Here is a 72,089-nt window from a genome sequence, read left to right as displayed (position 1 = left end):
CTTACATGCATGCTACCGGTGCATGCTTGCATGCAGACATGTTGATGTGATTTAAAACCCACTCACATGCATGTGCCACGGTATTTCTGCATGCTTGCGTGTGGCTTAGTGCGGAGCCTCTCAACGTCTAGATCAGACGGCTATTATGGACTGATTTACTTCATCTAACGGCTACATCAATTTTGATGATGTGGCTCAAGGAGAGGATAGAGAATTCCTAGTAGTGGGGGCTAGCTATTACTTGTAGATAAGTCTTTGTAGAGATTCCACTACATACGGAACAAAATGAATGAATCTACACTTAAAATGCATCTATATACATCCGCATGTGGTTCATGGTGAAATCTCTACAAATACTTATATTTAGGAACGGAGGAAGTACTAGTATAGTACGTACTGTAATTTATCAGCGAGATAAATTTGTACAATGCTATGAAGCTTCCAGCTTCTGTTACATGTATCTTGCGTCCAAGGTTGCCCGTTGCAACATTTTCATCAAATACAAAGGAGACTAACATGCATGCTATTGCATCTCAATGATTGACAGATCATAGCAAATATGTACTCCCTCCGTTCCAAAATAAGTGTCTCAACTTTGTGCAAACTTTAGTACAAAGTTGTACTACTACTAAAGTTGACACTTATTTTGGAACAGAGGCAGCTAAAGAAAAAAATGATCCATGCAGTCCCTAGCCCTTGAACCGTGAACCCTGACCAGGCTTCAATTTGCTGGCAACGTTCGAGCTTCCTAATAAATGAAGTTTGCAACCTTTTGACCATCGGATCATTTTGTGCAGTTTCACCAAAATCGAGATGAGCATCCCTGTGGCAAAGAAATTGAAGAAGCGTGATTAGAATAAGATTACTGGAACTAGTTGATGAGACATAAACTCATCACAAATACAGTACGTAGAAGCCAGTAGAGGTATGTGCGGGGCAAAGAAGTAGAGAAATATCCACAGGGAGTGATGTGGGCAGCTGGAGCAGTGGTGCAAGCCGGCTGTAAAGGGAGTTGTACCTGAGGGACGTAGCTCAAACTTGAGGAGGGCGGCGGGAGGCGGCAACTTCCCATGTCGCGGCAATGAGCAAGGGACGAAGGCAACTTCACCGGCTTTGTGAGAGAGAACGGCGGGGACCCCTGATCGGGACGTGCCGACAGTGGGTTTTCGCCGTCGGCGACGGCCACCGCATCTACACTAAGCATCCACCCCTTCCCCAAGCGGACGTGATCCGCCGGGATGTTAGAGATGTGGCCACAGTCGTTTTGTGCGAGAGAGTGTGAAGAGAGCAACCCCAGCAAGCAACCGTGTAGGCTGGCCCGTCCTGACTATGTATATAGTGGAGCGGTTTCCTTTTCTCTCCATATGAACCTATCATATTGCGTATGTGCCACTGAAGAAAAAAAAATTTATTTATAAATGACGCGGCACCTACTACTCGTTCTCCTATAACCTGTGCTTGGCATCTCCAAAATATTAACCTTGCGATTGGCTCTTCGCCTCTTCGGGAAGTCGAGCAATAATGGTAGTGCAGTATATATCGTTCTGGCTATATGAGACCGAATGAATTGCTGCACGTCCACCACGTGGGCGAGGGTCGAGGGGCGAGGGAGAGTGCTACATACGGAGCAAAATGAGTGAATCTACACTCTAAAATACGTCTATATACATCAGTGTTTGGAGTATGTACTAGTAGTTCATATTCAAATCTACTAAAGGACATATATATTCCAAACAATATGATATAATCTCTATAACAAAGGTAGTAGGGACTAGGAGTAAACGGAGGGAGTAGTAAATTTTTCTCCTCGTCCTGTGAGCCACCGCGCGCATGGGCGAGGGAGCGGGCGTAAGGCGGAGCAAGCTTCACCTCATCCTGCGAGCCACCGCGCCCGTGGGCGGGGGAGACGGCGTACTAAGCAAGCTTCTCCTCGTTCTACGAGTTGATGGGACACATCAAAAGTACTCCAGTGTATAGAGCCTTGCCTCTAAGGTAGGCCCCACATGGTTTGCCTCTTTTTTTAACATAACACGTCAAGTCGCAATTTGTTTGTTCACCCGTGGTAGACGATCCTCCCTCCACCAAGTGGACAACCAGTACACGTGCCAAATTACCACGTGGGCTGCCTTTTTCGTACAAAAATGAGCTCCACCGTGTACCCGCGCGGGTGTGGTTGGGAAAGAGACGGGAGTACGTGCGCCGTGCATGCACCTCTTCTCTTCGTGCGCGTCCCCCACCTACGTGGGTGTGTGTGAGAGATACAAACCGCGTTCGTGAGTGTTTTTTGTTTTGGGGTGGGGGTGGGGTGGGGTTGATTTCGTGAATTATTTGTGGGAATATGTGTCGATGACATCTCAAACAAAATTTTGCATGCAATGTGTGTGAAATGGAGGCCTATCCATATCAACATAGAGGGTCGGGCAATCCACGAGAAGAGAGGGAGGGGTCATAGATATCGATAGAGTCAAAGAGAGGATCAAGTGGGTGGGTGCGAGATCGATGAAGAGAGCCATCGAAATTGTGTGTGTGTGTGCAAGTCAAAGATATAGGGCGACTGGCCTACCGGAACGTTAGAGGGCACATGTCAAGTTTGTGTGTGGCAGGGAGACATGACTAGAGCGCTCGATGTATCGGTTTGTGTGGGGGGGAGGGGGTGGGGGGAGGGGTAGGCAGAGGGCTAACTATAGAGGTAGAACGACTCGTATATGTGTTGAGAAGGAGAGACCCAGCTATGTCTTGAGGGAGATCGGTCGACATCCATACATAACTGAAGGACGGGAAATATGATGGGATAGAGAGAGAGGAGAGAGAGAGGGAGGGAGAGGGAGGGAGAGGGGTAGAGTGCTGGATGGGTGATGGAGTTGCTTCTCGAAGATGGTGGGAGAGGTCTACTAGACAAACTGAGGGTGGAACTGCAATGTTATCAATAAGAGTGGGGATGTGTTTCTGTGTGTGCCTGTGCGTGATAGATTTGTCGGGACGCATCCATGGATGATGAAGGGGAACCATGTGTTTGGTAAGCAAACCTAACTAGATCGGTAGATCAATTGTTGTTTGTCGGAGGAAGGGAGAGACACAACTAATGAGGTAGATCGATTGACTTGTGGGTAAAAACGAGTTATAAGGACCTAGCTAGCTATATGTATAGCGAGAGATCGGTCGGTGTACGTCCATTTGTTAGAGGGAAATAAGGCCCAGCGAGACGGATAGACTGAGAGAATGGAGCTAGGAGGTGGTGCGAGAGGCCCAACTACTAGCTAGATAGGGGGAGGAGTGTGCGGTTGTGAGATCGATGAAAATAGGGGCGAGAGTTTACACGTGTGTCTGACCGTATGAGAGACACGAGGAAAGGACACATAAAGGAGGAGATTGAAGGTGTGTGTGTATGTTGTAGGCAGGCATCGCTGGAGAGGTTTATCGATCGGTGTGTGTCGGAAAGGAGTTGTGGAGACTCTGGGAGAACGACCTAAAGAAAAAAATGAATGTGCCTGGTGGATAGAATGCCGAGGGAGGGGGAGGGCGAGGAGGGCGTGTGCATGCACGAGAGAAAGTTAGTGGTAGCTACAAAGGTTAGAGGATTGTGTGGGTGTAAGAGACTAACAAAGATCATAATTTGATATGAAAGCGGATTCATATATTTGAATAGGAGATCATAGTGTTTTAAACATTGCATGCATGAATATAGCGGTGATACACGTGTTGTGCACATGTTATACCATAATGTGATAATGCATGGCGTTTGCAACTCACAGCTAAATGCCGAACAATCTAAACCATACTATACATCAAACAATCTCACATTTTATTTGAATTTGTGATAATGTGTGGCGTTTGCAGCTTACAACTAAATATCGAACAATCTAAACAATACTATATATCAAACATTCTCACATTTTATTTGAATTTGTGGTAATGTGTGGTGTTTGCAACTCACATCTAAATACTTGTAGGCGTAGGGGACGGGGCACCATACATAATGTGATAAACACATTATACATATGAGACATGGTTTAGATTATGAAGATCTAGCTAGAGCTACAAATGTAATGTGATTTGAAATCAAAATGAAGTGGATTCAAAAAATCTAGTTCGAGTTCATATAGTACACATAGTTCATATGTAACTCGAGACTAATCATGTTGTGTGCTGTGAAGATAATACACAAACGATGGTTTAACTTGACAATAATGATGATTGTAGATCTTATTAAAACAGAGAAACGAATTCAAATGCTTTGACTTCACAACAATCATTACTGTAGATCTTATTCAAATAGAGAAACGAATTCAAATTTAGTTCATATTGAAGCGGTAGTATATACGTTTGGAATGCACTAAAACGTTCATTTGAGTAGTAGGTTGCATGCATTATACACGTAGCGAAATATTTTAATTGAACATAACATGAATTCAAAGTTTTGAATGACATTTGTAGTGCGCATTGATTTGGTACAGTACACGTTATGCTTGTCCGGAAATTTCAACCTGCGCCTTGTTAGCCCGAAATATTTAAGATATATCTTTGTCTCGTTGTGCTCTGACAACTCCCTCCATCTCAACCCGAGCCTTGCTATTCCGGAATTACAATGCGCGCGAAAACTCCCACCTCCTGTGAAATCCCGACACGCGAAATGCCCGTGGTACCCCTGAACCGAAAGAACCGCCTCAAATCGGTGGGGGTACTTTCGTAACTTACCCCACATTTCGGACAAGCGCGTCTCTAAGCCATGGTTCCCCACTGCCATCCCATCCGCCCGCCCATTGTTACACCGAGGCCACGAAAACCCGCGACGAAACCCCACACCCTGCTCCGTCCGCCACCCAGCCGGAGCCTCTTCCCCGACGACGTCGTCCACAGCAACACCTCGACGTCCCTCATCCACCGTACCGGATGAGGATCCGTCGTCGATCTCATCGTCCCGCCGGTTCAACCACCCCGTCCTCCACCTCCAAGGAGCTGCCCCGATGTTCCCCTCGTCTTTCGCGCCACCTCCATTCCCACACCGCCGTCTTCACCTGCACCACCGGAAGAGCATCATCATCACCGTTTCCTCGGATGAAGTTGCGGCCTAATCGGCGCCACCAAAGAGGTTGTACACTAATCGCCGCATTTTCTTCTTGATTCGATCTCACGGTGCTGCCGGTGCTCGGTCCCGAGCCGACACGGCGTGGCTCCATCCACGGCGGCGTCGCCGGCCACTTCCTCTACGGCGTCGCTCCCTCGGCGGCGACGTCCACATCAGTAGGAGCTGCTGCTGCTTTAGCTCTCGCTCGCGCTGCTGCTCTGCTCTTGCTCTTGGTCCCCTGCCTGGTCTGCTCTTGCTATTGCTCTTGCTCGCGCTACTGCTCTCGCTCTTGCTCTTGCTTGCGATGCTGCTCCGATTTAGCTACACTTCAGTCGACTGAATCGACTTTTGGGTCAGTCGATTTTCAAGGGGTGGGGGGCTCGCCGGGGTGAAGGAAGAACCAGCCGCAGCGGGGAGGGGGGCTCGCCGGAGAGGTACCCCACTATCTATCTTAGGGTTCAGGATGGGGCGGTGGTCGCCGGTGGTGGCGGGGCGGTGTCGTGGGGATCGCCGGAGAAAAAGCTCGGCACGGGGGGGAGGGGGCTAGAGGGATGGCCGGGGCGGCGGCAGACCGGCGATGGGGAGTGTTTTTGGGGCGGGCGGGGCGGCGCACCGCCGGCCGCGGGCGGCGGGGGGCTGCTGTTTGGCCGGTGGTGGCTGGCGGCTTAGGGGGGTGGAGGTTGAAGATGAACCACAGGCCCTTGATTTCGTATCCAACGGCTGCAAAATCGACTGACCAGAGATGAAAAAGTCAGTCGACCGACGTGTAGCCTCACCTTGCTAGTGCGTTCAGTTTCGACAGCAAAATTCTGTTTCGACAGCAAAATTCAGTTTCGACACTTAAGTTCAGTTTCGACAGTTAAGTTCAGTTTCGACAGTTAAGTTCAGAGATGAGCGGCTGATGTATTTTACATCTAGCACTTTGTGGTTATGTATTTTACGTCATGTATTGGAGATGCTATTAGAATTCCACTCAGGTTAACGTTGTTCGTTGTCTCTCTTGTCCTGCTTCAGCCTCGGCGTCGTACAACTCACCGGAGCTGCTCCAACGACGAAACCCTCCATCACAGCGGAGCAGTACCTCGGGCTCCATCTCCAGACGCCTAAGATCTTCTTCCCCTCCTCCGACAGCAAAGTCAGCCGGAGCATCCTCACCGGCCAACCCAATCACGCTGAGATTGACATGGCTTCGCCAAAGAGGTTGTACACTTGTTGCATCTCTTTTTTACTCTACATGTTATATATATTGTCCACTGAGCACACGGATTTGTTCCTTTAGTGTCTCCTTGAAAGAAAAAACGTAGGAATTTTAATTTTCACTTGTCCTCCTTTTCAAATTCCTATTCATGAAGCACAAGACTAAGAGATAGTAGCATAATAGCATTATAACCGTACATTTTCTTGTGGTTTGACTTAATCTCACCATGCTTCTTTGCATCCTGTGATCTTCCAATTGTTGTGAATCAAACACCCAGATTGGCAGAAATCCTGTGTTTTTAAATTCTCTGTTTTGCACGTGCATTCCTATCCTATTCCTGTCTATTTCCTATCCCTGCATTGTTGGAATCCTCCAATTCAAACGAGCCCTTACAGAATTACTTCTCTTACAGATAGTTGTCAAACAAAACCTTGCGTGGTTTGTCCCGCTCCTGCTGCGCCGTCGTCCACCCCAGCTCAGCTGCTCCAACGACAGAAGGGTCCAGCACAGCAGGGATCCGGCCTCCAGACTGTCTTTCGCCGCCTCAGATCTTCTTCCCTGCCGCTGGCAGCCATGAAAACTGCATTACCATCATCAACCGAGCAGATGACCTCGAGGACTACACGGGTCCGCAAGAGAGGTCGCACTCTTTCGTGTCTGCTTACGTTATGCATTGCTTAATATTACATGCTACTTTATCGTCCTGTTCACCGATTAGACTCTGAGTCAGCTCCAAACTAATGGTCAAACTTGAGTTTTTAAATGGTTGTGGGGTACATATCGGGGCCGCTATCAATAGTATCTATCTACTATCTGGTTAATCTCCGGTGTCTACTATGAGTTTCATGTTGGGTGGGAAACAAACAGTAAAGAAGCCATTATCTGTATTTTTTAACTGAAGCCATTATCTGCCTGCTATTATTGGTTTTGGGTCTATCCACAGGTTGCTGCCATCACTCTGGATTTCTGCATGCACTCCTTACATAATCTCACTATGTTTTATTCCTATGCATGACAGTTATTGTAAACAATGGAACTGAACATGTAGAGCAAAAGAGACGAGCCTTGCGTGGCAATAAAATTTCATGCAGATGTCGCTCCATGGTAGGCGCAAAGGCAGCCCCCCTCCACGCATTTCAGATTGTAATCGAGAGGAAGATATCTGTTCTGATGGGGATTCAGAAGGAGAAGACAACTCCTATTTACCCCCTGAGGTCTTCGCTCTAACTTGGCATGCTGATGTTGGTTATATCATGCATATGGTGTCTTGCATTGCTTACTTTATACATCAAATATGTCATCTGCTTAGTTTAGACATCCTTTGTGCGAATGCCATCTGTTTAGTTTATTCATCGTTTATGTGAATTATGCAATGACATCTTGTTTAGCCAGGCATCATATATGTGAATTTTGCAATGCCATCCTGCTTAGCCAGTCATCTTATATGTAAATTATATCAGGCCATCCTTTTTTTTGTTACATATTACATTTGTCAACAATGTTAGTACATTCAACTGCTCTTCGTGTGCATCAGCCATTTGACACGGTGATGGCAAATTCTGGAGTGAAAACAAGGTCTTCAGAGCAGACTATGCTATCTGACTAAGCGCATATCTCGCTGGTTACGGATAGCTCCTTAGAGGAGGATTCAGAGACAGATGACCAGTCCTATTCCCCCCCCCCCGAGGTGTATGCTCTAACTTGGCAGGGTTATGTTGCTCATATCGTGCGTATGGTGTCTCGCATTGTTATGTCATTTGATTAGTTTAGACATGCTTTGTGTGAATGCCACCTGTTCAGTGTCTAATTACCATATATGTGAATTATGCATTGCCATCTTGTTGCAAGACATTATATATGTGAATTATACAATGCTATCTTGTTGCAAAGGCATTATATATGTGAATTATGCAATGCCATGCTGTTTAGCCAATCATCATGTATGTGAATTATATCATGCTATCATTTTTTTGTATTACGTGTTCCATTTGTCGACAACGTTTGTATATTCAACTACTCTTCCTGTGCATCAGCCATATGAAGCGGTGATGGAAGTATCTGGAGTGAAAACAAGGTATTCAGAGCAGACAATGCTACCTGCTGAAGCAGACATCTTGCTGGTTACAGAGAGCTCCTCAGAGGAGGATTCAGAGACTGATGACCAGTCCTATTTCCCCCCTGAGGTCTATCCTCAAACTTGGTTGGGTTATATTACCCATGTCATGCATGTTGTCTTGGATTGCTTAGTTTTTACATCATATATGGATTGCCATCTGCTTACTTGATTACTATATAAATCATATATTTGAATTATATCATGCCATCATGTTTACATAGTACATACACATCATCTATCTGAATTATGGCATGGCAACCCATTTAATAAAGACATCATATAGTTATATCATCTCATCCTGTTTAGTGTTTACAGTCATCATATTTTGAATTATGGCATTCTATCCGTGAATGCATGTGAATTATGGCATGCCAACCTATTTAATAAACACATTATATAGTTATGTCATGTCATCCTGTTTACATAGTCTCATATTTTGAACTATGTCTTTCCATCTTTTTTAGTTAGCCATCATAATGTGAAATTGTGTCATGCTATCCTGTTTAGTTAGCCATCATATATGTGAAATTGTGTCATGCTATCCTCTTTGGTTAGACAACATAAATATGAATTATTTCATGCCCTCTTTTATTCCCCACTATCCATTGCACCTGTCTATCTACAATGTCTATACTTTCAATTACTTTTCTTGTTTATCAGCCATTTGAATTGGAGAGCGTGATGGCAGTATCTAAGGGAGTAACAACACGGTCTTCAGAAAAGATAGTGCTACCAGTTGATGCAGATAGAACCACGGTTGTACTTGCCCAAGGACCAGATCCACCACACATAACGCAGACTCTCGCAGATTGTACCCCTACCCAGTTGGACAGAGAACCAGTTACACCCCTTCTAACCCCAACCCCGGCAGATAGTAACCCAGTTCCAGTTGACACAGCACCGTCTCCACCACAGAGCACCCAAACACGAGCAGTTAGTAAGGGAACTGCAGTGCCCAAAGCACGAGGACCACCACTCCGAATCCCAACTCAACGCTTAAAGGAGAAGAAGATTTGTTCTCAGGTCAGGTTCTGTAGCTATGGTTCATACTCCTTTGCTCTTGCATTACTGTATTTACTCATACCAACTATTTTCAAATTTGAAGGATGGAATTGAAACTCCAATGGCGCAACAGGTATGTTTTAAACCTGTTTCTTTAACTGGTTTGCTGTTGTAACCTGCTCTATGTTGATTTCAGTTTCAATTGAATAAACAGTTATGTTCTCATGTCATGCACATTACAAGTGTTGTTATTGCTCTATAGTTACCCACACTTATATTCTATCTATTCTGCTTTGTCTTGAACAAATATTATTTGAACTGTGTCTCTATCTTGATTTGGCAACAAAAACTAGAATGATATAGACCATAAAGTGACCATGGTACATAGATATATGTTTGTTTCATGCTGTTATCTTGTCCACTTTACTACTGAACTCATTTACCAAAATGAGTTTCATATACAACATGGTAAACATGTGATGTGTCTGCTTGTTTCTCTTTTAGAATGCGGACAAAATATTGGAGAACAGTACCGCGTTATCCAATGGTAAAGGACGTAATGCAGATAAGGTTCAAGATAGTGAGACATCCCTGTTGGTCTCCAAGAAAGCTGATAAAAACTATCTTGACGACAGTGAGGGAACCCAAAAGTCCTGTCTTGATGTAGTGTTCGAGTTACTGGCCACTACTGCTGGCACAAGCTCTTCGAACTCGCTGCCTGAATCAGTTCGTCTTCTTGAGTCTCAACTTCAAGTTGAAAGACATCGATCAGATGTGCTGCGACAGGAAGCTGAAGGACTGAGGAAGTCCCTGCAGAATTTAGATACATATTTTGTGGTGCAACAGCAACCGCTGGAAGATTTAAGCGCCAAACAAGAGAAAGTTAATAAGCTTGCTAAGCATCTTGCCAGCATTATGGGTACCCAGGATATTGTTTCTTGAGATCTTCTGAAGTGGTTTCAGTTCTGATTTGTTTTGCTGCGGTGTTTATTTGTGCTAGTCGCCAACTTTGACAACCAGTGTATATGATATGCTGCTTTGTTCCCTATATTTGCACTGGTGGCGAACTTTGATGCCCAGTGGATGTAATATGTGTAATAGCCGTGATAGCCTAGCATTAGTTGCTTGCTTATTTATTTCCTTGTTGTCTTGTTTATTTGTTTGCTTGTAGTCATTGCAGTTCTTTTTCCGCGGTTAGCTAGTGGCTGCAATAACCTATTTTTTAAAACTAGGCCACAATAACCATGGGCTAATATTTACTGTAGTGACACTGGGCCTCCTACTGGTCGTAGAAACAGTGGGCCTTCTACAGGCCGTAGAAACAATGGGCCTTCTACGGGCTGTAGAAACAATGGGCCTTCTACGGGCCGTATCATCAATGGGCCTTATACGGGCCATATGATCGATTGGCCAAACATGGGCCAAACATACCGCATTATGGCCGTAAACGGGCTAGAGTTGGAATCGTCCGTTCATGGGCCGACCATAACAGGCCATCGTTAATAGGCCGTATTTGATGATGCTATGAAAACGGCCCAACATATTAACGGACCACAAATGGGCCGACTGTAACCACGGGCTGAATTTGGCCCACAAGCAGAAAATGACAGTAACGGGCCGTAAGTAAACGAATGCTGGAAATGAGCCCAAGAATAAATGGGCTCTGAGAAGGCCAAAATATAACATGGGCTGGAAACGGCCCAACGGAATAACGGGCCGTTAATGGGTATAAAGTGATACACTGTTCATTACGGGCCAGTTTCACCACGGGCCGTTAATGGGTGTAAAGTGATACACTATTCATTACGGGCCAGTTTCACCATGGGCCGTTAATAGGCCAAGAGTTACATAGGGCCTCATATGGGCCGAAAGACGTCATGGGCCATACATGCGCCAGAAGTGAAAACGGGCTGGAATCATATTGGATGGCCCAGATGACGCTACTGGGCCTAATTCGGATAGGGCGTAACGGGCCTTGGGTTAGCGGGCTGTAAATGGGCTATATGCGAACAGGCCGTTAACAGGCTTTCCATGGGCCGGCCCGCCACCTTTTGACCAAGTCAAACGGGCCGACATTTTCACAGGAATGGGCCTCTGTTGGGCCGTGCCACGTGTCGACGTATCATAGGCGCCTTCCGTCCAATGAGTGGATGACATCTGTCCCAACGATGAGCTGACACGTGTTTCCTCCAGCCAATGATGATTTTACACGTGGAAAATCCCCATTGGTCGGGGCTGTTAACGGGTTATCGGATCCAAAACCCGACCCGATAGCTTAACGGCGTTCCGTTACGGTGGATGCCACGTGTCGGTCACCCTTGACGAAAGCACTTCTGTGACGCACGATTTATCATCATGGAAGTGGACACTTCCGTGATGATAATTTTGGTAATGTCATGGAACACTTCTACGACAGCACAGGTATGACTATCTTGATTCTGTCATAAAATCGTCATGGATGTACATGCATGACAAAAAACGCGACCTACTGTGACAAACACGTATCATCACGGAAGTGTATTTTTTTTGTAGTGGAGGTTCTTATTTGTTCGTGTAGGTGCGGGGGACTCGAGCATGGCCTCCTACTGGATTGATACCTTGGTTCTCAAAAACTGAGGGAAATACTTACGCTACTTTACTGCATCACCCTTTCCTCTTCAAGGGAAAACCAACGCAGTGCTCAAGAGGTAGCAAGAAGGATTTCTGGCGCCGTTGCCGGGGAGGCTTACGCAAAGTCAAGTCAAGATTTGATCTCCCGACAACGAGCCATTTCTATCGCCGTTGCCGGGGAGTCTACGCACATGTCAAGACATACCAAGTACCCATCACAAACTCTTATCCCTCGCATTACATTATTTGCCATTTGCCTCTCGTTTTCCTCTCCCCCACTTCACCCTTTCCGTTTTATTCGCCCTCTCCTTTCCGTTTCGCCTCTTTATCGCTCGCCTTGTCATTATGACTAGTTGAAAGGATCGATATAGTTGACTAGAGGGGGGGTGAATAGGCAACTAACAATTTTTAGCTTTTCTTTACCAATTTAAACTTTGCATCAAAGTAGGTTGTCTAGATATGCAACTAAGTGAGCAACCTATATGATGCAATGACAACAAGCACACAAGCAAGCAAGGGATTTAACACAAGTAAGCTTGCGAAAGTAAAGGGACGAGATAACCAAGAGTGGAGCCGGTGAAGACGAGGATGTGTTATCGAAGTTTATTCCTTTTGAGGGGGAGTACGTCTCAGTTGGAGCGGTGTGGAGGCACAATGCTCCCCAAGAAGCCACTAGGGCCACCATATTCTCCTCACGCCCTCACACAATGCGAGATGCCGTGATTCCACTATTGGTGCCCTTGAAGGCGGCGACCGGACCTTTACAAACAAGGTTGGGGCAATCTCCACAACTTAATTGGAGGCTCCCAACAACACCACAAAGCTTCACCACAATGGACTATGGCTCCTCGGTGACCTCAACCGTCTAGGGTGCTCAAACACCCAAGAGTAACAAGATCCGCTAGGGATTAGTGGGGGAATCAAATTTCTCTTGGTAGAAGTGTAGATCGGGGCCTTCTCAACCAATCCCGAGCAAATCAACAAGTTTGATTGGCTAGGGAGAGAGATCGGGCGAAAATGGAGCTTGGAGCAACAATGGAGCTTTTGGGGGAAGAGGTAGGTCAACTTTGGGGAAGAAGACCTCCTTATATAGTGGGGGGAACAATCCAACCGTTACCCCCCAAAACAGCCCTGCAGAGGGCGGTACTACCGCAGGAGGCAACGGCACTACCGTTGTGCACAGCGGTACTACCGCTCCCCCAGGCGGTACTGCCGTGCAGTTTGGAGGGCAGGAGAGAGAGGGACCCGAGCGGTACTGCCGCGGTGGTAGGGCGGTACTACCGCTCATGAGCGGCACTGCCGCTCTACTGCCGCTGCATAGTACCGCACAATCCGACACGAGAATCGACCCCCTCGAATCGACGCGGTAGGGGCCTAGTACCGCAGCGGTACTACGGCTGAGGACCCACTGGCGGTACTACCGCTGCGGAGCGGTACTGCCGCCTGTGACCCCTAAGCGGTACTACCGCTGGGACCAGACAGAGCCCAAAGAAAGGGAAACGAGCTATCCATTGAAGCAGAAAGGCTCAGAGGGTGTGAAAAGGATGCGTACGTGTTGATTCCACCCTAGCCTTACCAAAGCGGACCCCCTCTTGATAGTACGGTGACTCCTACGGAACTAGTCCACCAAAATAGAAGCGAAAGAGCTATACCGTCTTGAATGACACTCCGAGGGGAAAGAAATCGTCTCGTTCCAAAGGATGAATCTCTGAAATGCTCAAAGCACACGATTAGTCCGCAAACATGTTGTCATCAATCACCAAAACTACATCTAGAGAGATACACCTTAACAATCTCCCCCTTTTTGGTGGATTGATGAAGACCAGGGATTTGCACAAGGATATATCATGAAAGTAAAGATACTTAGAACTACAAAATATAGACAGGCTCCCCCTGAATGTGTGCACCTAGTTAGTAGTGCCTTTGGAATATAAGACACACACATTAGGATCAACACTCCCCCTATATTTTATAGTCCAACAACCTAAGCATAGGAAACATGAGAGCAGGTAATATAACAGGATAGACAAGCAACTCATAAGATACCAAAGTACTAGAAAGACATAGATAAAGATAAGGTAGCATATGTCTTACACCATATGTCTGGAACTTAGGTCTCGGCACAAAACCAAACAAAGCAAATGGTGAGAAAACACAACGACACTACAAAGAAACGACGAGAAACGACGACACCGCAAAGCACAAATCCCTAAGCTCTCTCCCCCTTTGGCATCGAGACACCAAAAGGGCAAAGAGTGACGCTACAGCTCCAGGTGAAAGCAAACTGAGGAGCTCTCTCATCACATCCTGGCAGGGTCATCTGCACTGCCATCCTCAGTCGGAAACTGCTCGGTGTCGGAATCGGTCCACGGACAGTGCTGCTGAATCCACTCCTCTTCCTCAGTGATCTGGCCCTCAGACCCACTGACAACGGTCGCACCCAGCTGACGCATGAGCTCCTTGTGATGCCCCCTGGCCTTCTTCTCAGCCACATGAGTCATGAACTGACCATGAGACTCCATGTAGAAGAGCTTCTTCATCTTGCGCTTGAGCTTCTTTGCCCAAGAGGGCTCTGACCCAGAAGGCTCATAGTCCTCATCGTCATCATCGGCCTCAGCCCCGTCCTCGGTCTCCATGTCAGCAGCAGTAGATGGACCCCCGTATTTAGGGGCTGGGGTGCCCAATTGTCCTTCTTCCTCAGACGCTTGATCTCATGAGAAACCAATTCTCCAGTTTCCAGCATAACCTTGGGATAGACATGTGCCCAGGCCTTCTCAATGAGCAGCATGATGAACGGACCATAGATCGGGCACTTGCACTCAGAAACGACAGTAAGAAGTTCAGACCACATAACATGAGAAATGTCCATGGACTCGCCAGTGTTTGCTTCCTTCTCATGCTGGCAGAAGAGAAGCATATCCACGAGATAGGAGTGGACCATATCCAGATTCCCGATGCGAGGGAAGAGGGTCTCTCGAAAGACACGATGAAGGATGTCCAGAAAGGTAGACAGCTCATATGTTTCCTTCTTAGTCACAGGGTTAACCTTCACAGTGCAGTAGGGCCAGAGGGCTTGCTTGTGAGTGGAGTTGGCATTGCGGCGAGGGCGAAAGCCGACAGGAGTCTCAAGCCCGTGATCTTCCACCTCAAGTAACTCCATGAAGGCCTTCCACTTGACAAAAAGCAACTTGCCATTTGTCATCCAGGTCAGAGTCCTTTCTTCATCAGTTCCAAGATGGACAGTAGCATAGAATTGAGCCACCAAATCTGCATCAAAGTCCTTGTTGAACTGCATGATTCTGAGAATGTTTAGCTGAGAACACATCTGAAGAGCTCCACCAAAGTACTCAGGATCCTTTTCCATGGCATCCGTGTCGATGGAGCGAACATCAACATAGAGATTTTTCTTGGCCTTGATCACATCAAAGTAGATGGCAAACTGAAAGCGGTTCCAGCACGGGCGGTTGACCAAATTGGGTTCTTGGGCTTCCGCATAGGGGTTGCGGCGACGCCTTTCCCAGAACTCCTTGGCAGTCAACTCAGTCACAGTCTTGCCCCATGGCTTCGGCCTGTTGGCAGGTTTCTTCTGGAGTTGAGGCGGAGGTGGCGCACTTGAGGAAGCACCTGCTCACTCAGAGGTGCGGTAGCGCTTTGATGTTGCACGTCCGGGGTTGACACGGCGGACTTGCTGCTCAGGATGTTCATCACCTGGAACCAAACACACGAACAGAAGAACCAACACGGAAGAAAGAGCATAAGCCTCCAAACAAAACAACATGGATCAAACAGTGGTAGGAAAATGATGGAATCGGGCAAGCAGCGGTAGTACCGCTGGCCATAGGCGGCAGTACCGCACAAGCGGTAGTTTCACTCCAGTGGGAGCGGTAGTACCGCTCAAGACTGGGAAACAGCGGTTCCTACTGCCGTGGTCAGATCCGGCACTACCGGACTGCCAAATTCAAAAATACTCCTACCAAAACTTAATCCACACAGTCTAGACGCCTTCTCCAAACTACTCAAGCCGAGATTTAGCCAAAAATCGAGAGATGCAACCACTATTGCCCCAAAGACGCTAGATCTGAGAACTAGACAAAAAGAGAGGAGGAACGGGGGCAATACCGGCATCCATGGCAAGAGGACGGGGTGGGGATCGACTCCACCAAAGGGAATGGAGAGGGATGGCCCGGAGACGACGGCCCGCCGGAGCCCGCCCGCGGCGAGGCGACGCTGGAGAGAAGAAGAGGAACGAGGGGGCGGTGCGAATGGGTATGGAAGAGACGAAACCTCCCCCTGCCCCAACATAACCCCCTGGTCCCACCCCCCAACGGTAGGACCGCTCGGGTGGGCGGTAGTACTGCTTGTCAACATAAGCGGTAGTACCGCCCAACGAGACGCAACTACTAGACAAGAAGGCTTGGCTCAAAAGGAACGGAAAAACAAATGGCAAGAGGAGGAAACTAAGTCAAGGCAGAGAGAAAGAAAGGCAAGAGACAACAAGGACCAACCACAAGACACAACCTCTCCAAGGAGAGGGTGGTGGCCGGAGCCACCTATGTTTGAGTCAATTGGTATGGCACCGCGAAGAATTATCCTTGGGCCCATGACCAAAACTCGTCTTTGAAGCACAAGTACCATAAAAAATGGCTAATGTGAAAGAGTTGATCAATTTATGCATAATGGGGGGAGGGAGAGTTCATTGAGAGAACAACACTCCCCCTATGTTCATGCCTACACCTAAACAAGATAACAAGTTGAGTATGGTGGGGAGTGCAAGTGTTCAAGCAACATTGCTCGAATCAATGATATTTAGCTCATGCCTTAACTCGCAAAATCTTGCTTCATCCAAAGGCTTCATGAAAATATCTGCAAGGTTATCATGAGTGTTGACATAGTTGAGCTCGATCTCCCCTCGCCTAATATGATCCCGGATGAAGTGATACCGAATCTCAATATGCTTCATCTTGAAGTGTTGCACCGGGTTGAGAGAAATCTTGATGGCACTTTCATTGTCACACCAAAGAGGCACTTTGTCACAAATGACACCGTAATCCTTTAAAGTTTGCCTCATCCATAAGAGTTGTGCACAACAACTACCGGCCATCACATACTCCGCTTCAGTGGACGAGAGAGACACACAACTTTGCTTCTTGGAAGACCAACTCACCAAAGAGCAACCAAGGAATTGGCACCCTCCGGAAGTGGACTTCCTATCCACTTTGTCTCCCGCCCAATCGGAGTCCGAATATCCTACAAGCTTGAAGTTTGCTCCTCTGGGGTACCATAAGCCAAAGTTTGGGGTATGAGCCAAATATCGAAAGATTCGCTTGACCGCCACAAAGTGGCTTTCCTTATGTGCGGCTTGAAACCGTGCACAAATTCCCACACTCAACATGATATCCGGTCTAGATGCACAAAGGTAAAGCAAGGAGTCAACCATGGAGCGATATACCTTTTGATCCACCGCTTTACCATTGGGATCAATGTCAAGTTGGCACTTGGTGGGCATTGGAGTGGAAGCCGGCTTGACATCATTTAGCTTGAATCTCTTAAGCATGTCTTGAGTGTATTTAGCTTGGTTGATGAAGGTTCCTTCTCTTCTTTGCTTCACTTCGAACCCGAGGAAGAACTTCAACTCTCCCATGGAAGACATCTTGAACTTTGAGGTCATGAGAGTGGCAAATTCCTCATTGAAAGCTTTGTTAGGGGAACCAAAGATAATATCATCTATAGTTGGCACACAAACAACTCCCCTTTGACCTTCTTAGTAAAAAGAGTGGGGTCGATTAGCCCAACTTCAAATCCACGATCTTGTAAGAACTCGGTAAGGTGGTCATACCACGCACGTGGGGATTGTTTAAGGCCATAGAGTGCCTTATCGAGTTGATACACATGATCCGGGAAGTAGGGATCCTCGAACCCGGGGGGTTGTTTGACATAGACCAACTCATTAATGGGACCATTAAGAAAAGCACTCTTCACATCCATTTGTTGCAACTTAAAGTTATGATGAGAAGCATAGGCAATTAGCATGCGAATGGACTCAAGGCGAGCAACGGGAGCAAAGGTTTCACCGTAGTCGATACCCTCGACTTGGGAGTAGCCTTGTGCCACCAAATGAGCCTTGTTGCGAATGATAGTTCCATGAGCATCTTGCTTGTTTTTGAATATCCACTTGGTCCCAATGACATTATGGTTCCCCATTGGCCTTGGCACCAATCTCCACACCTTGTTGTGCTCGAAGTTGTTAAGTTCTTCATGCATTGCATTAAGCCAATCCGGATCCTCGAGCGCTTCATAAACCTTTTGGGGTTCCACACAAGAGACAAACGCATGATGTTCAAAATAGTTTGCTAATTGTCTACGAGTGCTTACCCCCTTAGTTAAGCTTCCAAGCACATTCTCCATGATGTGCCCTTTGGTGGTGAGCTTGGAAGCAATCTTGGCGGCACGACGCTCCAATTCCTCCTCGGAAGTGAGATGAGGAGAGGAAATTTGATCATCTTGAGCGCCGTCTTGAGCTTGTTCTTGATCTTGAGCTTGCTCTTGATCTTGGACTTGCTCGGTGGTGAGAACTTGACCTTGGGCATCATGTGGTGGTTCACCACCATCTTGAGGGTGATCTTGCCCTTGATCTTGTTCATTTGGTTGAGGGCCTTCACTATGTTCTTCGGAAGCGTGTGGGTCTTGGGTTGGTGATGGTTCCATTCGAGTGGAACATTGTCCTTCTCCTTCAGCCACAAGGGTTTCCTCAATGGGTAGGATATGACCAACACCCATTCTTCTTATGGCTTGGGGAGGAATTTCATCACCTACATCACAAGTACCACTTTGCTCCACTTGGGAGCCGTTATTCTCATCAAACTCCACGTTACACATTTCCTCAATAAGTCATGTGTACTTATTGAGAACACGGTAAGCATGAGAGTTTGTAGCATAACCAACAAATATGCCCTCATAAGCTCTAGCCTCAAATTTAGACAAACGGACACCTTTCTTGAGAATGAAACACTTACACCCGAACACCCGGAAGTACTTGAGGTTGGGCTTGTTGCCGGTGAGTATCTCATATGGAGTCTTGTTCAAGCCTTTGCGAAGGTAGAGATGGTTAGATGCATGACACGCGGTGTTGATGGCTTCGGCCCAAAAGTTGTAGGGAGCTCATGGTCCTTGCCGCATCCATCAACATCCGGTTCTTCCTCTCCGCTACACCATTTTGTTGAGGGGTGTATGGTGCGGAATATTGATGCTTGATCCCCTCATCACTAAGAAACTCATCCAATGTGTAGTTCTTGAACTCGGTGCCGTTGTCACTTCTTATAGTCAAGATCTTTGCATTGTGTTGACGTTGGGCTTCATTTGCAAAGTCAATGACGGTTTGTTGGGTCTCGCTCTTCCTCTTGAAGAAGTACACCCAAGTGTATCTTGAATAGTCATCCACAATCACCAAGCAATACTTCCTACCCCCAAGACTATCAAAGGATGGAGGCCCAAAGAGATCCAAATGAAGGAGCTCCAAAGGCCTCTTCGAGTAAATGATAGTCGTGGGAGGGTGAGCCTTCTCATGTAGCTTTCCTTCGATACAAGCACTGCAAGCACGATCTTTAGCAAAACTAACATTCTTAGTCCACAGACATGGCCCCCCTTAGAAGACTTTCCAAAGATCTCATATTGACATGGGCTAAACGGCGATGCCAAAGCCATCCCATGTCAACTTTAGCCATTAGGCATGTCGCGGTCTTAGTGGGTCGCTCCGAAAAGTTAATCACATATAGACCGTTCTCGACATGCCCAACAAAGGCTACTTTAAGAGTCTTGCTCCACAAGAGGGCCACGATATCGATATCAAAGAAAGTGGCAAAGGCCATGATTGCAAGTTGACGAACGGAAAGTAAATTGTATGCAAGGGACTCAACAAGCATGACTTTCTTGATCGTGAGATCATGAGAAATGACAACCTTGCCAAGTCCCAATACCTTAGAAGACGAGGCATCACCCCACTCGACATTGGTGGGCATAGATGAAATCTTGTGCACGTCCACCACCAAGTCCTTGCTTCCGGTCATATGATTTGTAGCTCCACTATCGAGCAACCATGATCCCCCACCGGAAGCAAACACCTACAAGAGATCAATGCTTGGTTTTAGATACCCATTTTGTAATGGGTCCTTTGATGTTAGTAACAAGGGTCTTAGGAACCCAAATAGACCATTCAATATACTCATGAGGAGAACCAACAAATTTGGCATAAACATGCCCATCACTAGCACGGCATAACACATAGGAAGGGTTAAAGTCGCCGGCTTTGTTGGGAGGGGTGGCATTGCCCTTCTTGACACCGCCACCCTTCGCATTGTTCTTCTTCTCCTTGTAAGCACCCTCTCCCTCCTTCACAAAAGTTTGCTTGAGAGGAGGAGGTCGTTTGGTCTTGTCATTCTTCTTCTTGTTCTTGGGTTTGGGTGCGAACCCAATCCCCTCCTTGCCTACAACTTCCTTTTGATTGCTCAAAAGGTCGTTGAGGTTCTTCTCACCTTGTATGCATGACACAAGGCCTTTCTCAAGTTGCTTCTTCAACTTAGCATTCTCCTTAACAAGATGCACATGCTCACAACAAGGGTTAGTAGTATTTGCATTATCAATAAACACCATATGAGGAAAGGTGGCTTTCTCCTTGGTTAGCTTCACTTGGAGTTGATCATGAGACTCCTTGAGGCTAGCATGAACACCCTTCAAGACTTTGTGAGCCTTGTCGAGAATGTCAAACTCCTCTTTGAGTCTAGGTAGATCAAGCCCAAGCTTTGCCTTCTTAGAGTTTAGCACACGAGAAACAACAAGGGCATGATCAAGATCTTTCTTTAACTTAGCATGATCATCATTGTGTGACTCCTCAAGAGCCAAACGAAGACCACGCTCTTCCTCAAGAGCATTGGAAAGATCCGAGATCTCATCGGCATAGTCACGACTATGCCCCTCCATCCTAGAGATGGTATCTTCGTGAGCCTCGATCATGTCATTGGCTTCACCAAGTTGTTCCAAGAGAGCAACGAAGTGCTTCTTGGATTTACCCTTGAGTTTACTCATAAAGGTCTCAAACTCATTCTCCTCCACATTTGTTCCCTCATGTTCATCAATGCTATCCGTCAAACAAGGATGATTAATGATGGTAGTTTTGATGTTGGGGGTTACCTTGTTGGTGGCTTTAGCCATGAGGCACTTGGCGGTGATGCTCTCATTGGGTGAGTCGAAGAGAGACACCCGTGGAGTCGTCGCAATGGCAGCGGAGGCCATGGCAATTGACTCACCATCTTCATCATCATCATCCTCATTGTACTCTTCTTGTACCACCAACGCCTTGGGAGGAGTCTTCTTGGTGAAGTTGCTTTTGTTGGGGAAAGACTTGGCCTTGTCCTTTCGGATGAGCTTGCCACCATTGTCTTCCCTCTTCTCATAAGGGCACTCCGCAACAAAGTGGCTCACATTGCCACAATTGAAGCAAGTCCTCACTCGTTGCTTGCCCTTTGCGCCACTTGAATTGTTCTTGTTGAAGTTGGGCCTTGAGTTCTTCTTGATCCAAAATTGCCTTGAAGCAAGGGCCATGTGTTCATGATAGGCATACTTCGTATCTTCGAGATTGCTCTCCTCTTCTTCCTCTTCATCCTCTTCCTCCATACTAACCTTGGCCCTTAGAGCAAGGTTAGGCTTCTTTACTCTTTGAGAGCGAAGTATCGCATTGTCGGCGGTCTTGTCCAAGATGCTCATAGCAACGAACTCATCCAACACATCACTTGAGGACAAGGTGTGGAAGTCCGGCCTTTGACGAATGACGGAGGACATGGCTTTGTGGTAGGGCATCATTGCCTTGAGGAATTTGCGCTTGATCCAATTGTCATCCGTGTCCTTCCATGATCTCGGAGAGACACCGCGAGTTTGGTTACCCTCCGATAAAGCTCACGAGGTTCTTCATCTTCTTTCATTGCAAACTCATCGGCTTCATCTTGCACCACTTCATAGTTGGAGCGTTGAATGCTTGCGCTTCCCCGATAGAGGGAAACCACTTGGTGCCAAGCATCTTTGGCCAAGGAGTAGGGCCGGAGATGAGGAAGATCTTCAGGTGGGATTGCTTCTTGGATAATGAAGAGAGCATTCTCATTGAATTGATTGTCCACGGCTTCTCTAGGAGTGAAGTTGCTTCGGTCATGCGGATAGAAACCTTCTTCAATGATTCTCCAAAGGTTAGTGTTCACATGATTTAAATGACGCTTAAAACGATAGACCCAAGAATCAAATTCCACATTCTTCTCAATCTTAGGGGCCGGGCCAGCATGATTCAAATGAGTGGAAGGAAGCGGTCCACCATAGACAAGTGGAGGTTCCACATGGGCAAAGATGTCGGTGCCATTTTTACCACTAGAAGAAGGAGCTTTCTCGCTAGTAGCTTCCCCCTTGTCGGAGGTAGCATCCGTCACCTTGTTAGCGGGATCACCCACTTTCAATGGTGCGATGGAAAGTTTAAGCCCTTCGAGAAATTTATTAAACATGCTTTCGACCTCGGTCGTCATGGAGGTTTTCAATGTGTCCAACGCCATATTGAATTCCTCACGAGACCGCGGTACCCCCATCTCCCGTAGACGATACCGGATTCGCACCAGAGTGCTCCTCCACACCGTCTACGACGTCAACCATACTCTTCGGACGGTAAAGTCCTTAATAAAGAGACGAGGCTCTGATACCAATTGAAAGGATCGATATAGTTGACTAGAGGGGGGTGAATAGGCAACTAACAATTTTTAGCTTTTCTTTACCAATTTAAACTTTGCATCAAAGTAGGTTGTCTAGATATGCAACTAAGTGAGCAACCTATATGATGCAATGACAACAAGCACACAAGCAAGCAAGGGATTTAACACAAGTAAGCTTGCGAAAGTAAAGGGACGAGATAACCAAGAGTGGAGCCGGTGAAGACGAGGATGTGTTACCGAAGTTCCTTCCTTTTGAGGGGAAGTACGTCTCCGTTGGAGCGGTGTGGAGGCACAGTGCTCCCCAAGAAGCCACTAGGGCCACCGTATTCTCCTCACGCTCTCACACAATGCAAGATGCCGTGATTCCACTATTGGTGCCCTTGAAGGCGGCGACCGGACCTTTACAAACAAGGTTGGGGCAATCTCCACAACTTAATTGGAGGCTCCCAATGACACCACAAAGCTTCACCACAATGGACTATGGCTCCGCGGTGACCTCAACCGTCTAGGGTGCTCAAACACCCAAGAGTAACAAGATCCGCTAGGGATTAGTGGGGGTAATCAAATTTCTCTTGGTAGAAGTGTAGATCGGGGCCTTCTCAACCAATCCCGAGCAAATCAACAAGTTTGATTGGCTAGGGAGAGAGATCGGGCGAAAATGGAGCTTGGAGCAACAATGGAGCTTTTGGGGGAAGAGGTAGGTCAACTTTGGGGAAGAAGACCTTCTTATATAGTGGGGGGAACAATCCTACCGTTACCCCCCAAAACAGCCCTGCAAAGGGCGGTACTACTGCAGGAGGCAACGGCACTACCGCTGTGCACAGCGGTACTACCGCTCCCCCAGGCGGTACTACCGTGCAGTTTGGAGGGCAGGAGAGAGAGAGACCCGAGCGGTACTGCCGCGGTGGTAGGGCGGTACTACCGCTCATGAGCGGCACTACCGCTCTACTGCCGCTGCATAGTATCGCACAATCCGACACGAGAATCGACCCCCTCAAATCGACGCGGTAGGGGCCTGGTACCGCAGAGGTACTATGGCTGAGGACCCACCGGCGGTACTACCGCTGCGGAGCGGTACTGCCGCCTGTGACCCCTAAGCGGTACTACCGCTGGGTACCGCGGTACTACCGCTGGGACCAGACAGAGCCCAAAGAAAGGGAAACGAGCTCTCCATTGAAGCGGAAAGGCTCAGAGGGTGTGAAAAGGATGTGTACGTGTTGATTCCACCCTAGCCTTACCAAAGCGGACCCCCTCTTGATAGTACGGTGACTCCTACGGAACTAGTCCACCAAAATAGAAGCAAAAGAGCTACACCATCTTGAATGACACTCCGAGGGGAAGGAAATCGTCTCGTGCCAAAGGATGAATCTCTGAAATGCTCAAAGCACACGATTAGTCCGCAAACATGTTGTCATCAATCACCAAAACTACATCTAGAGAGATATGCCTTAACACTAGTCCCTTATCTTCTCCGTTGTCTCCCGAGAATGAAGTTCTTAATTTTAAGCAAAGGGGGGAGAAAATCTAAAAGACGCTTGGTATAGAATTTGCAATGCTCAAAATAGATCTACGAGGAAGCAATCTACTTCCGTTCTTCTCCGCAATTTTTATGTAGGCGTTACTCCTTGGTACAGATATATTCTTGATACCATTATCGGAGGGAATTTCTTGGGTAGCCATACTTTTGATTCTTATAATGCTATGATAGATTTGTTTGGCTCACCACCTCTTTTGGTTAATGGAACTATGTTAACTTTGGAACATGTGATGCAAAGGCTTGAAATTATTGAAAATAAAGTTGCTACTGTAGAGTTGATTGAGAGTTTGGATAAAAAGATCCACAACCGAATTACCCAATATGGATCTAAGGTGGGAGTTACTCTGAAAAGTTTTAAGGAAAAAGAACCCATAGTTAATGAAAGAATAGATCAAGATTCTACTAGAATCGATAAACTTGAGGGAATTATCACCAACTTGGGGTCCGCTTTTTCTTCCGTTAAAAATACTCCAAATCCCCCTACCAAAATTTCCAAGCTTGTTTATGTTCCTAAAAATAAGGGTGAATCCTCTAGTAAGGAAACTGCGGATTTAATATCAATAAGTGTTCATCCCAATCTTTTTGGTATCATTAAGGAACCGTTTGCTACGAACGATTTTCTTGATCTTGTGCCTAGGAGTTTGATAATTAATAAAAATAAATAAATCCCTAGGGGTTATAGGTGCCTTATTGAAGAATTGCCTACCAAAGATGGCAACACCTAATCTATCCTTGTTTTTATGCCTAGCTAGGGGCGTTAAACGATAGCGCTTGTTGGGAGGCAACCCAATTTTATTTTTAGTTTTTGCTTTTTGCTTCTGTTTAGGAATAAATCTTTGATCTAGCCTCTGGTTAGATTTGTTTTTATGTTTTAGTTAGTGTATGTGCCAAGTTAAACCTATAGGATCTTCTTGGATGATAGTTATTTGATCTTGCTGAAAATTCCAGAAACTTTCTGTTCACGAAAACAATTGTTAAAAATAACCAGAACGCGATAAAATACTGATTCCAATTGCAGAAGATCAATAAACAAATTATTTAGGTCGTCCTATTTTGGCAGAATTTTTAGCTTCCAGAAGTTTGCGTTAGTTACAGATTACTACAGACTGTTCTGTTTTTTGACTGATTCTGTTTTACGTGTGTTGTTTGCTTAGTTTGATGAATCTATGACTAGTAAAAGAGCTTATAAACCATAGAAAAGTTGGAATACAATAAGTTTAACACCAATAAAAATAAAGAATGAGTTCAATACAGTACCTTGAAGTGGTGTTTTGTTTTCTTTCGCTAACGGAGCTCACGAGATTTTCTGTTGAGTTTTGTGTTGTGAAGTTTTTAAGTTTTGGGTAAAGATTTGATGGATTATGGAACAAGTAGTGGCAAGAGCCTAAGCTTGGGGATGCCCATGTCACCTCAAGATAATCTAAGGACACCAAAAAGCCAAAGCTTGGGGATGCCCCGGAAGGCATCCCCTCTTTCGTCTTCATTCATCGGTAACTTTACTTGGAGCTATATTTTTATTCACCACATGATATGTGTTTTGCTTGGAGCGTCTTGTATAATTTGAGTCCTTGATTTTTAGTTTACCACAATCATCTTTGCTTTACACATCTTTTGAGAGAGACACACATGATTCGGAATTTATTAGAATACTCTATGTGCTTCACTTATATCTTTTGAGCTATATAGTTTTGCTCTAATGCTTCACTTATATCTTTTAGAGCACCGTGGTGAATTTGTTTTGTAGAAACTATTGTTCTCTCATGCTTCACTTATATTATTTTGAGAGTCCTACAAAACAGCATGGTAATTTTCTTAAATTGGGAAATTAGTCCTAATATGCTAGGTATTCAAAATTAGTAAAAACTTTCTTATGAGTGTGTTGAATACTAAGAAAAGTTTGATGCTTGATGATTGTTTTGAGATATGGAGGTAGTGATATTGAAGTTGTGCTAGTTGGGTAGTTGTGAATTTGAGAAATACTTGTGTTGAAGTTTGCAAGTCCCGTAGCATGCACGTATGGTAAACGTTGTGTAACAAATTTGAAACATGAGGTGTTCTTTGATTGTCCTCCTTATGAGTGGCGGTCGGGGACGAGCGATGGTCTTTTCCTACCAATGTATCCCCCTAGGAGCATGCGTGTAGTGCTTGGTTTTTGATGACTTGTAGATTTTTGCAATAAGTATGTGAGTTCTTTATGACTAATGTTGAGTCCATGGATTATACGCACTCTTACCCTTCCATCATTGCTAGCCTCTTTGGTACCGTGCATTGCCCTTTCTCACCTTGAGAGTTGGTGCAAACTTCGCCGGTGCATCCAAACCCCGTGATACGATACGCTCTATCACACATAAACCTCCTTATATCTTCCTCAAAACAGCCACCATACCCACCTATTATGGCATTTCCATAGCCATTCTGAGATATATTGCCATGCAACTTTCCACCGTTCCGTTTATCATGACACGTTCATCATTGTCATATTGCCTTGCATGATCATGTAGTTGACATCGTATTTGTGGCAAAGCCACCATGCATATTATCATACACGTCACTCTTGATTCATTGCCCATCCCGGTACACCACCGGAGGCATTCATGTAGAGTCATAATTTGTTCTAGTATCGAGTTGTAATCATTGAGTTGTAAATAAATAGAAGTGTGATGATCATCATTCATAGAGCATTGTCCCCAAAAAAGGCCAAAAGAAAAAAAAGGCCCCAAAAAAGGGGCAATGCTACTATCTTTTTCCATACTTGTGCTTCAAAGTAGCAGCATGATCCTTATGATAGATAGTCTCTTGTTTTGTCACTTTCATATACTAGTGGGAATTTTTCGTTATAGAACTTGGCTTGTATATTCCAACAATGGTCTTCCTCAAATGCCCTAGGTCTTCGTGAGCAAGCAAGTTGGATGCACACCCACTTAGTTTCTTTTGTTGAGCTTTCATACATTTATAGCTCCAGTGCATCCGTTGCATGGCAATCCCTACTCCTTACATTAACATCAATTGATGGGCATCTCCATAGCTCGTTGATTAGCCGCGTTGATGTGAGACTTTCTCCTTTTTGTCTTCTCCGCATAACCCCCATCATTATATTCTATTCCACCCATAGTGTTATATCCATGGCTCACGCTCATGTATTGCGTGAAAGTTGAAAAAAGTTTGAGATTACTAAAGTATGAAACAATTGCTTGGCTTGTCATCGGGGTTGTGCATGATGAGAGCATTCTTGTGTGACGAAAATGGAGCATGACCAAACTATATGATTTTGTAGGGATGAACTTTCTTTGGCCATGTTATTTTGAGAAGACATAATTGCTTAGTTAGTATGCTTGAATTATCATTAATTTTATGTCAACATTACACTTTTATCTTGAATCTTTCGGATCTGAATATTCATGCCACAATTAAGAGGGTTACATTGAAAATTATGCTAAGTAGCATTCCACATCAAAAATTCTGTTTTTATCATTTACCTACTCGAGGACGAGCAGGAATTAAGCTTGGGGATGCTTGATACGTCTCCAACGTATCTATAATTTTTTATTGTTCCATGCTATATTATATTCTGTTTTGGATGATTAATGGGCTTTATTATACACTTTTATATTTTTTTTGGGACCAACCTATTAACCGGAGGCCCAGCCCAAATTGCTGTTTTTTGCCTATTTCAGTGTTTCGAAGGAAAAGGATATTAAACGGACTCCAAACGGAATGAAACCTTTGGGAACGTGATTTTCAGAACAAACGTGATCCAGAGGACTTGGAGTCTACGTAAAGCAATCAATGAGGAGAGCACGAGGTAGGGGGCGTGCCCACCTCCCCCAGGCGCGCCCTCCACCCTCGTGGGGCCCATGTTGCTCCACCGACGTACTTCTTCCTCCTATATATACCCATACACCCTGGAAACATCATATACGGAGAAAAACCCTAATTCCACCGCCGCAACCTTCTGTACCCGTGAGATCCCATCTTGGGGCCTTTTCCGGCGTCCTGCCGGAGGGGGCATTGATCACGGAGGGCTTCTACATCAACACCATAGCCTCTCCGATGATGTGTGAGTAGTTTACCTCAGACCTTCGGGTCCATAGTTATTATCTAGATGGCTTCTTCTCTCTCTTTGGATCTCAATACAAAGTTCTCCTCGATTCTCTTGGAGATCTATTTGATGTAATTCTTCTTTTGCGGTGTGTTTGTCGAGACCGATGAATTGTGGGTTTATGATCAAGTTTATCTATGAACGATATTTGAATCTCCTCTGAATTCTTTTATGTATGATTGGTTATCTTTGCAAGTCTCTTCGAATTATCAGTTTGGTTTGGCCTACTAGATTGATCTTTCTTGCAATGGGAGAAGTACTTAGCTTTGGGTTCAATCTTGCGGTGTCCTTTCCCAGTGACAGCGGGGGCAGCAAGGCACGTATTGTATTGTTGCCATCGAGGATAAAAAAGATGGGGTTTATATCATATTGCATGAGTTTATCCCTCTACATCATGTCATCTTGCTTAAAGCATTACTCTGTTCTTTTGAACTTAATACTCTAGATGCATGCTGGATAGCGGTCGATGTGTGGGGTAATAGTAGTAGATGCAGAATCGTTTCGGTCTACTTGTCACGGACGTGATGCCTATATACATGATCATACCTAGATATTCTCATAACTATGCCCAATTCTATCAATTGCTCGACAGTAATTTGTTCACCCACCGTAATACTTATGCTCTTGAGAGAAGCCACTAGTGAAACCTATGGCCCCCGGGTCTATTCTCCATCATATTAATCTTCCAACACTTAGCTATTTTTATTGCCGTTTATTTTTACTTTGCATCTTTATTTCTCTTTATCATAAAAATACGAAAAATATTATCTTATCATATCTATCAGATCTCACTCTCGTAAGTGACCGTGAAGGGATTGACAACCCCTTTATCGCGTTGGTTGCGAGATTCTTATTTGTTTGTGTAGGTGCGTGGGACTCGAGCGTGGCCTCCTACTGGATTGATACCTTGGTTCTCAAAACCTGAGGGAAATACTTACGCTACTTTACTGCATCACCCTTTCCTCTTCAAGGGAAAACCAACGCAGTGCTCAAGAGGTAGCATGGCTCGCTCTGTTGGTGTTTGGGCAAGTTGCCCCGGCAAGGTCCTTGCCGGGGCCGCAGAGGCCGCCCCGGCAAGGGCCTTGCCGGGGGTCTCCACCTCGCCCCGTTGCTGTCTTGTGTTTCTGGCCTTGGCGTTGCCTCTGACCATCTTGTTCCTCTGGCTTCTCTCCGGCTTCCCTCCCCTGCTCTGCTTAGTGTGGTCGTGGGCGCGGCTCCAATTGTCCGTGCACAAGTAAAGGGGTCAAAAGGAGTGCCCGTACTTTTGTACACCGACAGCTTGCGATCCCGATATCGCAACATGATATGCCAGATTTCGTAGCTTGGAATTTCACAAAAAAATGGGATTTTTTCGGTTTGGTCTGCTTATTTTGTGGAATGGGACCACCAATATGGGAACAAGTTACGACATACCAATGGGATGGAACGTACCACGGTCAATCCTATTTGGGCGAGGATTTGGAAACTTGCTTGTCCAACAAAGGTTAAAATATTTATTTGGCGTACACTTCATGGCTCTCTTCCGTGTCATGTTAACTTAGCTAATAGACATGTGAAAGTCTCGCCTAAGTGTCCTGCCTGCTCATCTGGGCCAGAAGACACAAAACATCTGTTGTTTCTATGTGACAGAGCAAAAGAAGTCTGGAGAAGACTAGGGATGGACGATAGTATCGACAGAGCTTGTAAAATAGACTATTCGGGTGAGGCAATCTGGGAATATTTACTTTCATTACCAGATCAGGAACTATGTATTATGGGCACTCGTAATGTGCGTGACATGATTGCCATATCAACCTGATACTTGTGGTGGGAAAGGTGCAAATTGGTACACGATGAGACTACTCAGAATGCACAACAGATATCCATGGGGATACGCGCTCTAACTGCCAATTTTGTTAATGCCTCCTCGCCGAAGGCTTCCATGAAAAGAGGAGGATGGTCTAGCCCCCCGACGGGATTTGTTAAACTTAACGTTGATGCTTCTTTTGACCACGACCTTCTCAGGGGTACGATCGGGGCGGTCGTAAGAGATGACAAAGGTAGGTTCATCGGTGGGGGAAATGGTAAGATTGACTGGTGTGCAGATGTGTTGATGGCTGAAGCTTTGGCATTAAAATTTGGTCTATCGCTTGCGCAAAGGATGGGTTGTAATCGCATAATTATTAACTCGGATAATATGGAGGTGATCGAGACCATGAACAAAGGAGGACGATCGTCGGGGGCAGCAGCAGCAATTTTTTATGACTGTTTTCACTTAGCTTGCGATTTTCCTATTTCTAGATTCCAGCATTGTAATAGAGAAGCAAATAAAGTTGCTCGTGAACTTGCCAAGTTGGCTAGATTTTCCTTCATTTCTGATTGGCTCGAGGAACCACATAATGCAATTGTACCAATCCTCATAAACGATGTAATGAATATTTCTACTGAATAAAGCTCGAACTTTCTTTAAAAAAAGGTATCTTGCTCACTTCTCAAGCCCAATATCATTCCTCCAACTCGGACTACCATGCTATAATTAAGAACACCCCTAAACAATGACATCATACCGAGTGGGCCCTCCGTCTATCAGGGAGCTCAAATCCTCACTAGAGTGAGGCACGTCTCGATCAATACATCTCGAATCTAAAGAGAGAATGTTGTTGTTATGATGTCCCCACTCTGGAGTATGATTGGCCATATCATCCAACGAGTGGTCTGAAGCGCTCAGTGCATCCATACTGAACTATTGACTGTTATGCCGGCTTGGCCCAATCAAGACTTCTATCCCTCAGAAATTGTCTCATGTTTTATCAGTGTGCGCGGGATAGGAAATTGGACTTCGTATTCTTCGTGGGTCAACGTCGTCTTGTGTTGTAATCGGGGCACGAATATTCGAAGTAGAAGTGCTAACATTCCCTCTTAATTAAGAAAGCGCTTGCCCCCAAGCCGGTGCATAATTAAGGAAAACGAGTCTTCGGGTCGATGGGGTCCTCCCAAGTATTGTCCAGTGCCATTGACTAGAAGCAGCGAATCAAGCCGTGTTCCAGAACTTGATCTCCCTTTATTACTATAGCAACGACTCACCAAAACTTGCATTGGAGCTGAGGGATTCTCAGTCTCAGATGGTAAACAACAGGATATTTGAGACAATGGGCGGGGGAACAACACGTCGAAGCTTAGACACATAAAAATACAGTGTACGCTTGACAAGTTGAAGGTAGCTCCCGATGTTCTTGTGGAACAACACTAACACATGCTAGAATCTTGTAAGGCCTAAAGTATCAGAAGGAAGGGTTTTGGTTAGCTCGCTATGCCACCAAGCTTTGAGAGCATGTGGCTTTAACTTTAAGAAAACCATACCGCCGACATGGAAGGAGCGATCAGAAAGCCTTGCCACCTTGCGTTTTCATGTGTTGGTTAGCTCTGTTGAGGTGCAATTTCAAGTTTTCAGTCATGGCACGACGCTCACACGACCAACTCTGGACGTCGGGACTAGGCAGCTCCTCTGTATAACTTCAGTGACCCACAACCTTTGTTCATATCCATAAAGCAGTTTGAGAATGTATAAAATCTAACAAACAAAGGATAGGTAGTTCTCAATGCTCTGCCAAGGAAGTCATTTAGACCATTTATGCGGGCAAGAATGCAAAAAACAATGCAAGTAAATATCAAGCAAGGCATTGATTCACTCCTTCTATTTTGACCTTCTGTTTGAGGGTTCTTTCCTTGGTCGGTTCTTTTGTTTGAGATGAATGATTTGGGTTGTTCTGGGCCTGGAGGAAACTAGCCTGCACTTAGGTACACTAGATCGGAAGGAGATGTAGTACCTTCAGATCTGAGACATCTTTCACTTAAACAAAGAAGAAGCCACTGCTTTTGAGCTCTTGCTCTATCCAATGCAGACCAAATGCACCAGCGCAAAGCTCGACTAAAAGGTTAGTCGAGGAGTGAGTTATATGCTGACTTGTGGGCAAATCTCTCGTTAACCCACTCTATCCAAAACCCGTAGGTTCGCATGAAGTTCCATCAATAGTTTAGGTCGAGATGAGGAATAGGGCTGGATCTGCTAAAGTGAATGATCACCGGTGTCTTTCCGACCATCCAAAGTCGTAAATAAAAGGCTCATGTTGTGTTTCCCTCAACATCCACCTAGAGGAGGGGACTCACTCTAGAAACCACTGTTGTCTACTTAAGTACATACAACAAATTCAATGCATTGCTTCGTATCCTAGATAAGGACTCTGCTAAAGTTAAATAACACAACTTTTTAGGCCCATTCACTCTACTTAACACTTCGCACCTTGGTCATTTGGATCGTCCCCCGGGAGCGCCAAGGTGATCAATCACAGCAACAGTGTTGAATATGATGATGTTCCTATGGAAATAACATGACAGGGGGAGGGGAGGGGGCAAAGGAGATACTGTATGTGGTATTATCGGTTTGTAGCGGGAATATTATGAGCCGATATAACTGGGGGAAACAACGTTTTTAAGAGCAGGCGTCCCCGGTAAGGAGAATTGGAGACCAGACCAGGCATCCCCAGTAATGTAAGGCTAAAGCTTCAAGAGCGCCGTGTCACTAGACCAACATAAATAGAACTTATCCGAGACTTAATTCAAAAGAGCAACTATGTGGATAAGTATACTTGATTTGAAAAGATGTCTCTATACCGACTTCCTTCACATCTATCCCTTTTTGGAACCAAGGTGAAATTAGAAGCAAGACCCAGCGAGCCCACACCTAGAGACATAGTAAGACCTCGTACCCATGCCTATATTAATACCAGTGCTTACACCCAAAAAGGTTGTTAAAGGTATGGTTAAAAAACTAAAATTTAATTCAACAACAAGAACTTGTCTGACTCTCTGTCATAGTGCACATCCTCTCATGGGTTCAATAACCCAAGGTCACTCCTTAGGGAAAAGGTACATGCACCTTCTTCTATCCAAACCTAATCTCAAAGGGCATCAGGCCACCCCGGTGTATTATACCGTCAGACAAGTCATTTGACTGGAATTAGGTCACCTTCATGAACTCGCTGCTTCGCCAGAAGCGACTAGTCACCTCCTTTCCTCCACTGAAAGATGCTTAGACTGAAGTGACGAAGGAAGGGAGCTGGGGAAGGTCGGCGATGGCAGGGAGGGGGGAGCTATCCTAGAAGCTTTGCCCCTTTGCTTTACATAAATTGGAATGAACTTACTACATGCCCTTATTTATTCTCCCACAACGCTAGCAAATTTAATACTTCCATTTGCTCTTCTTAACTTAAGAACGAAGGCCACCATCCTTCTTATTCAGGAACCCTTTATTTGAGGAGATCGTATTCCTGAAAGGGGAGAGTGGCCGAGCGGTCAAAAGTGACATACTATAAAGCTGTTGGGGCGTGTTTGGTAGCCTCGATGGTTGTAGGTAGACTGCATATAGAAGAAATCTTTTGTTTCACATGGTGTTTGCTTGCTCGGATTGCATCTAATTCCTGCATCACACGCTGTTTAAAGCACCATCGGCCTTGACTGAGAAGGAATGGCCGATTCATCCGTTTCCACTCATACAGACTTGCACGGATCATGGGGGAGAAAGATTCTCTACTTTTTCATGAGGATGCATCCTCCTCTCACAACGCATGTGAGAAGTGGACAAAAACAAACAATGCATGCTACTAACCCCATCAACCACCATGGACAAGACCAAACTACATGGATACATTGTTTTTTTCTCAACTAGGCCCCAATTAACCTAGCTCGTTTGACTTATGCAGCCTGTCCCAATTGCTACAGTCTACCTAACAAGTCCTTGGAGGTTTCGAGAGCAACTAGTTGACGAGCGCTCCTTTGGGAGCCTCACAACGATCAAAGCCATTTGGCGCGCTCTCAGCCGCCCACCATGTGTCGCGCTCCCTTCGATTTTTTTTTTATTTTTTCGCACGTGTTTTCGACTTTATAAACGTATTTCTAGGGTTTTTCGACGTTTCGGTTTACCACCGGTCTTCCTTAACTTTTGGACAAAAAAATTTCGAAAAAAAAAATTTTGCGTGAAAAAATGCATTTTTTTTCATTCGCGAGAGTCACGGTTTTGCTTCTGCGAGAGGCACGGTTTTACTTTCGCGAGAGTCACGGCCGTGCCTCTCGGAAACGAAAAACAACAACGCGTGTTCTGTTTCTTTTCCTTCTGCGAGAGGCACGGCCGTGCCTCTCGAAAACGAAAAAAACGCGTTTTCTGTTTTTTTTTCCTTCCGCGAGAGGCACGATTGTGCTTTGGCAAGAGGCACGTCTGTGGCGACCCCGTGGCAACCGGGGCCCTCCCAGACTCCGTCGTGCCTCCGTCCCCACCGGCCTCCTCTGTCCTGCACTCGCCGGCCGAGGCCTCGGCTGGACTGGGGTTGGGTGTGGACCGGTCACCTCCCCTCCCCACCCTTGTCGCACGGCTGCGCCTGGACCTGGTGGTGTCCGGGGATCTCTCCGTCGCCGATGTGCCTCCGACTCCACCTGCATCCTCTGCGACCCTGCCCGAGCTCGGTGAGCCTGACCTTCGGCCCGGCGACCGGCGGGGCGACGGCGATGGTGACCACTCCGGTGGCTGCCCCCCCCCCCCCCCTCACCGCGGCTTACTCCAGGCGAGGCAGGTCGACTCCAGTGACGTCCTCTCGTCGCAGCGCCAGGATCGAGGCGGTTTTTTATCTATATTTTGGGATGAAAACATATATTATTATATTTTTGAAATTATACGGGACTGAGCATGTCATATCCCATCAATGGGCCTGGCAGGAACTCGTAGGCTTTTAAGACTAGGGTCAGTTTTTTATAGTTTCCTCTCGCGCTTGACAGGACACCGGCCCAGGGCTCCGCCACTCGGTCCAACCCCGAGACCCCGTCTCTTCCTCCTCCTTTCTCCTTTGTCCTTGGTCCATTTCCTTCTCCACTCTCCAGCAAGCCCTTTCAAAAAAAGAATCTCCAACAAGCTTCGTTCGTCTCGGCGACGCGGCGGAGAAATCCAGTTAAATCTACTACGACTTCGGTTCCGGAGGTAAACCCAGGTCTTCCTTCTCCATCCTCCAACTCCAAGGGGGAAAAGAGCAGAGCAGCCTCCTTTCCTTTGGCCCTCACATTACTAGTTTCCGTCTCTATTCCTTTGTTCTCGCGATCGATTTTCTCCCGGATGTCCACACGAACTATTCTTCGCCAATGACGCAGATGCTGAGTTATGATCTCAGCATTTATTCGGATTTGTTTTTGTTTTCCATCACAACTTGTAGTCAAATCCATTTACCACTCCTAAATATTTGCATCCTGTAGACGGACAGAAGCCACATTCTACTTACTTCTCCTATGGCGATTTTCCCCCCCTTGTTCCGCTAGGGTTTGTTTTTATGTTAAAAATCTTATTTTTGGGTCTCATATTCTAGTTGCTGACGCCAAACCTGTTGACTGAAAATCGTGTTGTTCTAATTTTACATATACGCCACATAGCTACAGCAGTATTGGAAGCATTTCTATTACTCTAAATCGCTGTTAATATATACTACACGAAAAATAGAAGAGATTTCATCCCAAAACAGCTTTACAGGTAACACAACTGACACCTTTTCCTCAAATACACAACTCATAAATTTAAACCAGTTAATACTCATGTTTAGTAAGCAAAAAATTATGACGAGAAAGCAAAATAGTCCATTGCTTAATTTCAGGCTTTCATACTACTGGTGAAAATTTACTATTGGTTGCTTAAGATTCTCTAATTTTTGGATTTAAAAAATATATGTAATACAAGGATTGATCACTATTTCCTTTTTTTTTCTCTGTGCTAACTTGCAGCTTCAAGCCATCCAGGCCAAAATGGGTTCAGCTGGGGATGAGTTCACCCCACTGTCTCAGTTAGAATATGGAATGGACAAATGTAAAGTGCGGGTGCGCGTCTCACGGCTGTGGGAGTCCTTCAATCCAAAAGATGACACTTTGTTCGGCCTTGACTGCCTTCTGATCGACGATCAGGTGATGCATTCCCTACCTTAAGTTGAACGCCAAACGGATGAATCACATTGCTTGCTGGCCACTAACCTTAAATTACCATCCTTTGAGTCTTCAATGCACTGATTCTTCTAGTTGTTTTCCACTTGTAGGGTAAAACTATGCAGGCGCGTGTAGAACCTGGCGATATAGAGCGGTTTGAAGATCTGCTAGTTGAAGGGAAGGTCTATGCCTTGTCGGATTTTCATGTTGATTCGCAGAGGGACTACTATATGTCCTGTAGCAATGAGTGGACTATGTACATTAGAAGGCAGACGGTGGTCACTGAGATAGAAGGAGATATTGATTCGATACCCCTCCACAGCTTTGAGTTTGTTAAATTTAAGGATCTCCGTTATAGGTGCGACGACAACAGCTTATTGACTGGTAGGTTCTGTTGGAACTGAATATTTGATCAGCGTCAGACCTGCCACATGTATATCTCATTCCTTTTCTGACATATGCAGATGTTCTGGGTCACATAGTATATGTTGGGGAGCTAGAGGAAGTCTCAAAAAAATCACGCATTATAGAAATTTGCAATGCAAGAATTCGGGATTTGAGGTAATGGAATACACATCCTTCTTTCTAATGATTGACGTCCCTTGATAGCTCCTCACTGCTGGAGTTACCATTTACAGAGGAAGGGCACTGAGTGTGACACTGTTTGGAGATGTTGCTTCTGGTTTTACTGAGGATATGCTCGAGAAAGGCCAAGACGCCTCAGTTGTTGCTGCCTTTGCAGGGATGTCTGTTACTTCCTCATCATCAGGTTAATCCTTGATCCACCGGTTCATTTGTCTGTTTCTACCATGCGATACTGTTGAAATACAGTCCTTTCTTTCTTGTAAAACTTTAGTCTGCCTTATCATTTGACGCAATAGTGTGTACTGTAATATTTTGGTGCCATTTGTTTGTGATCTTTGGTTGTTGTAGTTTGCTCTACAACATCTTCAATGTACTATCTGGATTTGGAAATACCAGAGGTGCAAGAATTCCGTGCGAAGTGAGTGGACTTCATAAAGTTTGTACCTTCGTTGATGATTGATCTGAGCTGTGCTAGTAGTACATGGCTAACTGGTTCATGTGCACGCAGTTTGCTCATTCAGCAGGCAAACCCTGTTCCGTTAAAAACTCCAACTCAGAAGTTGGCTGAGAGTTGGCGAACAATCGAACAGCTAAAAAGCCTCGATCGAGAAGAGTATGATGAGGTAAATCAAGTTGGCTGCTCTTCTCGTTTATGTGTGCAAAGCCTATCCGTTTTACTCACGTATCTGTGTCCACTTGCAGGATACCATGTTTTTGTGCAGAGTCTCCCTGATAGATGTAGATTGCACCAATGGTTGGTGCTATCTTGGATGCGACACCTGCCAAAAGTCGATGTCCAGGGCTCCAAGGAAATACAGGTGTGCCCGATGTGGCCCGATGATGCCAGTTCAGTGGTAGGGACCTGCAACGCTATGGTGCCATTGCCGTATCGGTTCTCAGTGCATACTTGTTGCTCATTCATCACTGATTACCACACTGCTGTTCTGGCCTTGTGGGCATGCTAGGTACAAGCTGAAGGCGAAGGTGCAGGATGCTACCGGCGCAATGAACCTGATGATCTTCTGTGAGGTGGCAGAGGAGCTGGTCGGTGTCTCCGCGGAGGAGCTCGTGAATAAGATCGAGGACGATGATGAGTGGTACAGCCTGCCAGACGAAATCGAGGATCTTATTGGCTCAACGCACACCTTCCAGGTTTTCGACAAGCACATGGACGGGAGCTTCTCGGTGAGGTCGATCATGGACGATGCTAGCGTCCCAGCCCCTGCTGCAGCCGCTAGTCAATGCAAGGAGGAGAAGGCTGACCCTGAGGGGAGCAAGAAGCCTAACAAGCGCCTGCGAGGGGACGACGACTCGATCAACCTAGATCTAGGGCTATAGTGTATCTAGGGTAATGCATCTGAAAGGATCAGCCAATGGAGCTTTCTGTTCTCCTTCTACCTGGGAACAACTGCATCTACTGCTGTGAGTCACTGGATCTAGTGTTAGTGCTGGGTAACAGACCAGAACCCGTTTAATCCTTTTGAACATTGTTTCCCTTGTTATCATGGTTGATGGAAAATGGGCTTAGCCCATTTTGGTGACCAGATGCTGTTCGTTGTAGAATCAATCGTGCATGAGGCAAGTTTTCAGATTTTCACCCAAATCAAGTTTTCACTGGACACATCGCCAATAGAGTAAATTTGAAATGAAGTGAACTATAATGAAGCTTACATAGGTGGACAGGGCAAAGCCAGTGAAGTTTTGACCACACCTAGCTACTTGAGGTCATGTTCTGAACTGCTGCTATTGAACATGAGAATAGAAAATAATTTCCATTTTATACTTCTCAGGTTTGGACAAAGTTCGGACTACACTGAAGTTTCAAGGTATTCATAAGCAGTGACGTGCATCTTTTTGGTGTAGAGTTTATCTTGAATCGACCACCGTAGATTAGAGGGGACTAGGTGAAGGAGGTTAAGACGTGTGGGTAAAATAAATCGCACATATGCATTTGTACATTCCATTAGAGCACTAGGGAGGTAAAGATCTACACATCTACGACTGTCGAAACAGAAAATGTACAACACTAATGTCGTGTGAAACAGGAAGATGAAGCTATTGGTCAAAGAAAATTCAAACGATCCATTGTGTGTGACGATTTGACAAATATTGTTCAAAGTAACTCCAAACATGAACATGAAATTGAACATTTATAGTTAATGAAACTATGAACCGATCACGTGGACGAAACCATAGCATCGATTTGTATTTTTTTCATGTAGAGCTTATCCCAAGCCGAAGCGTTGTTGTGTGGAATAGAAATAATTTTTTTTTGCGGGTGGAATAGAAAGAATTATGCGAAAGAGATTCCGGAGTTAAGCAAAACAGGAACATGTGCAAACCCCACTGACCCCATGTCCCAGGCTTGCACCATATTGCATCGTGAGAGCCACTGTCCGGCTCGCTACAAATAGTCGATTCGACGTTTTTAGCGGGTCTAACTGAGCGGTGCTTTAATATCGTGCGAGCCAAAAAATATATACCGACAAGGCAACCAAACAAAAATTTTCAGAACCTGGCTAAACCTAATGCAACCTACTAAACGTGGTGTATGTGGTGTGGTTTTGCGAGGACGAGCCAAGGCCGGGATGGCCTCCCGTGGAAGGCCCTTAGGGGTGAAGACCCTATCTCGTCGCTCACATGTTGTTGCTAATGCGACATGACCTCATCAGAGCACGCCTTCCAATATTAAAAAGTAGTAGTCAACACTCGAATAACTAGTCAAAGCTGTCTGAGACATGTCAACTATAACCAATCAAGGGAGTGATTTACATGGTTGTCTAGATTCAGTGGTAAGACATGCTCCGGTTTCTGGATTAAATAACACAAAAATATAGTAATGCATGCGCAAAATAGGGATCGGTAAATGTAGAAGTTCTATCAACTTTTATATTTGGTTCATAAAATTGAATCTTTTTGACAGAAATCCTAATTAATACAGTCAAATGAGAGCCAAAAGTTCACGAAAATGTATAGTTATAATATTATGACGCCACCAAGGATCTTAATCTCGTTCTTCGTGCATATGAATCTGAAAAAGAAGTCCAAGTGGATATTAGAACTTATGTGTTTTTCCTTTGAAATTGAGATCAAATGTTTGTTTTCTTTTCCCCATTCCTTTGAACCGAGGACATGAATAATACAACCATAGAAAAATTGCTTATTCCTACCCTTTTCTTCACGTTTTCTTCGAACCAAAGGAGCCCTAGTAAAAATTTTATAGGCTACTTGTCCGGCGGTATATATTTTGGGGGGTGAAAATATATGCTATTGTGAGAACAAAATAGACGGGGACTGGGAAAGTCACCTTCTCAGCCCGAGCCCAAATGCGCTCGAGTGAACAGTAAAATAAATAAAAATCAAAGAAATCTGATTTTTTTTTTGTGAAAAACATTGACAAATGTTCTAAAAGCTTGCATCATGAAATCATATTTATGGAAGTCGTGGCAAAAAAAAAGAAATCAATGCTCCAAAATGCTTTCGAAAGTAACATTTTGAGAGTATCGATTTTGTTTTTTTGGCCACGCCTTCCAGGAATGTGATTCCATAATGAAATTTTCACTCTCTATTCATCAATGTTTGTCACAAAAATATTTCAGATTTTTTAATTGTTTTTTAATTTTACTGTTCACCCGAGCTCGTTTGGGCCGAGAAACTCCACTTCCCGGGAACTTTTTTTGTTTTTGAGGATCACTTCCCAGGGACTGAGCAGTCTTATCCCATCAATGGGCCTGACAGAAACTCGTAGGCTTTTAAGACCAGGGGCATTTTCTATAGTTTCCTCTCGGGCTTGACAGGACACCGGCCCAGGCTTCCGCCACTCCGTCCAACCCCCGTCTCTTCCTCCTCCTTTCTCCTTCTCCAGCAAGCTTCGTTCTTCTCGGCGACGGAGAGGAGAAAACCAGTTACATCTACGACCTCGGTTCCGGAGGTAAACCCAGGTCTTCCTTCTCCATCCTCCAACTCCAAGGGGAAAAGAGCAGAGTAGCCTCCTTTTTCTTTACCACTCGCATTACTAGTTTCCGTCTCGATTCTTGTGTTGTCGCAATCGATTTTCTCCGGGATGTTCACACGAACGATTCTTCCCCGACGACCCTGAATAATCTGTCTTGGCCTCAGTTAATGAATAGCTGCGAGGTTCTACTGCGCTGTTGAGTTTGCGATCTGACTTGGCCTCAGTTCATGAATAATCTCGGCATTTATTCGGATTTGCTTTTGTTTTCCATCACAACTCGTAGTCAAGTCGATTTGTACTCCCAAGTGTTTGCGTCCTGTGGACGGGTAGAAGATATGTAAATCGTACCAGCTGTTCGGCCTCGTCCTCGCCTGCTACTACAGGCCGACCCCCAAGAAGGAGAAGAGCTCTCGCGAAAATCGCGAGTTGCAGAGATGAGAACCATGAAAAGCAAGATCCCGAATAAGAAAACAGCCAGATTTCGATTCGGATGCAAACTTAGCACAATGCCCGGTAAGCCAAACACTCGATTCCCCCGGTCCGCTAGGGTTTTATTTGTTAAAATCCTTTTTTGGGGGGCATCATATTCTGGTTGCTGACGTCACACCTGTTAATGGAAAATCGTGTTATTATTATTTTCCATGTATACCACAAAGTAGCAGCATTATTGAAACTCACACCTAGTATTCTGACCAACACGAAAAATGCAAGAAATTTCATCCCAAAATAGCTTTATAGGCAACACACCTTTTGGAACGGAGGGAGTACAACAGTACAATATTAATCACTATTTCCTTTTTTTCTCTATGCTATTTTGCAGCTTCAAGCCATCCAGGCCAAAATGGGTTCAGCTGAGGATGAGTTCACCCCACTGTCTCAGTTAAAGTATGGAATGGACAAGTGTAAAGTGCGGGTGCGCATCTCGCGGCTGTGGGAGTCCTTCAATCCAAAAAATGACACTTTGTTCGGCCTTGACTGCCTTCTGATCGACGATCAGGTGATGCATTCCCTACCTAAAGTGAACACTAAACAGATGAATCACATTGCTTGCTGGCTACTAATGTTTAATTACCATCCTTTTTCTCAATGCACTGATTCTTCTAGTTGTATTCCACTCGTAGGGTAAAACTATGCAGGCGCGTGTAGAACCCGGCGATATAGAGCGGTTTGAACATAGGCTAGTTGAACATAGTCTTGTCAGATTTTCATGTTGATGTGCAGAGGTGTCATGTAGCAATGAGTGGACTATGTACATTAGAAGGCAGACCGTGGTCACTGAGATAGAAGGAGATATTGATTCGATTCCCCTCTACAGCTTTGAGTTTGTTAATTTTAAGGATCTCCGTTCTAGGTGTGGCGACAACAGCTTATTGACAGGTAGATTCTTTTAGCACAGAAAGTTTGATCAGAGTTAGACCTACCACTTGTATATCTTATTCTTTCCCTTGCATGTGTGGATATACATTACGCAGATGTTCTGGGACACGTAGTAGGTGTCGGGGAGCTACAGGAGGTCACAAAAAGATCCCGCGTTATAGAAATTTGCAATGCAAGCATTCGGGACTTGAGGTAACGGAATACACTTTTTTCTTTTGGATGATTGATGCCCCCTGATAGCTCCTCACTGCTGGAGTTATCACTTACAGAGGAAAGGTACTGGGTGTCACACTGTATGGTGATATTGCTTCTGGTTTTGCTGAGGATATGGCCGAGAAAGGCAAAGACGCCTCAGTTGTTGCTGTCTTTGCAGGGATATCTGTTGATTCCTCATCATCGGGTTAATCCTTGATCCACTCTATCATTTACTGTTGTTTTATATTCCTTTCTTTTCTTGTAAAACTTCAGTCTGTCTATCATTCAATGCAACCATAGTGTATACTGAAACCTTTTAGCGCAATTTGTGATCTCTTTGTGTTATATACAGTTTGCTCTACAACGTCTTCAGAGTACTATCTGGATTTGGAAATACCAGCGGTGCAAGAATTCCATGCGAAGTGAGTGGACTTCATAAGTTTATACCTACATTAATGATTGATCCGAGCTGTACTAGTACATGGCTAACTGGTTCATGTGCATGCAGTTTGCGCATTCAGCAAGCAAACCCTGTTCCGAAGAAAACACCAGCTCAGAAGTTAGAGAGTTGGCGAACAATCAAACAGCTAAAGAGCCTTGATCCGGAAGAGTATGACGAGGTGAATTAAGTTTGTTGCTCTTCTCGTTTGCGTGTGCAAAGCCAATCCGTTGTTCTCACATATCTCTGTGTTTACTTGCAGGATACCACGTTTTTGTGCAGAGTCTCCCTGATAGACATAGATTGCAGCAATGGCTGGTGCTACCTTGGATGCGACACCTGCCAGAAGTCCATGTACGGGGCCCCAAGGAAATACAAGTGCGCCCGATGTGGTCCGATCAAGAGGCCAGTTCAGTGGTAGGGACCTGCAACGCTATGTGGTTCTCGATTTATACTCGTTGCTCATTCATAAGTCACTGACTACCACACCGCTGTTCTGGCCCTTCTGGGCACGCTAGGTACAAGCTGAAGGCGAAGGTGGAAGATGCCACCGGCACAATGGACCTGATTATCTTCTGCGAGGTGGCGGAGGAGCTGGTCGGTGTCTCTGCAAAGGAGCTCGTCGATAACATCGAGGAAGACGACGAGTGGTACGCCCTGCCAGAGGAAATTGAGGATCTTATTGGCTCGACACACACCTTCCAGGTTTTCGACAAGTACGTGAACGGGAGCTTCGCGGTGAGGTCGATCATGGACGATGCTAGCGTCCCACCCCCTGCTGGAGCCGCTAGTGATTGCAAGGAGAAGGCTGACCCTGAGGGGAGCCAGAAGCCTAGCAAGCGCCTGCGAGGGGACGACGACTCGATCAACTAGGGAATGGGGGAGCATTCTGGGACTAATAATAGTGTATCTAGGGTAATGCCTAGGATCAGGCAATGTATCTTTCTGTTCTCCTTAATCTACCTGGGAACTCCTGCATCTACCGCTGTGGCTCCATCTAGTGATGGTGATGGGTTACAGTCTAACAGATCAGAACCCGTTTAATCCTTTTGAACATTGTTTCCCTCTATATCATGGTTGATGGAAAATGGGCTTTAGACCATTTTGGTAACATACCCTAGCCTCTACCTGAATGCTGTTCGTTGTAGATTCAATGGCGCATAAGGCAAGTTTTCAGATTTTCACCCAAACCAAGTTCTCACTGGATACATCATCAATAGAGTAAATTTGAAATGAAGGGGCTGTTCGGCAATCCACTGCTCCCTGAAATTCAAGGATCTGCAGAGCACCTGTTCCCCCGCTCCATACTTTTTACCTTCAGCTCCGCCAACTCCGGGAGCGAGATCGTGGAGTCGGAGGGATGCCGAACATGCCTGAAGTAAAAACTATAATGAAGCTTACATAGGCTGATAGGCGGACAGGGCAAATCCAGTGAAGTTTTAACCACACTTGTTGCTTCAGGTCATGTTCTTGGTTGCTATTGAACATGAGTAGAAAATAATTTCCATTTTATACTTCTCAGGTTTAGACAAAGTTCGGGCCACAATGAAGTTTAAATGTATTCATAAGCAGTGCAATTCAATACGGTTTCAGTTCATAATTTCACATACGACCAAAATGACGTGTTACGTGAATGATAACGAAATAAAAGAAGAGCTCAGCTTTGTTCTCATGACTCCACAACCATGGCATTCAGCATAAACCAATCACACATAGCAGATTGTAATTATGCACGTGAAGTCAGCCATAAGACTATACATGCGACCTCAGTCTGATGTCTGCAGTCAAAATCAGGGCAAGGAACGGGATACAACAGAGCAGCCATGCCACGACAGACGATGAATGAACCGATAGATGTATCAGCGAAGCGAGGCCTTGCCGGAGAGGTGGAGCAGGGCACACTTGTGGTGCGCAGCGCGGAGCTTCTTGTACTTCTGCACGAAGGTTGGCAGGTCGACATCCTTCTCCAGGAACTTTTGGTGCAGCTCCTCTGACTCCTCGTCCAGCTTCGCCATTGTACCTGAGCAGAGAGATGAAGATAAGGTGTGCAAGCATGTCAGCGACAGCCTTGCGTGACGAACAGTTTTACATTGCTAAACTTCAAGCACTGGTTTAGACTGGAAGGAAACCAAGCACGACGTCGCACGAATTGGAACTGCAGCCGTTCAGAACACTTACTTTGCAGCTTGTCGAGCAGCGCAGCAGGAGAATAGGACTTCATAATCTCGTCCTTTTGCCTTTCCAACTCGGCCAACCTGTCCTCAGCGGCAGCTAGTTCTGTGGTTCTGATTATAGTACACTGCACAAAATCACAAACACAACCAGAGTTTCAGAAGGAAATTATCGACTGCAGACAACAATATCAAAAACTTGCACAAAACACTTGAGTAAGATTGTTTTTTGTTTCTATAATGGTTTTAACTAATTCGTGTTTTATCTCTCATAACTGAATTAGCTATTTATATTAAATGGACTAAGTAATGGAAAACAAGACTAGTGGTTACAACTTGAGAGGTAAATAGTACTGAACCTGATTCCTGAGCTCTGAAATCCGCTGCTCCTTTTCTAAATTTTCTCCTGTATAAATTCACCATAAACCATAACTTCCCACTTAGAGACAATCAAAAGCCCATTTAGAGACACCAATAACTGATCTACAGAAATTGAATAACTCACTCGCAAGCTGCAGGGTCTCCTTTCTAAGCTCATCGCGTAACTAAATATAAGCAGACACAAGTGAGAAAACCGGCAAGAGCACTCTTAGGATGTTCAATGTGGTATATCTATTGGCAAGATCAAGCCTCCAGATAACTTGTATATATTTTAAATCAACAACAGCAACAAATATTACAAAAAAATGTAAGATAATCACCAAAATGGCATCTGAACTACTTAAGAACATGTGTCAGCAATAACCTTCTGTTGCATTTGATAAGGCTCATCCCATTTAATTGATTTATAATGTTAAGTAACAAAGATCATACTAATTACTGCAGTAAAAACTGGAAGCAAAGGAATCTGGTACAAAGGAAGTGAAAACCGACTTGCTGAATTATATGTCTATTTATGCTACAACAGAAACACTAACCAAAAAAACCAGGGGAACCATTCTTAGCAGTTAGCAACCCCACTTTTATATTAGAACCAACAGCATTAAAATACATGTAGCTATCACGTATAACAACCAATTCAACCATACCGCAATGAAGTCAGCAATTACAATGGTATAGGCAGCAGCAAGACTTACATTGTTCTGTGTTTTAACTTGGTCAAGTGAATTGAAAAAAGCATTATATGACTCTTTGTCCTTTAACAGCCTCTGCAGCTCATCAACACTGCATCAATAGTAAAGGTAAGAACAGCAGAGCATAACATAGTTCTGTATTCCAAAAAGTATGTATAACCATCACCATATAATGGTATGTATAACGAAATACTGTGCAAATACACACACAGTAAACATTTGGAAATTTGAAACATATCAAATCTATGCATAATTGCTGCTTCCAAATTCTCTAGCATACATATAGTTGGCATGCCTTCCATGCATCTGTTTTCTACTCATCAGTAATTCATCTATAATTGCCCTCTAGAATCAACCTACATAATCGTTCTATTGGCCACATAGACAATTAAAGAAGTTCTTGTTCTTGCAATGTTCCATCTTATCTCTGCAGTGTCGATGTAAAATAGAGCCATGCCCGGTTATAATTTGTACAAAAGAGTGCTGAAGTGAAAAAGAGTCATGCTCAACTAAAACATTCAGGGATTAGGCGCATGAGTGATAATTTTCCACATTTCCTCATTTACTAAGATAGGATAAATAGCATATGTAGAATGATGTTGTCTGCTCAATACGAAACTTACTTACTTACGAAGCCTTTTATCCCAAACAAGTTGGGGTAGGCTAGATATGGAACCCTTTCACGAGGACTTCCCAGGAGGTCACCCATCCTAGTACTACTCTCGCCCAAATGGGTTTCATACCCAAAAGACTGGCTAGTTTTTACGTTGGCTCGCCAAGCCTATCACAACCCTTAGATATGAAACCCTTTCACGAGGACTTCCTAGGAGGTCACCCATCCTAGTACTACTCTCGCTCAAATGGGTTTCATACCTATGGGACTGGCTAGTTTTTACGTTGGCTCGCCAAGCCTATCACAACCCTTAGATATGAAACCCTTTCACGAGGACTTCCTAGGAGGTCACCCATCCTACTACTACTCTCGCTCAAATGGGTTTCATACCTATGGGACTGGCTAGTTTTTACGTTGGCTCGCCAAGCCTATCACAACCCTCCTCCTTTACCCGGGCTTGGGACCGGCTATGCCTAGAAGACATAGGCGGAGTTTGTCTGCTCAATACGAAACAACAAATCAAATTTGGGTTTGTCCAGCAAGTACCATAATAATATCTTGTAGCAAGTTCTTATAGAAGGTGCAAATAACAATGAGCAAATACCTGAAAATGCAAATCTTTAAGGGGGAGATGCAAATTTGATGGTCTAAGCAGCACAACAACTGAATATATTAGCCACTTTACATAGTTTTCTTTTCATATTATATCCAACATTGCCAGAAAGTGAAAGGAGTCTTCAAGGTGTTAGTATAAAATATCTTTCGTACAACTTGGATGTGGCAATCTTCTGACACAAAGCTTGTTCAGTATTATTACTTGAAGCAGAATTGAGGATTATGAAATTGTACCCACTACCCATAGTAAGATCAAAGAAATGAGTGGTTTCCTTTTCTTATTCCTAGCTGGAACATGGAAAATGCCAGCCTTGATCCAGCATTAAAATGTGATACGCTATAAAAAGATTACAATTTAAAAGATAAGCATTTCTTCAAATAGTATAAGCTTACCAGGTTTAGAAACTCTCAGTTTGAAGATGAACATTCAAATATACGTCGCATCATGGTAAAACTAAGATGTTGGTTGCAATTTATAGTCCACAATACAGATACAGTTTTACAAAAAGACGCAAGAAATGCTGAAAGGAAAGAAGGCCAATAGTGTACCTCTTATCCCTCAAACGAGCAATTATCCCTGCAGCTTCAGCTGGAGACGGTTGGCCACGTGATGAAGGCTGAGGATGATCTGAAGCTCTTTGGTGTGGACTAGCACCGGAAGAGCTGGGTGTGGATGGATGTGAAGATGAACCACCTACCGAGGGAGGGTACCAAGATTGCGTAGATATGTTCTGGAAATTTGGTTCAGGTTGCTGCTGCTGCTGCTGTTGCTGCTGAGAGCTGCTGATAGCATTTATTAATAAGCAAACCTAAGGAAGTAAGCAAGACAAGTAAAAGGTACAAAGCAATCCTAAGACAAAATATACAGTGCCATTCACATACACTATTCTAATAATTCAGTGTAACTGAAGATCCAAGCATAGGTAATGCAAAATAGTAGTTTGGCTAGGCTGACAGCAAAATAATGTTTTGGAGCAAAAGTGAGCAGATTCATGAACCATGTTGATTGCACGATTTTCTTTGAAATGATGGACTAGGTACAACACTAAGCCTGCCTGGTAGGTGGACTGAACCTCCGACAAATAACGTAGCATGAACTGACAACTTATTTCATTTGCATTATTTCCCAGCATTAGGTTTTGATCAACAGGGAAGCTCAATCTATACACGAAAACGTCGGGTCACAAGAATGAGAAACGAATGGAACTTATTGGCTATATTCCCCAATATATCTGGTTTACGAAGAGAGACAACTCAATTCATACAACATTCAGAAAAATTGCTTCGGAAGATTGAAAAGTAAACGTCTGGACAAAGAGATAAGAATGGGCAATACCACCTAGATTAGTTTTCAATTGCAAATGGCATTAACCTACCCGAAAAGAGGAATTCTCCAGCTCATCGCGCAAAAGCAGTCTGCATCAAAAGAAAGAGAAGGCCGTGTGAACTTGAAATGTTTGAACCGTCAGCTATGAATAATGAGAGTTAATATCTAAAAGTAAACTCTGATGGGAAATAACGTCTCAACGGTAATACATACTGGTGACATGACAGGACGCTAACATTTTCTGAGAACACGGAAGATTGGTGTGTGCCATTACCATTAAGAAGAAAAAATGACAAGACACTAAAGCTGCATCGCAAAGAAACCATCTGACCAAATCAGCATACAGTTGTATGCTATAGGCAGATTGAATTGCAGGCAGTGGTTTCTATTCCCAAACTCCCTACAGATGCCATGGGAAGAGAGCTAGAGAAGTCATGCGTTTGCTGGCATATTGCTATTGCAAAATACAGTCTAGGCGCATTCAGGCACCCAGCAGCTCTCCAAAGTCGAAACTACTAAGTTGTAATAACGCCCTAAAGTTCCTAAACTTGTAATTTGTCAGGGCCTGCCGAGTCGGTAGGTAGGCAAAAATCCTTGGAGCAGAAAATTCCAACAGGGGATTCTAAGGGTTTACACAGGCGGCCAACGCCCCCGGAAACCAATCGACCGGACGCGACTTTTTACCATCTAATCTGGCAACTCCGAGGGGGATTTTGTTTCTCCTCACGCGGCGACGGGACGCAGCCGGCCCGGATCAGAGGGGGCGCAGAAGCGATCCCGGTGGATCAAAGGAGGGGGGAGGGGTTGGTTACCTCGCCGGCCGGCGTCCGCGTCCGCGTCGGCGCGCTGCTCTTGCTTCGCGTGGGGGGGAGAGGGGGATGCGCAGACTGATTGCTGGGTCCGCCGGGTGAATTCTGGGAGGAAGGGGGGAGGGGAGAGAGAGAGACGGGCAAGGTTGGTTCGACCGAGTGAAAAGAAACCGTGTCCGACCTCCGAATCTGTCATGATGGTGGACGGGGCCAAAATCTGGGCCGACATAGCCGAAACCGACGCGCTTCGGGCCTCCTGCGTGCGCGGTTGTAGCAGTGCGTTTTTTTCCTGTTTCTTCGCTATTTGGGCTGGTTTTTCTGCGTGTGTTTTTTTGCCCTGTTTTCACTTTCTTGGGGTCGGGTTTTCATGGGGTTTTTCTTTTATTTGTTTCTTTTTTTATGTTTTTCTTTTGTTCTTGTATTTCTTCACTGGTTTTCTTCTGTTTTCTTTTTCTTCTTTGCTATACCTTGTGTTTTCTTGTTTTAACGGGCTTTCTTTGGTTGTTCTTTTCTTCTTCTTCTTTATATATATGTTGTTTTCCTTTGTTTCTTTCTAGGCTTCTTGGTTTTCTTCGCCTTTCCTTTTGTTTATTTGTCGGTTTTCACTACGTTTTTCTTTCCTTTCTTATTTTCTTATTTTTCTTTCTTTTCATTGTTTCTTTCTTGTTGTTCATCGGGTTTCTTCATTTTCTTTCTCATTTTTACTGTTTTCCAAATATATTAAGTATTTTCTTCTTCTTAAATACAAGTTTTCAAAACTTCTCAAATACATGGTCACCATTTTTTAAATACACGACGTCATTTTTGTAATGGGAATAAATATTTTTACACACACAATGTACATTTTTTATATACATGTTTACCTTTTATAACACAGATTTAAAAAAAGTTTTTGATGTCTGATTTTATTAAATATAATTTTTTTATACACTTGGAACATTTTTTTATACATGTTTCACATTTTTTAAATACATGATCAACATTTTGTCAAAGACATTTTGTATTTTTTGTGTACATTTTCGGTATACAAGAACAAACTTTTTTTACACAGATTTAACATTATTCAACTGCTTGATTAACCTTTTTAAATACATGATCAACATTTTTTTCAAACACATTGTATATTTTTTGTAAAAATATTTTGTATACATGAGAAACAAATCATATACATATTTAACATTTTTCAAATACTTGATATATTTTTTTGAAAATGCTTGCTACATCTCCTAAATACATGATTAACCTTTTCTCATATACATCTTAAACCTTTTTCGTATACATGAGAAACATTTTTTCTATACGCATTTACAATTTCTCAAATGCTTGATTAACATTTTTAAATATATTAATGTAAAGTGTTTTTTTGCAATATATATAAATTTAAGTATTTAGAATATATGGAAATATAAACAAAAGACGAAACAATCCTGTATTTTGAAAACAGTGAAAGCCGATAAAAGAAATGTTTTTGACGTCTGCATTTATTAAATGTTTTTGAAAACAATCATGTATTTTTATAAAGATTAAAAAAATGTTTTTGATGTCTGCTCTGATTAAATGTACATTTTTTATACACTAGGAACATTTTTCTATACATGTTTCATATTTTTAAATACATGATCAACATTTTGTCAAACACATTTTGTATTTTTTGTATACATTTTTCGTATACATGGCAAACATTTTTTTACACAGTTTACCATTATTCAAATGCTTGATTACCCTTTTAAAATACATAATCAACATTTTTTTCATACACATTGTGTATGTTTTGTAAAAATATTTGTATACATGAGAAACGAATTATATACAGATTTAACATTTTTCAAATACTTGATTACATTTTTGAAAATGCTTGATTTAAATTTCCTAAATACATGATCAACATTTTTCATATACATTTTATACTTTTTTCGTACACATGGGAAACATATTTTCTATACACATTTACCGTTTTTCAAATGGTTGATTAAAATTTTAAATATATTAATGTATATTTTTTGCAATATATATAAGTTTAAGTATTTAGAATATATGGAAATATAGACAAAAGTGGAAAAAACAGCGTGAAAAGATGAAACAATCGTGTATTTTGAAAATAGTGAAAGCCGATAAAAACAAAAAGAAATAAAGAAAACAAATGAAAAAAAGGAAAGAAACAAAAAAACAAAGAAAATAAAGAAACTAAAAAAACAATGAAATAAAAAAAGTAAGACAAAGAAAACAAAGAAGTTGAAAAAGAACAAAGAAAACCAACATATAAAGCTGAAGAAAAGAGCAAACCAACGTGTGCTTAGATGGTTAATTGGACAGTGGTATCCCCGGCCACTAGGGTTCAAGTTCTTATGCTCGCATTTATCCTGGATTTATTTTAGAATTTCCGGCAATGTATGTTCAGTGGGAGGAGATATTGCCGTCGACTACGAGTGCCTACAGTGACTTGGTATAATTTGTAAAAAAAATAAAAAATAAAGATTAAAAAAATGTTTTTGATGTCTGCTTTTATTAAATGTACATTTTTTTATACAGTAGGAACATTTTTCTATACATGTTTCATATCTTTTAAATACATGATCAACATTTTGTCAAACACATTCTGTAGTTTTTGTATACATGACAAACATTTGTTTAGACAGAAAAATATTTTGTATATATGAGAAATGAATTATATAGATTTAACATTTTTCAAATACTTGATTCACATTTTTGAAATTGCTTGCTTTACATTTCCTAAATACATGATCAACATTTTTCATATACATTTTATACTTTTTTGTATAAATGAGAAACATTTTTTCTATACACAATTACCATTTTTAATATATTTATATAATGTATTTTTACAATATATTTAAATTTAAGTATTTAGAATATATGGAAATATGAAGAGAAGTAGAAAAAATAGCGTGAAAGATGAAACAATCGTGTATTTTAAAAACAGTGAAAGCTGATAAAGAAACAAAAAGAAACGAAGAAAACAAATGAACAAAAGGAAAGAAACAAAAAAACCAAAGGAAAAACCCAAGGAAAACTAATAAATAAATTAAATAAAGGCAAATAAAATGAACAAGTCGAGAAAGAACAAAGAAAACCAACATATTATAAAGATAAAGAAAAGAGCGAACCAACTTATGTTTGGATGGTTAGGCAAAGATCTTGATTCGTTCTTGTGATACTTGTTTCACTTCTCAAAGCATCCCAACAATGATCCCCTGTTGCTAGTTGTGATGTCTTTGATGTTTGTGTGTTTGGAGTTCATTAATGTACAATGAAATAATATTTAGCCTCATGTTATGCTTTTCAAGCAAAGATCTTATTGGTATATTTTATGACTTCCTTGTGGATATCTTCTTCCTTCCTTTTCTAACTATTTTGTGCGTACATTCTTCTTTGTGGATGAAGGAAATATGCCCTAGAGGCAATAATAAAGTTGTTATATATATTTCCTTATATCATGATAAATGTTTATTATTCATGCTAGAATTGTATTAACCGGAAACTTAGTACATGTGTGAATACATAGACAAACAAAGTGTCACTAGTATGCCTCTACTTGACTAGCTCGTTGAATCAAAGATGGTTAAATTTCCTAGCCATAGACATGATTGGTCATTTGATTAACGGGATCACATCATTAGAGAATGATATGATTGACTTGACCCATTTCGTTAGCCTAGCACTTGATCATTTAGTTTATTTGCTATTGCTTTCTTCATGACTTATACATGTTCCTATAACTATGAGATTATGCAACTCCCGAATACCGGAGGAACACTTAGTGTGCTACCAAACGTCACAACATAACTGGGTGATTATAGAGGTGCTCTACAGGTGTCTCCGATGGTGTTTGTTGAGTTGGCATAGATCGAGATTAGGATTTGTCACTCCGATTGTCGGAGAGGTATCTCTGGGCCTCTCGGTAATGCACATCACTATAAGCCTTGCAAGTGATGTGACTAATGAGTTAGTTGCGGGATGATGCATTACGGAACGAGTAAAGAGACTTGCCGGTAACGAGATTGAACTAGGTATTGAGATACCGACGATCGAATCTCGAGCAAGTAGCATACCGATGACAAAGGGAACAACGTATGTTGTTATGCGGTTTGACCGATAAAGATCTTCATAGAATATGTGGGAGCCAATATGAACATCCAGGTTCCGCTATTGGTTATTGACCGGAGACGTGTCTCGGTCATGTCTACATAGTTCTCGAACCCGTAGGGTCCGCACGCTTAACGTTCGGTGATGATCGGTATTATAAGTTTATGTGTTTTGATGTACCGAAGGTAGTTCGGAGTCCCGGATATGATCACGGACATGACGAGGAGTCTTGAAATGGTCGAGACATAAAGATCGATATATTGGATGACTATGTTTGGACATCGGAATGGTTCCGGGTGAGTTCGGGCATTTACCGGAGTACCGGGAGGTTACCGGAACCCCCCGGAAAGTATATGGGCCTTATTGGGCCATAGTAGGAGAGAGGTGAAGGGAGCCTAGGAGGGGGCGCGCCCCCCCAAGCCCAATCCGAATTGGGTGGGGGGCCGGCCCCCCTTTCCTTCCTCCTTCCTCCCCCTTCCTTCCTCTCCTAGTCCAACTAGGGAAGGGGGGATCCTACTCTCGGTGGGAGTGGGACTCCTCCAGGGCGCGCCATAGAGGGCCGGCCCTCCCCCTTCCTCCACTCCTTTATATACGGGGGAGGAAGGCACCCCATAGACACACAAGTTAACATTGTCTTAGCCGTGTGCGGTGCCCCCCTCAACCATAATCCACCTCGGTCATACCGCTGTAGAGCTTAGGCGAAGACCTACGTCGGTAACTTCATCATCACCGTCATCACGCCGTCGTGCTGACGAAACTCTCCCTCGACACTCAGCTGGATCAAGAGTTCGTGGGACATCACCGAGCTGAACGTGTGTAGATCGCGGAGGTGCCGTACTTTCGGTACTAGGATCGGTCGGATCGTGAAGACGTACGACTACATCAACCGCGTTGTCATAACGCTTCCGCTTTCGGTCTACGAGGGTACGTAGACAACACTCTCCCCTCTCGTTGCTATGCATCACCTAGATGGATCTTGCGTGTGCGTAGGAATTTTTTTGAAATTACTGCGTTCCCCAACAGTGGCATCCGAGCCAGGTCTGTGCGTAGATGTTATATGCACGAGTAGAACACAAAGAGTTGTGGGCGATAATAGTCATACTGCTTACCAGCATGTCATATTTTGATTCAGCGGTATTGTTGGATGAAGGGGCCCGGACCGACATTACGCGTACGCTTACGCGAGACTGGTTCTACCGACGTGCTTCGCACACAGGTGCCTGGCGGGTGTCAGTTTCTCAAACTTTAGTTGAATCGAGTGTGGCTACGCCCGGTCCTTGTTGAAGGTTAAAACAACACACTTGACGAAAAATCGTTGTGGTTTTGATGCGTAGGTAAGAACGGTTCTTGCTCAGCCCGTAGCAGCCACGTAAAACTTGCAACAACAAAGTAGAGGACGTCTAACTTGTTTTTGCAGGGCATGTTGTGATGTGATATGGTCAAGACATGATGCTAAATTTTATTGTATGAGATGATCATGTTTTGTAACAGAGTTATCGGCAACTGGCAGGAGCCATATGGTTGTTGCTTTATTGTATGAAATACAATCGCCATGTAATTGCTTTACTTTATCACTAAGTGGTAGCGATAGTCATAGAAGCAATAGTTGGCGAGACGACAACGATGCTTCGATGGAGATCAAGGTGTCAAGCCGGTGACGATGGTGATCATGACGGTGCTTTGGAGATGGAGATCAAAGGAACAAGATGATGATGGCCATATCGTATCACTTATATTGATTGCATGTGATGTTTATCCTTTATGCATCTTATTTTGCTTAGTTCGGAGGTAGCATTATACGATGATCTCTTACTAAATTTCAGGGTACAAGTGTTCTCCCTGAGTATGCACCGTTGCGAAAGTTCGTCGTGACGAGACACCACGTGATGATCGGGTGTGATAAGCTCTACGTTCACATACAACGGGTGCAAGCCAGTTTTGCACACGCAGAATACTCGGGTTAAACTTGACGAGCCTAGCATATGCAGATATGGATTCGGAACACTGAGACCGAAAGGTCGAGCGTGAATCATATAGTAGATATGATCGACATAGTGATGTTCACCATTGAAAACTACTCCATCTCACGTGATGATCGGACATGGTTTAGTTGATTTGGATCACGTGATCACTTAGATGATTAGAGGGATGTCTATCTAAGTGGGAGTTCTTAAGTAATACGATTAATTGAACCTTAATTTATCATGAACTTAGTACCTGATAGTATTTTGCATGTCTATGTTGTTGTAGATAGATGGCCTGTGCTGTTGTTCCGTTGAATTTTAATGCGTTCCTCGAGAAAGCTAAGTTGAAAGATGATGGTAGCAACTACACGGACTGGGTCCGTAACTTGAGGATTATCCTCATTGCTGCACAGAAGAATTACGTCCTGGAAGCACCGCTAGGTGCCAAACCCGCTGCAGGAGCAACGCCAGATGTTATGAACGTCTGGCAGAGCAAAGCTGATGACTACTCCATAGTTCAGTGTGCCATGCTTTACGGCTTAGAACCGGGACTTCAACGACGTTTTGAACGTCATGGAGCATATGAGATGTTCCAGGAGTTGAAGTTAATATTTCAAGCAAATGCCCGGATTGAGAGATATGAAGTCTCCAATAAGTTCTATAACTGCAAAATGGAGGAGAATAGTTCTGTCAGTGAGCATATGCTCAAAATGTCTGGGTATCATAATCACTTGACTCAGCTGGGAGTTAATCTTCCGGTTGATAGTGTCATTGACAGAGTTCTTCAATCACTGCACCAAGCTACAAAAGCTTCGTGATGAACTATAACATGCAAGGGATGGATAAGATGATTCCTGAGCTCTTCGCAATGCTAAAGGCTGCGGAGGTGGAAATCAAGAAGGAGCATCAAGTGTTGATGGTCAACAAGACCACCAGTTTCAAGAAAAAGGGTAAAGGGAAGAAGGGGAACTTCAAGAAGAACGGCAAGCAAGTTGTTGCTCAAGTGAAGAAGCCCAAGTCTAGACCTAAGCTTGAGACTGAGTGCTTCTACTGCAAAGGGACTGGTCACTGGAAGCGGGACTGCCCCAAGTATTTGGCGGATAAGAAGGATGGCAAGGTGAACAAAGGTATATGTGTTATACATGTTATTGATGTGTACCTTACTAATACTCGCAGTAGTACTTGGGTATTTGATACTGGTGCTATTGCTAATATTTGCAACTCGAAACAGGGACTATGGATTAAGCGAAGATTGGATAAGGACGAGGTGACGATGCACGTGGGAAATGGTTCCAAAGTCGATGTGATCGCCGTCGGCACGCTACCTCTACATCTACGTTCGGGATTAGTTTTAGACCTGAATAATTGTTATTTGGTGCCAGCGTTAAGCATGAACATTATATCTGGATCTTGTTTGATGTGAGACGGTTATTCATTTAAATCTGAGAATAATAGTTGTTCTATTTATATGAGTAATATCTTTTATGGTCATGCACCCTTGAAGAGTGGTCCATTTTTGTTGAATCTCGATAGTAGTGACCCACATATTCATAATATTGAAGCCAAAAGATGCAGAGTTGATAATGATAGTGCAACTTATTTGTGGCACTGCCGTTTGGGTCATATTGATGTAAAGCGCATGAAGAAACTCCATTCTGATGGACTTTTGGAATCACTTGATTATGAATCACTTGGTACTTGCGAACCATGCCTCATGGGCAAGATGACTAAAACTCCGTTCTCCGGAACAATGAAGCGAGCAACAGATTTGTTGGAAATCATACATACTGATGTATGTGGTCCGATGAATATTGAGGATCGCGGCGGGTATCGTTATTTTCTGACCTTCACAGATGATTTGAGCAGATATGGGTATATCTACTTGATGAAACATAAATCTGAAACATTTGAAAAGTTCAAAGAATTTCAGAGTGAAGTGGAAAATCGTCGTAACAAGAAAATAAAGTTTCTACAATCTGATTGTGGAGGAGAATATTTGAGTTACGAGTTTGGTATTCATTTGAAACAATGCGGAATAGTTTTGCAACTCACGCCACCTGGAACACCACAGCGTAATGGTGTATCCGAATGTCGTAACCGCACTTTATTAGATATGGTGCGATCGATGATGTCTCTTACTGATTTACCGCTATCGTTTTGGGGTTATGCTTTAGAGACGGCTGCATTCACGTTAAATAGGGCACCATCTAAATCTGTTGAGACGACACCTTATGAACTGTGGTTTGGCAAGAAACCCAAGTTGTCGTTTCTTAAAGTTTGGGGCTGCATTGCTTATGTGAAAAAGCTTCAACCTGATAAGCTCGAACCCAAATCGGAGAAATGTGTCTTCATAGGATACCCAAAGGAGACTGTTGGGTACACCTTCTATCACAGATCCGAAGGCAAGACATTCGTTGCTAAGAATGGATCCTTTCTAGAGAAGGAGTTTCTCTTGAAAGAAGTGAGTGGGAGGAAAGTAGAACTTGATGAGGTAACTGTACCTGCTCCCTTATTGGAAAGTAGTTTATCACAGAAATCAGTTCCTGTGACTCCTACACCAATTATTGAGGAAGCTCATGATGATGATCATATAACTTCAGATCAAGTTACTACTAAACCTCGTAGGTCAACCAGAGTAAGATCCGCACCAGAGTGGTACGGTAATCCTGTTCTGGAGGTCATGTTACTTGACCATGACGAACCTACAAACTATGAGGAAGCAATGATGAGCCCAGATTCCGCAAAATGGCTTGAGGCCATGAAATCTGAGATGGGATCCATGTATGAGAACAAAGTGTGGACTTTGGTTGACTTGCCCGATGATCGGCGAGCCATCGAGAATAAATGGATCTTCAAGAAGAAGACTGACGCTGACGGTAATGTTACTGTCTACAAAGCTCGACTTGTTGCGAAAGGTTTTCGACAAGTTCAAGGAGTTGACTACGATGAGACTTTCTCACCCGTAGAGATGCTTAAGTCCGTCCGAATCATGTTAGCAATTGCTGCATTTTATGATTATGAAATTTGGCAAATGGATGTAAAGACTGCATTCCTGAATGGATTTCTGGAAGAAGAGTTGTATATGATGCAACCTGAAGGTTTTATCAATCCAAAGGATGCTAACAAAGTGTGCAAGCTCCAGGGATCCATTTATGGACTGGTGCAAGCATCTCGGAGTTGGAATAAACATTTTGATAGTGTGATCAAAGCATATGGTTTTATACAGACTTTTGGAGAAGCCTGTATTTACAAGAAAGTGAGTGAGAGCTCTGTAGCATTTCTAATATTATATGTGGATGACATATTGTTGATTGGAAATGATATAGAATTTCTGGATAGCATAAAAGGATACTTGAACAAGAGTTTTTCAATGAAAGAGCTCGGTGAAGCTGCTTATATATTGGGCATCAAGATCTATAGAGATAGATCAAGACGCTTAATTATTGGACTTTCACAAAGCACATACCTTGATAAAGTTTTGAAGAAGTTCAAAATGGATCAAGCAAAGAAAGGGTTCTTGCCTGTGTTACAAGGTGTGAAGTTGAGTCGGACTCAATGCCCGACCACTGCAGAAGATAGAGAGAAAATGAAAGTCATTCCCTATGCTTCAGCCATAGGTTCTATCATGTATGCAATGTTGTGTACCAGACCTGATGTGTGCCTTGCTATTTGTTTAGCAGGGAGGTACCAAAGTAATCCAGGAGTGGATCACTGGACAGCGGTCAAGAACATCCTGAAATACCTGAAAAGGACTAAGGATATGTTTCTCGTTTATGGAGGTGACAAAGAGCTCGTCGTAAATGTTTACGTCGATGCAAGCTTTAACACTGATCCGGATGACTCTAAGTGACAAATCGGATACGTGTTTATATTGAACAGTGGAGCTGTCAGTTGGTGCAATTCTAAGCAAAGCGTCGTGGCGGGATCTACGTGTGAAGCGGAGTACATAGCTGCTTCGGAAGCAGCAAATGAAGGAGTCTGGATGAAGGAGTTCATATCCGATCTAGGTGTCATACCTAGTGCATCGGGTCCAATGAAAATCTTTTGTGACAATACTAGTGCAATTGCCTTGGCAAAGGAATCCAGATTTCACAAGAGAACCAAGCACATCAAGAGACGCTTCAATTCCATCCGCGATCAGGTCAAGGAGGGAGATATAGAGATTTGCAAGATACATACGGATCTGAATGTTGCAGACCCGTTGACTATGCCTCTCTCACGAGCAAAACATGATCAACACCAAGACTCCATGGGTGTTAGAATCATTACTGTGTAATCTAGATTATTGACCCTAGTGCAAGTGGGAGACTGAAGGAAATATGCCGTAGAGGCAATAATAAAGTAGTTATTTATATTTCCTTATATCATGATAAATGTTTATTATTCATGCTAGAATTGTATTAACCGGAAACTTAGTACATGTGTGAATACATAGACAAACAGAGTGTCACTAGTATGCCTCTACTTGACTAGCTCGTTGAATCAAAGATGGTTAAGTTTCCTAGCCATAGACATGCATTGTCATTTGATTAACGGGATCACATCATTAGAGAATGATGTGATTGACTTGACCCATTCTGTTAGCCTAGCACTTGATCGTTTAGTTTATTTGCTATTGCTTTCTTCATGACTTATACATGTTCCTATGACTATGAGATTATGCAACTCCCGAATACCGGAGAAACACTTTGTGTGCTACGAAACGTCACAACGTAACTGGGTGATTATAAAGGTGCTCTACAGGTGTTTGTTGAGTTGGCATAGATCGATATTAGGATTTGTCACTCCGATTGTCGGAGATGTATCTCTGGGCCCTCTCGGTAATGCACATTACTATAAGCCTTGCAAGCAATGTGACTAATGAGTTAGTTGCGGGATGATGCATTACGGAACGAGTAAAGAGACTTGCCGGTAACGATATTGAACTAGGTATTGAGATACCGACGATCGAATTTCGGGCAAGTAACATAACGATGACAAAGGGAACAACGTATGTTGTTATGCGGTTTGACCAATAAAGATCTTCGTAGAATATGTGGGAGCCAATATGAACATCCAGGTTCCGCTATTGGTTATTGACCGGAGACGTGTCTCGGTCATGTCTACATAGTTCTCGAACCCGTAGGGTCCGCACGCTTAACGTTCGGTGACGATCGGTATTATGAGTTTATGTGTTTTGATGTATCGAAGGTAGTTCGGAGTCCCGGATATGATCACGGACATGAGAGGAGTCTCTAAATGGTCGAGACATAAAGATCGATATATTGGATGACTATGTTTGGACATCGGAATGGTTCCGGGTGAGTTCGGGCATTTATCGGAGTACAGGGAGGTTACCGGAACCCCCCGGGAAGTATATGGGCCTTATTGGGCCATAGTGGGAGAGAGGAGAAGGGAGCCTAGGAGGGGGCGCGCCCCCCAAGCCCAATCCGAATTGGGTGGGGGGCCGGCCCCCCTTTCCTTCCTCCTCCCTCCCTCTTCCTTCCTCTCCTAGTCCAACTAGGGAGGGGGGGGGGAATCCTACTCCCGGTGGGAGTAGGACTCCTCCAGGGCGCGCCATAGAGGGCTGGCTCTCCCCCCTCCTCCACTCCTTTATATACGGGGGAGGGGGGCACCCCATAGACACACAAGTTAACATTGTATTAGCCGTGTGCGGTGCCCCCCTCCACCATAATCCACCTCGGTCAGACCGTTGCAGTGCTTAGGCGAAGCCCTGCGCCGGTAACTTCATCATCACCGTCATCACACCATCGTGCTGATGAAGCTCTCCCTCGACACTCAGCTGGATCAAGAGTTCGTGGGACGTCACCGAGCTGAACGTGTGCAGATCGCGGAGGTGCCGTACTTTCGGTACTAGGATCGGTCGGGTCGTGAAGACGTATGACTACATCAACCGCGTTGTCATAACGCTTCCGCTTTCGGTCTACGAGGGTACGTAGACAACACTCTCCCCTCTCGTTGCTATGCATCACCTAGATGGATCTTGCATGTGCGTAGGATTTTTTTGAAATTACTGTGTTCCCCAACAGTGGATTGATATCATCATGATTTTCATCTACCTAGAATCTTATACACTTGAGAGAAGTTGCATATCAAGTTGATATCCTTTTTCTTTCACGTCCACCTTTTCTTTCTTGGTTTATTTCTTTGGTGGCTGTGTGAAAGCTTTTGCCTTGAGTGCGGGTCTTATCTCGTTGCATCTTGATGCACTCTTTTGTGGTGAATATGTTTTCCTCATGCTTGTTTTGACGAGGCTTTTGCCATTTCGATTGGTACCCTCCTCTTGACAAAGCTATCATTTTCTATCTTCACCATGGGTTGTCACAAGCATTGGCTTTTAGTTTGCGTATTAGTGAGCTTGTGATCCCATTTGCTTGTTGTGTGTGTGGTGGGGGGGGGGGGGAGGACATGTCTTGCACCTTGTATCTCATCCATTCAAGTCTATGTTGACGCTTAATGCTCATCCTTATATTAGTTTTCTCAAGTATCTTGCCATGACTCACACACATCTTTTTGGTTGAGCCTATCTTAAGTTGCCTCTTTTACGTGTTGCTCAACCATGTGCTTGTTGCAAGTGTTATACTTTGTTTCTTATCTATGCTCACTTGCACTTGTTGTGAGTTTATATTTATTTTGGAGGAGTGATGATCCTATTTTGTGCACGTTGTATCCAAATACAAAACTAAATAATGCACAAATCATGGGAGCTTCTCTACATTCTTTAGAACACTCCTATGCTCATATCATAATATCTTTTATTCATGTGGCCCATAGGATCATTTGATGGCTTGTTCCAATTGGTATCTTTTGATTGCTTGCTTCACTCCTTGGTATGCCTTTGTGCCATATCATCCTTTTTGCAATCTTTGGATCCTCAGTATAGTTTGTCTTCCTTCAACTATTTATCATTGGGTATGTGTATATCATTCCACTCATATTTTGAGATATACATAATTTATGGAGGAACACATATTATATTGGCCTTCTATGTTTTTCGCCCACTTTGGCAATCGATGCCAATGGGGGAGAAGTTTAGAGAGTTTGGCTTCATGCTTTGGTTTTGTACTTAAGCATTTGCATCTCATGCTCATGCATTATTGGTTGTTTCTTTGCATGGTTGTGCTTAATTCCTTATATAAACTCCCTCGAAAGTGATTGTCATCAATTACCAAAAATGGGGGAGATTGAAAGATCATGGTGCCCCCATGTTTGGTTTTGGTAATTGATGAAAATCCCTATGGACTAATGGTTGCCTTGAGTTACATTTGAAGGGTTTGTCCACATGCTTTTCTTGAAGATCATTCATTGGTTTCAAGGCTATTAGTAGAAGATTATGTGTTGACCAAGGTGGTATTCAAGGATTTGTCCAAAGATTGGTCATGTGAAAGTTGAGCTTATAGCAAGCATGTCTTGAAGAAGAATAAGATTGTGTGAACATTCATGTTTACCTTTAAGACATCATCTTTATGAAGAGAGAAGATATCACACAAAGTGTAGAAGATGTACCGAGTGGGATCAAGTGATCTCACGGTATGGTAAGCATTGTCCATTACACTTTGTGCACTAACCCATGTTCTATGTGAGAGTTCATTGTGGGGTTAGGTATGTTTCCATGGGCATGCATCAAAAGGAAGATATCATATAACCCATGGAGGAAGACATCAAGTGCTGATCGTCATCAAGGTTGCTGTGTGCAAGTTCAAGTGAAGCATCACAAAGAGATCTTGCTTGAATCTTGCCATCCATTGTGGTGACAATGGACTTGTGAAGGTGTGCAGAAGAGTGGCTCACCCATAGTGGTGTATGGGGGAGCAATCAACTAGTCTTCATCGAGCCAACGCAATTAAGAAAGGTGGTCCAACTTGAGGAGGCCAGGACCGTCATCATCTAGCTCAAGTGGATTATGCGCAAGGCAAAGTAATACGTCTCCAATGTATATTTAATTATTGATTGTTCCATGCAATTATATTATCATTCTTGGATGTTTTACCTTCATTTTATAGCAACTTTATATCATTTTTTGGACTAACCTATTGACATAGTGCCCAGTGCCAGTTGCTGTTTTTTACTTCGCAGAATATCAGTACCAAATGAAGTCCAAATGCCACAAAACTTTTTGGAGATTTTTTTGGACCAGAAGACAACTTGGGAGCAAAGGAAGTGCTCGGGGGGAGGCCAATGGGGCCCGCCACCCACCAGGGCGCGCCAGAGGCCCCTAGCACGCCCTGATGGGTGGTGGGGCCCATGGAGGTCTCCTCCACTGCCTCTCAGCTCTATAAATACTCAGATATTCCAGAAACCCTAGGGGAGCGATCGACACACAATTCCAGCCGCCGCAAGTTCCAGAACCACGAGACCCAATCTAGAGCCCTATTCCGGCACTCTGCCGGAGGGGACGATCACGGGGGGAGGGGGGTTCATCATCCTCATTGGTGCTCCTCCGATGATGCGTGAGTAGTTCACCATAGACCTACGGGTCCGTAGGCAGTAGCTAGATGGCTTCTTCTTTCTTTTTGATTCTCAGTACAATGTTCTCCTCGATGTTCTTGGAGATCTATTTGATGTAATGACTTTTTGCGGTGTGTTTGTTGGGATCCGATGAAGTGCGAGTTTATGATCAGATCTATCCATGAATATTATTTGAGTTATCTTTAATCTCTTATATGCATGATTGTTATATCCTCGTATTTCTTCTCCCAAAATTTGGTTTGGTTTGGCCAACTAGATTGATTTTTCTTGCAATGAGAAGAGGTGCTTTGTAATGGGTTCGATCTTGCGGTGTCCTCACCCAGTGGCAGAAGGGGTAGCGAGGCACGCATGTATCCTTGCTATTAAGGATAAAAAGATGGGGTCTATTCCTACATGAATAGATCTTGTCTACATCAAGTCATCGTTCTTATTGCATTACTCCGTTTCTCCATGAACTTAATACACTAGATGCATGTTGGATAGCGGTCGATGTGTGGAGTAATAGTAGTAGATGCAGGTAGGAGTCAGTCTACTAATCTTGGGCGTGATGCCTATATACATGATCATTGCCTTGGATATCATCATAATTATTTGCTCTTCTATCAATTGCCCAATAGTAATTTGTTTACCCACCGTATGCTATTTTCTTGAGAGAAGCCACTAGTGAAATCTACGGCCCCCGGGTCTATCTTTTATCATATTGTTTTCAGATCTATTACTCCAAAAACCCAAAAATACCTTGCTCCACTTTTTATTTACTTATTTTATTTTGTGCTTTTGCTAGATCTATTTATCCAATCTCAACCGTAGAGGGATTGACAACCCCTCTTACGCGTCGGGTTGCAAGTATTTGTTCTTTGTGTGCATGTACCGTTTACATAGTGTTGCTTGATTCCCCTACTGGATTGATAACCTTGGTTTCATAACTGAGGGAAATACTTACTGTAGCTGTGCTGCATCATCCCTTCCTCTTTGGGGAAATACCGACGCAGTTCTAAGCCACGTCAAAAGGATTTCTGGCGCCGTTGTCGGAGAGACATCATCAACATCTATCAGGTTCCTAATCACAAATCTCATCTCCTTGCAACTTACTTTATTTTCCATTTTCCACTTTTTTTCATCTCCCCCACTTCACAAAAATTTGCCCCTTTTTTGCCTTCTCTTTCGTTCGCCTTTTTCTCTTTCGAATTTTTGTTTTCGTGTTGTCTTGCTTGCCCACTTTGTCGTTGTGGCTAGTTCCTCCTCTATTGCGTGTACCCCCGAGAATGAGGTTCTTAACTTTAAACAAAGGGGAGGGGAGAATCTAAAAGATGCTTGGTATAGAATTTGCAATGCTCATAATAGATCTATCCGTAAGCAATCTACTGTTGTTCTTCTTCGCAGTTTTTATGTGGGCATTACCACTTGGTATAGATTTGTCCTTGATAGGATTACCGGTGGAAGTTTTTTGATGTGTCCATCTTTGGATGCCTTTAACGCTATGGAAATCTAGTGGGTGCACCACCTATCATTAATAATGAAACAAACTTAACTCTTGAGCATGTTAGGCAAAGATTAGATGCTATTGAAAAGAAGATGATCACCAAAGAACATATTGAAAATTTGGATAAAACAATGCATAATCTTGCTAATAAAATTGGGTCAAAAGTGGGAGATGCTCTCAAATTACTAAGGAAAAAGGAAACTGTAGTTAACGAAAGAGTAGAGGAAAGTCTCTCTCGGATTGGTAAGTTGGAAGAAATTTTTAGTAACTTAAGCTCGGCCTTTTCTTCTATTAAAACTATTGAAAAACTCCCATAAATTTGCAAGTCTACACAAGTTACTAAGAACAAGGGTGCTACTTCTAATAGCAACAAGGAAGATCTTAAAATGATTAATATTCACCCCAATTTTGTTGAAGTGGTAAAAGGCCCTACTTTCAAGAATGAATTCTTCAATCTTATTCCTAGACTAGAAGTGTGGTTATTGAAAATATGCATGCTAAATCCTTGAAGAATTCTAGTTGTGTGATTGAGGAGTTGGGAACCAAAGATGACAATACTTGAATCTATGCATTATGCCTAGCCAGGGGCTTAAAACGATAGCGCTTGTTGGGAGGCAACCCAATGAATACAATTTATGTTTTGCTTTTTTCTTTCTGTTCTTGAGTGTTTGCACAATTATGCTACTGTTACGATTGTGTTTTTATGTTTTAATTAGTGTTTGTGCCAAGTAAAGCCTTTGGGATCATGTTGGGTGATAGTTGATTTGATCTTGCCGAAAAACAGCAACTTTTGCGCCCAGTAGCAGAATTGTTAAAAATCACAGAAGCGTGATAAAATTCGGATTTTTTTACACAAGATTGATATACAAATTTCCTACGTTTTCCTAATTTTCAGAATTTTTGGAGTTCGAGAAGTATGGTCAAAGTCCAGATTACTACAGGCTGTTTTGTTTTTGACAGATCTGTTTTCGTTGCATTGTGTGCTTATTTTGATGAATCTATGGATTGTATTAGGGGGCACTGATACGCCCATTTTGCATCATGTTTTCCCACTGTTATTTATAATGTTTTTATGCACAATAATGCTGTATTGAGTAATTCTAATGCCTTTTCTCTCATAATATGCAAGGTTTGCACAAAGAGGGAGAATACCAGCAGCTCGAATTCTGGACCTAAAAAGCTACATCAGATATACTTATTCTGCACATCTCCAAATAAGCTGAAATTCTACCAGAGGGGGGCTGCCTGGTGCCCACAAGACACCAGGGTGCGTCAGGCCCCCCAGGCGTGCCCTGGTGGGTGGTGGGCATCCCAACCCACCTCCGGTGCCCATCTTCTGATATATAAGGTCTTTTGACCTAGAAAAAAAATGAGAGGAGGACTTTTGGGATGGAGCGCCGCCGTCTCGAGCGAAACTTGGGCAGGAGCATTTTTGCCCTCCGGCGGAGCGATTCCGCCAAGGGAACTTCCTTCCCGGAAGGGGAAATCGAAGCCATCGTCATCACCAACAACCCTCTCATCTTTGGGAGGCCAATATTCAACAACATCTTCAATAGCACCAACTCATCTCAAACCCTAGTTCATCTCTTGTGTTCAATCTTTGTACCGGAACCTCAGATGGTACCTGTGGGTGACTAGTAGTGTTGATTACATCTTGTAGTTGATTACTATATGTTTTATTTGGTGGAAGATTATATGTTCAGATCCATTATGCTATTTAATACCCCTCTGATCTTGAGCATGAATATCATTTGTGAGTAGTTACCTTTGTTCTTGAGGTCACGGGAGAAGTCACATTGCAAGTAATCATGTGAATTTAATATGTGTTCGATATTTCGATGATATGTATGTTGTGATTCCCTTAGTGGTGTCATGTGAACGTCGACTACATGGCACTTCACCATCTTTGGGCCTAAGGGAATGCATTGTGGAGTAGTTATTAGATGATGGGTTTCTAGAGTGACAAAATCTTAAACCCTAGTTTATGCGCTACTTCGTAAGGGACTGATTTGGATCCATATGTTTAATGCTATGGTTAGATTTTATCTTAATACTTTTCTCGTAGTTGCGGTTGCTTGCGAGGGGGTTAATCATAAGGTGGAGGTTTGTTCAAGTAAGAGCAGCACCCAAGCACCGGTCCACCCACATATCAAATTATCAAAGTAGTAACGCGAATCAAACAAACATGATGAATGTGACTAGATGAAATTCCCATGTGCCCTCAAGAACGCTTTGCTTATTATAAGAGACCGTTTTGGTCTGTCCTTTGCTACAAAAAGGATTGGGCTATCTTGCTGCACTTTACTTACCGTTACCATTACTTGTCCGTTACAAATTACCATGCTATCAAACTACCTGTTACCGACAATTTCAGTGCTTGCAGAAATTACCTTGCTGGAAACCAATTGTCATTTCCTTCTGCTCCTTGTTGGGTTCGACACTCTTACTTATCAAAAAGACTACGATTGATACCCTATACTTGTGGGTCATCAAGACTCTTTTCTGGCCCCATTGTCGAGGAGTGAAGCGCTCTTGGTAAGTGGAAATCGGTAAGGAAAAATTTATATTTACATGCTGAAATTTATTGTCACTTGCTACTATGGAAAACCATCCTTTGAGGGGTTTGTTCAGGGTATCTTCACCTCGACCGGAAACACAAAGAGTTGCCCCTCAACCTACTACACCTACTGAAAATATTGGTTATGATATGTCGCAAGTTATTGATGATGCTACTTTTGCTATGAATGATGCTTATGATTATGCTAGTACCTTGCTTGATGATAATGTGCCACTAGGTGAATTTCTTGACGAACAACTTGCTAGAGCTAAAGACATTGAGAATGCTGAAACTGATGAAGCCTTTGAAACTGAAAACTATGAAACACCTATTAGACCTAGCTCTCCTAGATTTGAATTTCCTAAGATACCTGAGGGTTATGTTTTGGATGGAGAGGTGGCTAGAGACTTTCTTGCTTGCAAGGATAGAGATGATCTTAAGAAATTATTATGCAAGTTGAAAGAAAAATCTTTGAATGCTAGAATGAAATGCGATCCTAAGTTTGCTACTTCACCTATCTTTGTTACTGATAAGGATTATGAATTCTCTGTCGACCCAGAGTTAATTACTTTGGTTGAATCTGATCCTTTCCATGGTTATGAAACTGAAACTGTTGTGGCACATCTTACTAAACTAAATGATATAGCCACCATATTTGCTCATGATGAGAAAATTCGCTACTACTATATTCTTAAGTTATTTCCGTTCTCATTAAAGGGTGATGCTAAGATATGGTACAATACTCTTGCTCCTGGTTGTGTGCGTAGTCCCCAGGATATGATTTATTACATGTCCAGAAAATATATATTTTCCTACTCATAAGAAACAAGTTGCCCTACAGGAAATATTTAACTTGGTGCAAATTGAAGAAGAGAGTCTCCCACAAGATTGGGGGAGTCTTCTCCAATTACTTAATGCTTTTCCTAATCATCCTCTTAAGAAAAATGAAATACTTGATATCTTCTATAGTGGACTAACCGATGCTTCTAGGGACTCCCTAGATAGTTGTGCTGGTTGTGTTTTCAGGGAAGGAACTGTTGAACAAGCTGAGGAATGATTGAATAACATATTGAAGAATTATGATGATTGGAATCTTCCTGAACCACCACTTAAACCCACTCCAAAGAAGAGGAGTATCTTATTTCTCAGTCCTGAAGATATGCAAGAGGCAAAGAAATGTATGAAGGAAAAAGGTATTAAAGCTGAAGATGTTAAGAATTTACCACCTATTGAAGAAATACATGGTCTTGACACACCACCACCACAGGTGGTAGAGGTAAATTCTTTATTAAAGTTTGATGAACGTGACACCCCTTATAATAAACATCCTAGTCAATGCCTATATGAATTTGATAATTATGTTATGAAGCAAGATCACTTCAATGCAAATGTTATGAAACAATTGAAACAAAATTTTGATATCATTGCTCGCTTGAGTGACTTGTTATTTAGAATCACTAATGATGTTAGAGGTGTAGGAAAACATGCCTCTATCGTTCAAACTCAGTTAGAACAAATTGCTAAATCTCAAAGAGAACTACTTAGTGAAATGAACAATAATATGAATGATTATGCTGTTAGAGTAGCAACTAGAGGAGGCAAAATGACTCAGGAACCACTTTATCCTGAGGGACACCCCAAAAGAGTTGAACAAGAATCTTAGAGAATTAACACTGATGCACCTAGTCCTTCTAAAAATAAGAAGAAAAGGAAAAATGATAGGACTTTGCATACCTCTAGTGAACCTGAAATTGAAAAACCTCCTGAAGATAACAATGATGTCTCTATCCAGATGTTGAAACTCAATCTGGAAATGAACATTCACCTAGCGATAATGAAAATGAAAACAATGATGTTCATGAAGATGCTCAACTAGACAATGATAAATAACTAGATAATGATATTGAGATTGAACCTGATGTTGATCTTGATAACCCATAACCTAAAAATAAACGATATGATAAAAAAGAGTTTGTTCCTAGAAAACATGGTAAAGAAAGAGAACCATGGGTTCAGAAACCCATGCCCTTTCCACCTAAACCATCTAGGAAAAAGGATGATGAAGAATTTGAACGCTTTGCTAAAAATGCTTAGGCCACTCTTTTTGCGTACCCGTTTGACTGATATTTTAAAGATGGCCCCTTATGCTAAATATATGAAAGAAATTGTCACCAATAAAAGAAAAATACTTGAAGCTGAAGTCTCCACCATGCTTGCTAATTATTCTTTTAAGGATGGAGTACCTAAAAAACTTGGAGATCCAGGAATACCAACTATACCTTGCTCTATTAAAAGAAATTATGCCAAAACTGCTTTATGTGATTTAGGAGCTGGTGTTAGTGTTATGTCTTTCTCTTTATATAAAAGACTTGATTTGAATAAACTCACACCTAATGAAATATCTTTGCAAATGGTTGACAAATCAACTGCCATACGTATCGGTATTTGTGAGAATGTGCCCGTTGTTGTTGCAAATGTTACTATCTTAACAGACTTTGTTACACTTGAGGTGCCCGAGGACGACAACATGTTGATTATCCTTGGTAGACCCTTTTTGAATACCGCAGGGTTTGTTATTGATTGCAACAAAAGCAAAGTCACTTTTCATATCAATGGTAATGAGCATACGGTCCATTTTCCAAGGAAACAATTTCAAGTGAATGGTATTAATGTTATTGAAAAATCTCCCACAATTACTATTCGAAGTTTTCAACTCCCTATGCCTACTGCCAAAAAGAAATATGACATACTTATTGTTGGGGCTATGCATATCCCTGTTGAGGTAACTTAGTGTTTTACAAAAGTTCTTCGGGTTCATGTTAATCGAAAGTGATTGTTAATAAGACTTGATCAACCTTATTAATGGATTGTTTTTTAGAGACATGTGGTCGATGAATTTAGTAAGCACAACCTTGTGTCCCTACTTCTTTTTCCCTGTTATTCTTAGTTAAATAAAATAAAATAAAATGCCATGTTTACCCTGCTTTCTAAATTTTCCGTGCAATAAAAAAGTGAAAAAAATAAAAGTGCTCAGAATGACCTGAAATTTTAACATGATTTTTTCTGAATATTTGAGACTTTTTGGCACAAATAACATCATGAGGGGGTGTCCCTAGTGCCCACAAGACACCAGGGCACGCCAGTTACCCCAGGCACACCCTAGTGGGTGGTGGGCCCCATGTTGCCCCCTCACTTATCCCTTTAGCTCAAGTCATCACCTACCTCTAGAAAAAATCACTCTTGCTCTCTCTCTCTCTCTCTCTCTCATGTTCTTGCTCTCAAACCAGTGGATTTCGATCTCTTTGCTCGAAGCTCTGTTTCCGAAACTGTTTTGGGGGATTGCTACTTGGTATGTGACTCCTCCATTGCTCCAATTAGTTTTTGTTCTAGTGGTTTAATTTTTGAGTATTTAGCTACTCTTGGTGCTATTGTAGATGCGCTTGCATGTTGAATTATTAGAGTTCTAAGTAGTTTGAATGCTTAATATAGCCTCAAGCCACCCATATGAATAGTTGCTATTAATCTTGTGAAGTTTTGTTGACAAAAATATTTTGTGGCCAATTTTTTTAGAATTTTATTCATAGGAGAATATGAGTATCTTACAGAAGTTTTCCTCCAAAAAGAATGCCAAGGGAGTCATTGGGGAATCATCGGACAATGACCTCAACACTCTGAGAATGGCGGAGGTGCAACTGTGCGAATGGGCACATAGTGCCTTCATGGACGAGGTCGGGTTCCATCAAGAGTTTGCCCAACTCATTGCAAATGCAGGGCTGACTAACTTCCTCGCAGATGATGTGACCAAAACCACCTCCTCACGAACTCCTTTGTGCAAAAAATTTATTTTCTGAATAGGCATGAACCTCCCGAGGTGCGGTTTAATTTATATTCTGAAGCCCGTCATATACCGCTCACTGAATTTTGTGAGATAGGTTTGATTCCCTCTAATGGGGAATTAAGAGAGCCTAGACCGGCAGAGTTTGAGGACTTCCTCCTCACTTTCA

The 72,089-nt window shown here is 43.3% G+C and overlaps 3 protein-coding genes across 5 annotated transcripts; 2 read left to right on the top strand and 1 right to left on the bottom strand.

Annotated features, from left to right (window-relative positions):
- The first annotated feature begins 35,152 nt into the window (after positions 1-35,152).
- On the top strand, positions 35,153-38,537 carry LOC109746959 (uncharacterized). Its single transcript, XM_040387530.2, has 9 exons — positions 35,153-35,366; positions 36,155-36,331; positions 36,460-36,733; positions 36,814-36,910; positions 36,988-37,118; positions 37,283-37,352; positions 37,443-37,557; positions 37,637-37,788; positions 37,900-38,537. Exons 2-9 carry the CDS (start codon positions 36,176-36,178, stop codon positions 38,270-38,272), a joined length of 1,368 nt encoding a protein of 455 aa, XP_040243464.1. The 5' UTR covers positions 35,153-35,366; positions 36,155-36,175; the 3' UTR covers positions 38,273-38,537.
- A 1,996-nt stretch (positions 38,538-40,533) lies between these two features.
- On the top strand, positions 40,534-44,011 carry LOC120963106 (replication protein A 70 kDa DNA-binding subunit E-like). 2 transcript variants are annotated; one of them, XM_040387529.2, is made up of 9 exons: positions 40,534-40,865; positions 41,710-41,886; positions 42,011-42,266; positions 42,362-42,458; positions 42,536-42,666; positions 42,814-42,883; positions 42,970-43,081; positions 43,163-43,317; positions 43,419-44,011. In XM_040387529.2, exons 3-9 carry the CDS (start codon positions 42,137-42,139, stop codon positions 43,771-43,773), a joined length of 1,050 nt encoding a protein of 349 aa, XP_040243463.1. In that variant the 5' UTR covers positions 40,534-40,865; positions 41,710-41,886; positions 42,011-42,136; the 3' UTR covers positions 43,774-44,011. The 2 variants fall into 2 exon arrangements, with proteins under 2 accessions (XP_040243463.1, XP_040243462.1); XM_040387528.2 differs by having other exon boundaries at positions 40,534-41,402.
- Positions 44,012-44,562: 551 nt separating this feature from the next.
- On the bottom strand, positions 44,563-49,704 carry LOC109746958 (vacuolar protein-sorting-associated protein 37 homolog 2). 2 transcript variants are annotated; one of them, XM_020306052.4, is made up of 8 exons: positions 49,512-49,704; positions 48,749-48,788; positions 47,922-48,155; positions 46,148-46,235; positions 45,577-45,616; positions 45,431-45,477; positions 45,079-45,199; positions 44,563-44,920 (listed from the first exon to the last, which is right to left on the bottom strand). In XM_020306052.4, exons 1-8 carry the CDS (start codon positions 49,702-49,704, stop codon positions 44,760-44,762), a joined length of 924 nt encoding a protein of 307 aa, XP_020161641.2. In that variant the 3' UTR covers positions 44,563-44,759. The 2 variants fall into 2 exon arrangements, with proteins under 2 accessions (XP_020161641.2, XP_020161642.2); XM_020306053.4 differs by having other exon boundaries at positions 47,922-48,152.
- Positions 49,705-72,089: the final 22,385 nt, after the last annotated feature.

Source organism: Aegilops tauschii, chromosome 4 (assembly GCF_002575655.3).
Source record: "Aegilops tauschii subsp. strangulata cultivar AL8/78 chromosome 4, Aet v6.0, whole genome shotgun sequence".
Lineage (NCBI taxonomy): Eukaryota > Viridiplantae > Streptophyta > Magnoliopsida > Poales > Poaceae > Aegilops > Aegilops tauschii.
The sequence above is the reverse complement of the archived record's forward strand: the minus strand, read 5'-3'. Positions and strand labels throughout refer to the sequence as shown.

Coding starts and splice junctions, on each gene's coding strand:
- LOC109746959 (XM_040387530.2), top strand. CDS start 36,176: ATGGGTTCAGCTGGGGATGAGTTCACCCCACTGTCTCAGTTAGAATAT. Junction 36,734..36,813: donor CGACAACAGCTTATTGACTG/GTAGGTTCTGTT, acceptor TGACATATGCAG/ATGTTCTGGGTCACATAGTA. Junction 37,558..37,636: donor ATCGAGAAGAGTATGATGAG/GTAAATCAAGTT, acceptor GTCCACTTGCAG/GATACCATGTTTTTGTGCAG.
- LOC120963106 (XM_040387529.2), top strand. CDS start 42,137: ATGTACATTAGAAGGCAGACCGTGGTCACTGAGATAGAAGGAGATATT. Junction 42,884..42,969: donor GTGCAAGAATTCCATGCGAA/GTGAGTGGACTT, acceptor ATGTGCATGCAG/TTTGCGCATTCAGCAAGCAA. Junction 43,318..43,418: donor ATCAAGAGGCCAGTTCAGTG/GTAGGGACCTGC, acceptor TGGGCACGCTAG/GTACAAGCTGAAGGCGAAGG.
- LOC109746958 (XM_020306052.4), bottom strand. CDS start 49,704: ATGACAGATTCGGAGGTCGGACACGGTTTCTTTTCACTCGGTCGAACC. Junction 45,200..45,430: donor TTTCAGAGCTCAGGAATCAG/GTTCAGTACTAT, acceptor GATTTTGTGCAG/TGTACTATAATCAGAACCAC. Junction 44,921..45,078: donor GCTGCTCGACAAGCTGCAAA/GTAAGTGTTCTG, acceptor CTCTCTGCTCAG/GTACAATGGCGAAGCTGGAC.